This window comes from Vitis riparia, unplaced genomic scaffold, assembly GCF_004353265.1.
Source record: "Vitis riparia cultivar Riparia Gloire de Montpellier isolate 1030 unplaced genomic scaffold, EGFV_Vit.rip_1.0 scaffold782_pilon_pilon, whole genome shotgun sequence".
Taxonomy (NCBI): Eukaryota; Viridiplantae; Streptophyta; class Magnoliopsida; order Vitales; family Vitaceae; genus Vitis; species Vitis riparia.
Genome location: NW_023269780.1, coordinates 45,021 through 117,109, shown reverse-complemented (window position 1 = coordinate 117,109; position 72,089 = coordinate 45,021). Strand labels below are relative to the sequence as shown.

The following is a 72,089-nucleotide window of genomic DNA, read 5'->3' as shown; positions in this document are numbered from 1 at the left end:
TTTTTCCATGAAATTATTTGTTCAAAATTCTTATTCAATTTTGTTCATAACTAAGCATCTAGACCATTTTAGAAAACAATGAACTACAAGATGAATCAAGTATTAATTTGAATATCAATACTAAATGTGAACTCAAAAGTAACAATGGAGACGAGAATTGTCAAAACATCTCTAGCAATTTGAGCAAGGACCCTAATTTTAGAACCATTGATCTTCCACCAACTCAAAATATCAAAACCACTATCTCTTTCATTAATTACTTTCTAATGAATGCTAATCTAATTCTATCTTGCTTTCCACATTATCTTCCATATATAAGTGTCATATAAAAGTGGAAATAAAAGTTAAGATTATCTTATTTCCCTGACCCACTATCCATGGGTTATGAGGATTAATTCATCCACAATTATCATCAAGAAGTATTTTCCTACAATGATCTGCACTGAAACCCGTGACAAGCGATATACAACTACTATTCCTCTTTTCTTTTTATTCCTTGTTCTTACTTTGGAATGATAATTTGTTTCATATCCTCACACCTAAATGGGTATTTCTTACATCCATTATATTCATTTTATTATGAAATGCATAGTTAATACCACAATAATTACATCACCCTCAAATAATCAGGATCACATCCTTTTACTTTTGTGAAATGATCCCAAATCTTAGAAGGTAACTTAGTAGGCTTTCCACTAGCTACTTGTATTCTGTAGTGGCAATGAAAAGTCTAGAAAGGTTGTTGATGTTGTTCTCAAAGTCCTGATTATAGGAGTAGGTTGTCCTACTAGACGAGTTTTCTTTAGTTGTAAACAAATAATAATTAAATAAAAAAAACTAAAATGTAGCTTTTAAAAAAAAAAAAAGTGAATAATAGGAGAACTTCTTGGTTTTTATATAATTTGAGAAAGGATTAAAGACATGATACCAAGGATGAAAAAAAAAATTATGTGTATATATATTTTCTAGTACATTTTGTTAATTCCATTTCTGTTCAATGAGAGTGTAGACACAAAAAAAAAAAAAGGATAATGATAATAATAAGAAAATTATTATTGTTATTATTATCTTGTTGGTAAAACCTCCTGGATAGAAATTTGCTAAAATCAAGGAACTAAATCCCTTGAATTAAGCAACTAAAATTGGGGAATTTGAAATTCAAATTCCACTATCTTCACCTATAAATAGAGGTGTCTTCCATCAAGGGGGAAAAAAAAAAAAAATCTAGAAGAAAATTCTAGAGAAAATTCTAGAGAGAAAATCCTAAGGAAAAATCCAAAGGTAACTCCGTATAGGAGAAGGGCTTCACAACAATAGAGAGCTTCATCAAATCTCCTTGCAAGTTCGGTAAACGGCAAAAGAACTAATACAATCGTTCTTTACCATTCAACAAGGTCATTCGAGAATAAGCATTTGTGGCCCTCGATTGATCTCTAAAATCAAGAAAACGTCATCGTCATCTTCCGAAGTGTGATCAAGTCAAAAGAATCAGAGGAAAAATATTCTTTGAAAAGAATATTATTTATTTCTGAGATTGTACCCGCACTACATTTTTTTAAAATTTAATAAATCATTTGTTCGCATTAATTTTCGCATTTTATTTTTGCTAATTTCGCAGGATAAATTTTACGAAATTTGTGCGTACAAATTTCTGGCACGCCCGGTGGGACATCTCTGCCTCTCATCTCTTTTGTTAGAAGATTGATCTCTACTACGTCGATGGCACCCAAAAGAACTCAAGTTGTGCATGTCAACAAGGGCAATGATAAGATTGTCATTGCACAATCAACACATGACACCGCTACGGGCCCCATGACTCGTAGCAAAGCAAAATCAACATCTTCGCTCTCAACAAAACAAACAAGTGAGACTGCTTGTTTTCCAAAACCGGTAAGGACCCATGATGAGCATCAACCGCTCATCACCTTGGCCTCTTTGGGGGCAAAGAGCCATAGTCCTCATAGCAGGGGAAAACTCTCTTCAACACTAAGGAACTTTGGGGATAAATCTCCTTGCTCTGTTACCGACGCCAACTCCAGCACTGGCTCATACTCCGGATCGCCAACCAGAATGTCGAAGGAGGAAAATTACTCCAATCATTCTGACTCTTTTACTTCTCCCTTCTCGATGACCGTGCCGGTAATGGCAACCGGCACTACATCCGTAGAGGAACAATTAGCAGAGATGGCTCGCGCCATCGCCAAGCTCACCAAGACGGTTGAGGAGAAGGATATGCAGATAGCCTCTCTCATAAACAAGGTTGAGACACAAGTACAAAATGCGGGTGAGTCAAGTCACGGACTCAACCACCCTCCGAATGTTGCATCTCCTCTCGATGATGCACCACATACGTATAAGACAATGCAAGGTGAGAGACAAACGACGGAATCTGCCTCAGTGGCGTCATTATCTGTCCAACAACTTCAGGACATGATAACTAACACCATTAGGGCGCAGTACGGTGGACCCTCACAGAGTACGCTCATGTACTCTAAACCTTACACTAAGAGGATTGATAACCTACGTATGCCTATGGGTTATCAACCTCCAAAATTTCAATCATTTGATGGAAAAGGCAATCCAAAACAACATGTTGCCCATTTCGTTGAAACTTGTAACAACGCGGGTACAAATGGTGACTTATTAGTTAAACAATTCATTCGTTCTCTTCGAGGGAATGCTTTTGATTGGTATATAGACCTTGCACCAGAGTGTATCGACAGTTGGGACCAAATGGAACGTGAATTCCTCAACCGTTTTTATAGCACCCGACGAACTGTAAGTATGATGGAACTTACTAACACTAAGCAATGGAAAGACGAACCGGTTGTAGACTATATCAACCGTTGGCATTCCTTAAGCCTCGACTGCAAAGATAGATTATCTGAGGTATCAGCCGTGGAAATGTGCATACAGGGAATGCACTGGGGTCTCTTATATATTCTCCAAGGGATACGACCTCGTACCTTTGAAGAATTAGCTACCCGAGCACATGACATGGAGCTTAGCATAGCCAACCATGGTTCTAAGAAGGATCTTACCGTTGATCGTCAAAAAGAGAGACATGATGGGAAAAGGAATGACAAGACCTCGAAGAAACCCATCCAGGAGTCAATGGCGATAAATACGACTCCCGTCAAAATCTCAGCAAGAGATAAAAAGAAGGAAGTTAAAGAGGCTGGACCAATCCAGGAAAATGAGAGGCGTCGATTCACCTTGAAGGAACTAGAGGAGAAGAAGTATCCTTTTCCTGACTCCGATGTGCCTAACATGCTGGAAGACTTGCTTCAGAAAAATGTTATCGAATTACCTGAGTGCAAGCGTCCAGAAGAAATGGGTCGTGTTAATGATCCAAACTACTGTCATTACCATCGAATTGTTAGTCATCCTGTGGAGAAATGTTTCATTTTAAAAGATCTCATAATGAAACTTGCAAAGCAAGGAAGAATTCATTTAGATCTAGATGAAGTAGTGGAGTCAAATCATGCTACGGTCACATTTGGGTCATTTGATCCTGTCTCATTGCGTATTCCGCTTAAGAAATTGGGAGCATATGCCAGTACTATTCAACATAGGTCACCAAAACCAAAGCAAACACAAGTGTCATGTCAGGATAGCCTTCTTCGCCTTTGCTCTAATAATAAATCAATGCCATATGACGAAGAGGGATGGACATTGATGACACGAAAAAGACTTTGCAAGAAGCAAGGGTCGCATTCATACCCTAACCTTTCTAGGAGGGGACGACATGAGTGGAATACTCAACAACACCTAGAGAAGAAAGAAAAAAAGAATCCTAGGAGGAAACAAGCAATTGTCAAAATAGACGATCTTTTTGTCCAGAAACTCATCACCCCTATCACCCTAGGGGAGTACTTCCCCTTAGGGTTCTTTGATAAAAAGGTGACAATATCAACTCATATGGTCTCTTGCAATGAGACTCCGAAAGAAGATGAGTTAAGTGAAGATGAGGAAAGCATTCTTCGTGTTGAATCAAGAAAGACTAAGGAAGAAGAAGGGGTAGTAACAAGCTTACAACACTTACCCTCACCATTTAATGGCCACGAAATGCTACAACTTCCTAATGAGATGCGAAATACGCTGATTCAAGTACTTAGGAATCCAACACTCTCTACCACCAAAATAAAGGGGGCAAAACGTGAGGATGAAAGTCACAATTGTGCCAAATGTTGTACAGCCATCACCTTTACCGATGAAGACCTTCAGTTAGGGTCAAAACCACATAATCGACCTGTTTGTTACCGGGTATATACGGGAACAAAATATCACTCGAATCTTGATTGATGGAGGGTCTGCAATAAATATCATGCCCAAAACAACAATGAGACGACTCGGGATCGCTACGAAAGAACTAACTCGGAGTCGCCTAATGATCCAGGGCTTTAATCAAGGAGGACAACGAGCTATTGGTATGATTCGCCTAGAGCTTGTTACGGGTGAATTGAGTTCAAACACATTGTTTCATGTAATTGATGCAAAAACATCTTACAATGTATTACTCGGGCGACCATGGCTTCATGAGAATGGAGTAATTCCTTCAACACTACACCAGTGTTTCAAATTCTATCAAGGAGGGGTAAAGAAAGTAGAGGCTGACACTAAGCCATTTACAGAAGTCGAGTCTTATTTTGCTGACGCTAAATTTTACATAGAAAATGAAGCTATGGAGGAAGTCCTTCCTACGACCATTCCCTCAACTGGGAAGGCTAAACTTAAGGGAAAAGTTGAGCAGTGTAAGTCGATGTTAGTAGAGGAAGTTTCACAATCAATGATGCCTCGAATTGAAGAAAAAGATGAATCCTCAAAAAAATCGACATTGGACTCAAAGATTGTCACTACTTTCCCAGTTTTTAGATACATCCCAAGATCTCGACGAAGTGAGGGTCAACTACCTTTCATAGAAGACAAAAGTGAAGTGCAACCTCGTAGATTGGAAAGTGGAGACCTTCAGGTCTTGAAAGAAGATGCGACCATTCCCCTGCCAAACTTACAACTTATCTTTAGGGATGAGACACAAAGATCCGTCAAATCCTTAAGAGATCAAACAAAGCAAGAATTCTTTCCTGGTAAAATAATAGATGAGGGGTTCAACCCTAAGGCTTATAAGTTATTAGCCAAGGCAGGGTATGACTTCGCTTCGTCATCACAATTAGGAGAACTTAGCCCCGAGACTACAGGTGAAAAGATGCACGGCCTTAACGAAACTCAAAAGAAGTTGAAACAACAAGGGTATGCAATCAAACCTTCTAGGGCAGGTTTAGGATTTGTACCTTTCGAGCCTATCAAAATTTCAGCTAAGACCAAGAAGACTAAGGCAAGTACACAACATATCACTGTGGAAGACATGGAAGAGAGTAGTGGGTCAAATCCTCCTCCTCGAATCTCAGTATTTGATCGGATTGAAGCTCCAATTACACGAGCTTCAGTGTTCACTAGATTGGGCGATTTTAACCAAGTAGAACAGAATTTGGCACAAATCCCACAAAGGTCAATACAACAAAGAGTTGGGACTCTACCCCGAAAGTCATGGCGACGAAATCCCAATAAGAAACAGAGTATTGAGCTAAAGAAAGATGCAAAGACAAGAAGTTTAATCCCATCAAGGATGAAACGCCATTCAACTTGGGAAATTTGTACTAATGGTTCGTTAAAAATAAAACGACGTACCATCGTGATCACTAAACAGTCGGACAAGGGATGCCCTAAAGATGTTGAAGAAAGTTTGACGCACACTAGCTACCATGTTACAGTGCAAGTTGACTCTAATTCAGAATTTTTAGAAGATGAACCGGGGGAAGCTCCTCAAGTATTTGAAGACGGGGGGCAAGCCACTGTAGATGAGTTAAAAGAGCTCAATTTAGGAACAAATGAAAACCCAAGGCCAATCTATGTAAGTATGCTTCTAAGTCCTTCTGAAGAGAAAAGTTATTTTGAGTTGTTACTCAATTATAAAGATGTCTTCGCATGGTCGTACAAAGAAATGCCAGGTCTTGATCCAAAAGTTGCAGTACATCAACTCATGGTGAAGCATGGTGTTCGACCAATTAAGCAAGCCCAAAGACGATTTCGACCAGAACTTGTTTCGCAAATAGAAGCCGAAATTGATAAATTGATTGAAGTCGGTTTCATTAGGGAGGTAAAGTACCCGACATGGATTGCGAACATCGTTCCAGTTAAGAAAAAGAATGGGCAGATCCGTGTTTGTGTGGATTTCAGAGATTTAAACAATGCTTGCCCAAAAGATGACTTCCCATTACCAATCATCGAGCTTATGATTGATGCAACTACTGGTCATGAAGCTTTATCCTTCATGGATGGATCATCAGGGTATAATCAAATACGAATGGCACCAAGGGATGAAGAGCTTACTGCATTTCGGACGCCAAAGGGTATTTACTGTTACAAAGTGATGCCTTTTGGACTAAAGAATGCAGGTGCAACATATCAACGCGCTATGCAGAAAATATTTGACGACATGCTCCATAAGAATGTGGAGTGCTATGTTGATGACTTGGTTGTCAAGTCTAGAAAAAGAGAAGACCACCTGCAAGATCTCCGTATGGTGTTTGACAGGTTAAGAAGGTACCAACTCAAAATGAATCCGCTCAAATGTGCTTTTGGTGTTACTTCTGGTAAGTTTCTAGGGTTTATTGTTCGACACCGTGGTATTGAAGTGGATCAATCTAAGATCGCAGCTATTCGAGATATGCCAGAGCCAAGGAATCTTCAAGAACTTAGAAGTCTTCAAGGACGTCTTGCTTTCATTCGACGATTTATTTCAAACCTTGCAGGACGATGTCAACCCTTCAACCGACTTATGAAGAAAGATGTACCATTTGTTTGGGACGAAGCTTGTCATAATGCCTTTAAAAGCATAAAAAAATACTTGGCTAATCCACCAATCTTAGGTGCTCCTATGGCAGGGAAGCCATTGATACTCTACATCGCCGCACAAGAACGTTCTCTTGGAGCATTACTTGCACAAGAAAATGAAGAGAACAAAGAAAGGGCATTGTATTACCTAAGCCGAACTCTAACGGGACCGGAACTAAATTACTCTCCAATAGAGAAAACTTGTCTTGCGTTAATCTTCTCGACAAAGAAGCTAAGACATTACATGCAGGCATATACAGTACACTTAATAGCACACGCTGATCCCATTAAGTATGTGCTATCAAAGCCAGTTCTGTCAGGGCGATTAGCAAGATGGGGGTTGTTACTCACTGAGTATGAAATAATCTACATCCCTCAAAAGGCAATCAAAGGACAAGCACTTGCAGACTTCTTGGCAGATCATCCTATCCCTACAGCATGGGAAATTTCAGATGACTTCCCTGATGAGGAGATCTTTTATATTGACATTTTTTCTTCGTGGACGATGTTTTTCGATGGGTCAGCTCGCTATGATGGAACAGGTGCAGGTGTTGTATTCGTCTCACCACAAAGACAGATACTACCGTATTCATTTGTTCTTAGTGAGAGATGCTCCAACAACGTCGCTGAATACCAGGCCTTAATTATCGGTCTACAAATGGCGATTGAAATGAAAATCACAAGCTTAGAGATATGTGGGGATTCTAAGTTGGTAATCAATCAACTTTTAGCCTTGTATGAGGTTAAAAGTAATGACTTAGTTCCTTACTTCCAATATGCTACCCAATTGATGGAAAAGTTTGAGCAAATCTCTTTAGTTCATATTCCACGAAAAGAAAACCAAATGGCAGATGCTCTAGCTAATCTAGCTGCAAGTTTGACACTGCTTAAGGATGAGACTATACATGTCCCTCTTTGCCATAAGTGGGTACTACCACCATCGCCAATATTACGACAACAAGAAGTAAACGCTACATCAGTATTCACTATTGATAGCGAAGATTGGCGACAACCATTAATTGACTATTTAGAGCATGGGAAGTTACCTGATGAACTAAGGCATCGAACAGAAATACGACGTCGAGCTCCACGCTTCATTTACTACAAAGAAACACTTTATCGACGCTCATTCGATGGAGTACTTCTTCGATGCCTAGGAGAGAAGAGACAAATCAAACAATTGAAGAGGCTCATTCTGGGATCTGTGGGGCTCACCAGTCAGGGCCAAAACTTCATTTTCGAATCAAAAGGATGGGATACTATTGGCCAACTATGGTTAAGGATTGTATGGAATATGCAAAGAAGTGTCAATCATGCCAATTCCACTCAAATTTTATACACCAACCTCCTGAGCCACTCCATCCTACAATTGCGTCATGGCCATTTGATGCATGGGGACTTGACGTGGTCGGACCCATTACTCCTAAATCCTCTGCTGGGCATGCTTACATATTGGCAGCAACAGATTATTTTTCTAAATGGGCGGAAGCTATACCACTTAAAGAAGTGAAGAAAGAAAATGTAGTGAACTTCATTCGAAGTAATATTATCTATCGGTATGGGGTGCCACGATATATAATCACTGACAATGGGAAACCCTTTTACAACAAATTGATGAGCAATCTTTGTGAGAGGTTCGGTTTCAAACAACATAAGTCATCAATGTACAATGCACCGGCCAATGGTCTCGCAGAAGCATTCAACAAGACCCTTTGCAACTTATTGAAGAAAATTGTTGATAAGTCAAAGAGGGATTGGCATGAACGAGTAGGAGAAGCACTTTGGGCATATCGAACAACATATCGAACGCCTACACAAGCAACCCCTTATTCTCTCGTTTATGGTGTAGAAGCTGTATTGCCTCTTGAGCGTCAAATCCCTTCATTAAGGATTGCTATACATGAAGGACTAACTGATGAAGATAATGCCAAGTTACGTCTTCAAGAGTTAGAAGCACTAGATGAAAAACGACTCGAAGCCCAGCAACGCTTAGAGTGTTATCAAACACGCCTTTCAAAAGCTTTTAATAAAAAGGTTCGCCTTCGGTCTTTTCAAGTCGGTGATCTAGTTCTTGCCATTCGTAGACCCATCATCACCACACATAAGACTGGGAGCAAATTTACATCAAAATGGGAATGGACCTTACGTGGTGCAAGAAGTTACACCAATGGTGCTTATAAGATTGTCGCTGAGACGGATTAAGAATTGGCCCTATCAATGGCAAATTCTTAAAGCGTTATTATGCTTGAGCCACACTATGCTCCTGGCCCGCATGAGCATAAACTGCGTACGGCGCACAAAAAAAAAAAAAAAAAAAAAAAAAAAAAAAAAAAGTCTGCTAAGTTGAAAACCTGAAAAAGGCGACTTAGGCAAAATTTAGGACATATGCTCGCAAGATTAAATCTTTCTTTTAGTCTTGGCAAAAGTTAGAGCGTGAAAAAAAAAAAAAAAAAAAAATGGAACTACGTTTGACTTGATCCCCTCTCTTTGAAGGGTACGTAGGCAACTCAGGGAACCACTTGAGTTCAGTCACTACCAAAAAAAAAAAAAAGTCTCATTTTTTATTAATAAATAAATCTAGCTAACAAATGCTAGACTTTATTACATCTTAATAAAAATAAAATGAAAGGAAAGAATGAGAGCTAAAACTAAGTAAAAAGGTACAACGATCACATCCACACCAAGCATGCAAGCTGATCGCGTTGAGTCTTTAAGGTTTCTTGAAGTGTCTCTAAGGCCTTGACATCGACATCAGTAAGCACGGGGGTTTGGGCGATAATGACGTGTTCTTCCGCAAACGAGAAACATCACTCTGTTTATTGGCTATAATCTCATCGATCTCCAAGATTGAGTTGTGAAGGCGTTCCTTTTGTATACCTAGTTGCTCCAATTCCTTCTTAAGTGCCTCTTGTCTAGCATCAAGAGTGGCTAAGTCAACCTTTAAAGATTGACGATGGTTCACTTGTATACCTTCAGATTTAAGCATCCACAATCTGAGACGCAACAATAGCTAAACGTTCGCTTTGTACTTCCGAAGATATCTTCATAGAATGGGTGTGTTGCATTGCATCGAGCGATCTACACTTTCCATGTACTTTTCAATCTGAGACTTCAATGGTGAAGGGTCCACTCCAATCTTCGTGATAGCATCAAGAAGCTCATCAATTTTTCCTCTCAATAATGGGAGACATTCATTGGAAGTTTTGATAATCATCTCCTTAATGTCTTTTCCTATCATAAGTGCCGCTTGGCGTTGGGCATTAAGGATGATTTGTTCAACGTTGAATGTGTGAGTGGAAGTAAAAGAAGCAACCATAGTAGGGCATGGAGATTGTTGTTCAGCAATTAAACCTGCAACCGCTAAAGGCGTCAATTCATCATATGTTGTATCTCCAATTGTGGTCTTTTGACCTTGAGATTCAATCAGAACATCACTTAAGATGTTAGTAATACCTTCATCACCCAAAGGAGAATGAGGCGAAAGTAATGGGGTGATAGAGTGATTGTCTAGTGGCATAGTCAATGTAAAGGGCGTTGACTCCCTAGTAGCAACAACATTTTCGAACTGATCCTTAGAAGAGACTCATCCCCTTCATCGACAAATTGGTTGTCACCCGCCACCTAAGGCAAATATTTAGTTTTGTTAGTATCAATGCTAAAAAAAAAAAAAAAAAAAAAAAAAAAAAAAAAAAAAAAATACCTTCACCATCAAGTTCTATTGGTTGAGTAGAAGTTGGGACTCAGCAAAGAAGACATCTGCATCAAGAGGATGAGAGTTGGTCTCATCATAGTACACAGGGTTGGGTCTAATCTTCGGCGCTTGAAGTGACATTCACTTGTGTTTTCAGAGTCGTCATCTGATACATAAAGACCCTGTGCATTGTTATGTTGCTTAAAATTATTGTGACAGTGAGTGCTACCACCATTGAAAACAGTTTCCTCATGCTTTGAGTGTGTAGAGGCATTAGTTCGATGTCCACCCATTGAACGCTTAGAAGAAACTCTTGAATCATCAGGTAAATCATTGAAATCATTCTCAACATTATCTTTAACATCCTCCTTAGTAGAAACACTCGAGTCATCCTTGCGCGTTCTACTCTCTAAAGATTTTGAGGGTATTTTCCAAGAAGAATTAGGAGGGGGCTCTATACAAGCAGTAGTAAGAATTTCCTTACCAGGTTTACGCACTTTGATCCACCAATCTGCATAAGCCTTGGTGACTGAAAATTCTTCAAGACTATGATAATCTGGTATAGTGACTTTGGAGTAGGTACCAAGCCTAGTGCATGACTCCCAATGTTGATACACCGCCTCTAAAGATCCAGTGCGAAAAATCTCTGGCAAACCCCTTGGAAGGTCTTGAGGATACCCAAATTGCCTGGAAAACCGATGAGGATAATATGGTTGGATCACCCGATGATTACCTTGTCGCAAAGATAAATAGCTAGAGCGAAGACTTATGAGATAAGAAGCTTTCGTAATACTAATTGATTCATTATCAGTCCAGTGCACACGCTCCTTGTGACGCAATGCCAAGTGGTCCAACTTTACTCCTTTGCAAGACATTATCAAAGCTTGAGCTTGCAAATCATCAAAACACTTAGCAGAAAACTCGCCAGCGTAATAAGTCATCCGTGGGGGATGGTTCCAAGAAGGAGAAATGAAATGGGTGTTGAAATATTCACCTAACCATCCGTATAAGTAATGAATGGGGAAAATAGATGCATTAGTCCCAGGTTTCGAAGAACAAGCGATTTCATTTAAGCCGTTGTAAATGCTTGCCAATACTGGAACAGCGAGGCTAAATGTCTCACCTTGAGCCATTCTGCTAGCTACTTTGAAGACTCCAGGACGAATCAAATTGACACCCCCCCCAAGGAAGAACAAACTTACATAACCAACATGCTAAGAAAGCAGCCAAGTAAGTCTCTTTAGCATCTGTCTCTGCTATGCCAAGGTTGTCAAAAATTTCCGTCTCCGACTGAGTACGAGATTTAGGAGGATCAATTTCCCCGGAGGGGTTATGAGTCTCCTTAGGCCTTTGCGCCTTATTCCTTGTACTTTTCTTTGGAGGTTTTGCATACTTCATAGAGCCTTTGTACCAAAATGACACCCAAGAGGCTAACTTGACTGAAGACTTTCCTTTCGTCTCAGAGCGAATTCGATGATATGCAAGGAATAAATTTCGACAACTTGGTGGGAGTGAGGACTTTGTTGCATCATTAGATAACTCTTCCGCGTTCGGTACCATCTCATCATAAAAAGATCCACTGACGGGCAGTCCAGCAATACGATACAAGTCCCAAAGAGAGATGGAAACCTCTCCAATGGAAGTATGCAAGGTGTTAGTGGCAGGACACCAACGTTCGCAAAAAGCTCTAATCATAGAGGCATGACGATCATAGCTGAATAAGGATGCAAAAATAGCTTCATAAAGCTTACATCCTTTAAGAAATGGTCCATGTCGACCCAATACCTCCTCAACCCATTCCCAATATCCTTCGGTAAAGAAAGATTCCCCAAGTACTTTGAATGAGCTTCCCCATTTGGCTTCTCCGTCACGAACACGAGAACCCAATAATCCAAATTCATCATGAACTTCGGTAGTAGTTGGGTGGAAGAATTCAACAGCAGAGCATCAGAAACATGTTTCACCTTGTTAAGTTTTGAATTGCTGATATTTGTAAGTTTGCAAGATGTGATCCGAGACCAAGAAGATATGTGTAATGGGTCATTTGTCACTGGCACTGACAAAGATTGAAGGTCAGTAAGTGACTTATGCACTGACAAGGTAGTCCCTTCCTCAAAATCTTCACTTTCATCCTCAAGAATGGTTACGGTCTTCTCCTTGAAACATTTGAAGAATGTCATCCTAAAAAAAAAAAAAAAAAAAAAAAAAAAAAAAAAAAAAAAAAGAGAAAGAGAGATGAATAAGACATGGGTCTAAGTTTTTAGATGCTACTATGCATTCAAGTCAGCCAATTTGCATGGGTGAAGATTTTAGCACATAAGTGCCAAAAATACGACACCGCTTCTCGTCAGGGCTACGACTTGATTACACGAGGGTCAAATTTTAAATATTCATTTTTTTTTTATGGATATTTAATTTTGTTAAAAAAAAATTCCCCTCAAGTATTAAGGTAATTTTTTTAATTAATTAATTAATTAATTAATTAATTAAATTAAATTAAATTACCTGAAATCAAATTCACCTTTGCAAATAATGAAGGCCGACGCATATTCAAAAAAAAAAAAAAAAAAAAAAAAGTATTTTCCTCACTGGAAATATCATGATGCATTCGAGTCAAACCAATTTGCATGAGTGAAGATTTTAGCACATAAATGCCGAAAATACAACACCGCGTAGCATCAGGGCTATAACTTGTTTGCATAGATATCAAGTATTATTCCAGTTTTAATTAAAAATTAAAACTTGAACACCACTATGCATTCAAGTCAAGCCAATTTGCATGAGTGAAGACTTTAGCACATAAGTGCCAAAAATACGACACCGCTTCGCGTCAGGGCTACGACTTGATTACACGAGGGTCAAATTTTAAATATTCATTTTTTATGGATATTTAATTTTGTTAAAAAGAATTCCCCTCAAGTATTAAGGTAATTTTTTTTAATTAATTAATTAATTAAATTAAATTGAATTACCTGAAATCAAATTCACCATTGCAAATATTGGAGACCAACACACGTTCGAAAAAGGTAAGTCTTTTTCTTCCTTAAAAAAAAAAAAAAAAAAAAAAAAAAAAGCACGTGTCAACATATATGTTTATATGCATGGAAATCAAATCATTTTTGAGTGGTTTGACTTGTTTCCATGCATGTTATATATATTCCAAAAAAAAAAAAAAAAAAAAAAAAAAAAACTTACAAGTTTCAAGAGGTGAAGATTTCTTGTGTCGAATGCAAGTCGGGTTTCTCAAGTTGGATTGAAGAACACTCAAAGATCAAAAAAAAAAAGCTCTCTGAAAAGGTTCAAGTCAAGTTTCTCAACTATTGTCTCCTTTATATAGGAAAAAAAAAAAAAGTATATAGGGATGACAAATTTGAAGAGAACTAAAAGTATAAAGCAAGAAGGAAAACGAATTGAAAGAGGATTCAAGGTGATGGGTAGGAAAACGAAGTGGAGTTTAAAAAAAAAAAAAAAAAAAAATTACTTCAAGACTCACCCATTCACATGACAATGCATGTACGTGATGTGTCTTGAAGTGGGGGCATTTGTAGACACAAAAAAAAAAAAAAGGATAATGATAATAATAAGAAAATTATTATTGTTATTATTATCTTGTTGGTAAAACCTCCTGGATAGAAATTTGCTAAAATCAAGGAACTAAATCCCTTGAATTAAGCAACTAAAATTGGGGAATTTGAAATTCAAATTCCCTATCTTCACCTATAAATAGAGGTGTCTTCCATCAAGGGGGAGGAAGAAAAAATTCTGGAAAAGAGAAAATTCTAGAGAGAAAATCCTAAGGAGAAAATCCAAAGGTAACTCCGTATAGGAGAAGGGGCTTCACAACAATAGAGAGCTTCATCAAATCTCCTTGCAAGTTTGGTAAATAGCAAAAGAACTAATACAATCGTTCTTTGCCATTCAACAAGGTCATTCGAGAATAAACCATTTGTGGCCCTCGATTGATCTCTGAAATAAAAATAAAAAAAAAACGTCATCGTCATCTTCCGAAGTGTGATCAAGTCAAAGAATCAGAGGGAAAAAATATTCTTCTGGAAAGAATATTATTTATTTCTGAGATTGTACCCGCACTACACTTTTTTTTTAAAAATTTGATAAATCATTTGTTCGCATTAATTTTCGCATTTTATTTTTTGCTAATTTCGCAGGATAAATTTTACGAAATTTGTGCGTACAAAGGGTTATTTTTCATTCTAAAAAAACTGAAAGTGAAAGAAGAATGTTCATTATTTTACTGTTGAGATGTAAAGAAAGAAGAGATAAATAGAAAAAGCAAAAACTGTCTATAAATGATAAAGAAAAGCATTCACACTTACGACATACCCTAACCCCTAAAAATGTTTTTATTTTTATTTTTATTTACAATAAGATGACTTATTGTTATTGTCCCCCCTAACGATGACAAGTCTGAACCATTGGGGTAAGACCCATATTTATTTCAAAGGTTGTCTCTCTCCCACCCCCGAGCTAAATTGTTGGCTCCACCACCTTTTACGGATGGATTTAAAACGGGCTTCATTGGAAATATTTTGTTGTAGTAATGTGAATCAAATAAGTCCTTCTTGACTAATTATCATTTCAAATAAAATAGGCTATTCTTGACACAACAAGGAAGAAAGGAAAGTGGATGCTACCTAACAAAAATGGTTGGAGTTTGGATACTTTTTCTACTTTATCATCAACTTTTGACTGCTTCATCACTCGACAAAAAATATTAAATAATAAAACACCTTACTTTATAACCTAAAGGATGACGTTAAAAAAAGAAAAAACGAAAACAAATTCTCACAAAACCATCTTAAACCATCTTAAACCATGTACGAGAACAAAATGTTCAAGTTAGTGTTTGATTATTGGAAAATTCGAAGAAACAAAAATGGGGAGAAAAATTAAAAATAAAGAAAGAATACAAAAATTCTAACTTTGTGTTATTTAATCATCCATAAGGAGTTGAGAAAAGTAAAATTAAGATATTGTTTAAATCCACTTCTTATTTTCTATTTTAAAAAAATAAAAATGCAAAAACAAGTCACACATAATATACAATAATTCTTAAAGACTTCATAATTTCTAAAAATTATTTAAAAATTTAAAGTATAAATCGATTTTAATATTTTAAATTCAATTTCTTTTAGAGTGATTATAAAAATGGTCAAACTTTGCATCAATAATTTTTAATCAAAAGATAAAATAAAAATAAATAAAAAATCAATTAAAAAGTTAATAAAATAAAACAAAGAAATTTTGAATGAGTTGGGTTATAATATATTTTTAATAGTCTTTATATCTATATACTTTGTTTATACCTTTCGTATTCATATCACAAATTTTATACATAAATACTATTGTCATATTTTTAATTCCTTAGATATATTTTTCAGATCACTTTTTTTATAGTTTTCATATTTTTCAATATGTCTAAGAAGAAGGTAAGCTTCTGTATGCCCTCCCCTTGCATCTGTTTCAAGCAAGTTGCTTCTCGTCGTGACATTGCTCTTAAGATTAAGGGCATTGAACAACAACTAGATGCCATTGCAAGTGAAAGGACCGATTTTAATTTTGTCTCTAGTAGGAGTGAGGAGCGACCACTGCGAGTTATAACTACCTCTGCAATTGATATTTCAGAGGTGTACGGTCGGGATATGGATAAAAAAATCATATTAGACCATTTGTTGGGTAAGAACTGTCAAGAGAAATCTGGCCTCTACATCGTCTCCATAGTTGGGACAGGAGGCATGGGCAAAACAACTCTTGCTCGACTAGCCTACAACCACCCAAAGGTGAAGGCCCATTTTGATGAAAGAATATGGGTCTGTGTCTCTGATCCTTTTGAGCCAACCAGAATTTTTAGGGATATTGTTGAAATCCTCCAGAAAACGTCTCCTAATCTCCATAATTTGGAAGCTTTACATCAAAAAGTTCAAACGTGTGTCTCTGGCAAGAAGTTCCTTCTTGTGCTAGATGATGTGTGGACTGACGAGGATCAATTGTGGGAACAACTGAAGAACACCCTCCACTGCGGAGCAGCAGGGAGTAGAATTCTGGCGACCACACGCAAAGAGAGTGTTCTTAAGATGATGAGAACTACGTATAAGCATCCCTTGGGGGAGCTGTCTTTGGAGCAATGTCGGGCATTATTCCATCAAATGGCTTTCTATGAAAGGAGTACTTGGGAGAAAGAGGAAGAATTAAAAGAAATTGGTGAGAAAATAGCAGACAAATGCAAGGGCTTCCCACTCGCTATAAAAACTTTGGGGAATCTCATTCGTTTTAAAAATAATAAGGAAGAATGGGAGGATGTTTTGAATAATGAAGTATGGTGGCTGGATGTGTTTGAGACAGATATTTCCCCTGCTTTGTTGTTGAGTTATTATGATCTGCCCCCTGCTATTAAACGCTGCTTCTCATATTGTGCCGTCTTTCCGAAAGACTGTTATTGAAATAGACGAGTTGATCAAGTTATGGATGGCACATAGCTATCTCAAATCTGACGCGGGTATAGAGATGGAGACGGTTAGTAGAAAGTACTTCAAACATTTAGCAGCACATTCTTTCTTCCAAGATTTTGAAAAGGGTGGCAATGGTAATATAATAAGGTGTAAGATGCATGATATAGTACATGATTTTGCCCAATTTTTGACTAGAAATGAATGTCTTAGGATGGGGGTTGACAATGAAAATGAAGGGAGAAAAGACTTATCCTTCCAAAAGGGACGCCATGCCTTCTTATTTGTCCGAAAGAGTACCCATAATTTTTTCTCCATTTATAATATGAAGCATCTACACACCCTCTTGCTTGATTGGCGATCCATTCCAATAAGTTTTGAAGTCGTACATAATTTCTTTCAGCATTTGACATGTCTCCAAGCACTGGATTTGGGATGCTGCTAGAATCTCAAAGAACTTCTGAAGGAAGTAGGGGAACTGATACATTGAAGATATCTTAATATATCAAATTGAAATTTAGAATGTTTGCCCAAAACGATTTGTGATTTATATAATTTGCAAACGCTAAGTGGATATCGTGTTCTGAAGAAACTACCACAGGCAATGCGCAAACTAATTAATTTGAGGCATCTTGAAAATTCTGCTACTCATAGTCTAAAGGGCTTTCCAAAAAGAATCAGAAGATTAAGCTCTCTTCAGACATTGGAGAAATTCATTGTAAGCAATGATGGCGATGATGAACGTAAAATAGAAGATCTAAGACACTTGGACAACATTAGAGGGAGGCTTAAAATAAGATTGTTAGGTGAAGTGGAAAATGCAAGGGAGGAAGAGAAGGCAAAAATGAAGAATAGGATACACCTCCATCATTTGACATTCAAGTTTGATTTGAAGGGCACGAAGGGTGTGGCTGAAGCTCTACAACCCCATCCGAACTTGAAATTTCTAAACATATCGAGTTATGGTGGCATAGAGTGGTCCAGTTGGATGATGAGGTTATCATTAACCCAACTGAAGAATCTTAAACTCAAGAATTGCGTCAATTGTTCATATATGCCTTCATTGGGGGAACTACCACTTCTTGAGAAGCTCACAATAAGGGGTATGGATAGTGTGAAATACATGGGTGGTGAGTTTTTGGGATCATCATCAACAATTTCATTTCCAAAGTTGAAGACACTCTCTTCTAGTTTTATGAAGAATTGGGAAAAGTGGGAAGTAAAAGAAGAAGATGGGAGATCAATAATGCGATGTCTCAATTACTTGGAAATCTACAACTATGAAACGTTCGAGGGATTGCCGGACCAAGTGCTTCAGAGGACACCAATGGAGAACATCGTCTTTCTTGAGTCTCATATTCTACACCAACACTACAACAAGTGTATTGAAGACAGTCTGCTCAATGTATCCTATATACTGACAGCAAACAGAGTGGCTTTATATGTGGTAAGGCTAATATAGCTTTAATCGTTTTATTTTCCATTTTTTCCACTTCACAATCCCAATCAACCCTACCACTATAATAAGAGGGCATTTGGTAAATGGAATGACTTAACTAAACATATTAATTTAAATTATTTTTAAATGTTATATTTATTCCTTAAAATAACTAAATAATACTATTTAAAATTAAAACTAATTTTCATTTCCTTATTAAAGTTTAAAAAATCCAAAAAAATCATTATTAATAAAATAAATATATAAAATTCATTAATTTTAAAAAATAAATTTGAGTTGGCTAAAGGTAACAAGTTTTACCTTTAACAAAACTCATATTAAAATCATCTTAAATCATAAAAAATGCATTGACTTTTAATATGTAGAGTGCGTTTAGAAGTGATTATAGAAAACATTTTTAACACTTGAATGATGAAAATTTTTAAGTATTAAAAATATTAAAAACACTTCCTAAAATCACTACCAAACATACTCTTACTATATCATGCTTGCCTAGAATTTTGCATTTGATAATATTGTTTCATTTAAATTTACTTTAGAATCTCAAAAAAAAAAATAAATAAATAAATAAATAAATAAAACTAAAAAGAGAAAAGAAAAAGACTTGCTTCGGACATATACATGCTGAAAGAATCCATTGAAAAATTCGTTGTCATATTGTCATGCTTTCTTGTTTTGCCTTCTGATTTTTTTAATGTTTGTCTTCTGACATATTCCTCCAATTAACCTATTGCTACAAACACAGCAAAAGGCAGTGCTTCAGTTCATCGATCGACTACAAGAAAATGTACTTTTTGTGACAAAAATTTAGGGGCGAATTCTACTTTTGTGGCTAAAAGTAATTTTTACTGATGAAAATTTAGATGTTGTCAATTATGCCAATTTTCTACAAACTTTTCCTAATGAATTTGAAATTTTTGTCGCTGAACGATGTGGCGGGAAATTTTGGTGCTTGTTTTTTTTTTTTTTGCGCAAACACTTTTGTGATGAAAATAAACTATTTCCCTACGAAAATATTTATCACTAATTATAATTTTTGGTGATGAAAATAATTTCCTCAGTAAAAGTTACATCTTTTTATTTATTTTTGCTTACAAAATGGTTTCGTCGGTAATTATATTATTTCCTAACAAATTGAGTAATTTTGTCACCAAATAATGTTATTAAATTGTGATAGTAATAAAGAATATTAATAAATAAGTAGATGATTTATACTATGAAATAATATAATATATATTTGTTGACACTTAATATTTATACTATAATATTTTATTTATATAAATAATAATAAAATTAAGTATCCATAAAATTAAATACTAGAATGTAGATTTATTTAAATTTAAATGTTCTATTATGTAATAATAGTATTGTTATGAAATAACAAAAATGTAAATTATTTAAGTAATTAATATTTATAGTGTAATATGTTATTTATATTTTTATATATATAAATAATAACAATACATAATCCAAGATATGTAAGATTACATCCTATGATATAAATTTATTTAAATTTCAATATTATTATATGGTGCTACACACACATAAATACTACTAAATGATTTTTATTATATCCGATAAAAGTTATCCATACAAGTCCAATGTAGTATTAAATTTATGTTAGCTATGAATAAATTATAGTCCTCTAATTTGTTCTCATTCAAAATCATACCTTATCCACTCAAGAATTAAATTTATACTAACATTTAGTTACCTAGTTTGAATTAATAGATTTTTTTTTTAATTATTACTTGTTTTTTAAATAATTGGGCAGAATTAAAATTTTCAAATAAATTGTCTAGTGTCTATAAAAAGATTCTACCTACATAAAATTCCAAATATTATTTATGTGTACGAAGATATCATATATTATTAATAAATAAATAAGTATAAGTTAAATATTATATGATATAATATATTGCAAGTACCATATGCCTAGCTCTATTTTCATATTTACAAAATAAAAAATGTCTAATATATAGCACATGTGAAATTCTATATAAATATAAAGTTTTTAAAAAGTTTTCAACCACATCTTTATTAATAATTGGTTATTTTATTTTTTATTGATCAATTATATATTTATTATTTTTAATTATTAATTACAAATTTATCAAAATTGATTACTTATTAAGAATAAAATCTTAAATTATACCGCAAAATAGTAACTTCTATGGCTACTAACTTGTAAAGGAGTTTTTATACTTGTATGCATTTTTAATCAAATATTTAAAACAAATATAGTTATAAAAATAATTGAAATATATCATAAATTATTATATGATTTATATTTATAGTGTTTCATTATGTTTGATATTTTTGTTTGGAATAGATGAGAAAGGGAAAGAAAAAAAAATGATGTAGGATCCTAATTTCATTTTGATCATTATTTTATTAATGTCAATATGAGTATTACACTTTGGCATTCTCCTAACATTGTCTTTCAATTGTACTTTTATTTAATATTTCAAATTTATCACTTTAATCCATAAGTCTAGAATTAAATTTATTCTAGCTATTAATAAACTATAGTCCTCTAATTTGTTCTCATTCAACATTAGGTTTGTTTAGAGGTGACAAAATTTGATATGACTTGAATCTAACACCCTTTCATGATTTTGGGTTAAGTATAATTGAGTTTAAGTCAAATTCATGTTGACTTGCATACCTTATTCAATAAATAAATAGTGTTGGCCTTATGGGGGGGCCAATGACCACCCCAATGGACTATGGAGAGTGAACTTAAATAATATAAGGTCCATGTTCTGATCACCAATTGGTTTTCAGAACAAATGGGGGCCTTGTCGTAAAATACTCCAAGGTTAAGCGTGTTAGATCCAAAGAAATCTTAGTATGGGTAACCCATTAGGAAGTACAGAGCACCTCGATCAACAGGTAGTATCAGAGCTTGGTCACATGTTTGACAAGTGAGCTAGCACTGTGGGTGAATGGCGAGGGGCGTGGCCAAGTCAACTAACAGAGACTGTAGGCTATCACTGACGAAATTAATTTGTTACCAAAAATATTTGGCAACAAAAATAAAATTCGTCGACATTAAATATTGACGACTTTTGGGACAAATTTTATTTTTTTTCGTGACAAAAATTCTTACTTTTGTCGATGAAATATTTCATTGGAAAACACCTTCAGTGACAAAATTTTATTTCATCAAGGAAAACTTTGGGCAACGAAATAAGATTTTTGTCACAAAACTTTTAGCGACGGGTCTAGGGCGATGAACAAGGCACGGAAGAATTTTCGTTGGGGAATGTTTTTGTAGACGAAATTTAAACTTTCAGTGACAAAATATTTTATTACTGAAAGTCAATTTTCTTGTAGTGCGACTTGGGAGGAAGATGCATGGAAATGACAAGTTGATTGCCTCCGTTGGTAGGTGTAATTGCAGTGCTTATGCGTGGTTACAAGAAAAATAAAAACTCGTTTGATAGTAGTTTTGGGAAAGTTTCAAAATCTTTCTAGCAATTAAATTTTTTTATTAAAATAATTATTTTTAAGTACTAAAAAAACTAGAATCACTTCCTATAATTGTTGTCAAATAAGTTTTAAGGGTAATTCTAAGCAAACATCGGTTTGTTACATTATTATGGTTGAATCGTTCATTAGTAGTGTGTGATTGTGTGATGTTTGAGTAATAAATGACTCGTGTGGTGAAGAGTCTATGGTGATTGTAATTATGGAGATTGTCTTATATACTTATTCCAAGTCTTTTCACATCAAATGTAACCTTTATGTAATATATATTTTATCACTCCGTAGAAGTTTATTCATGAATGATTGATATCAATGGGATGAATTTACTGTGTGACTCCTTTTCTACCTTTTTCTTCTCTCTTATTGATAGAAAGGAACAAGGGACAAGACTTAATTGAGGTTAACTATCATCAACTCACATTGCTGCAAATGTTAGCTGCCAAAGCAAATGAGCTTGGTGAGTTCATCTTTGATAAAGCCCACGCCCATGCCCACTTTGCTAACTTTGATAGTGGATCGATGGAGGCACCATCATGAAATAAGGCTTTGCTTTCTCTCAAACTAAGATGTGGGATTGCCTTCATGTACCACTCGAACAAAGGACACAAAAGAGCAAGGCCAAACCCGAGTGCTTGAATTTGCCAAGGGTTGCCTAGGCTATTGAATCATATGTAGATTTGTGTTAGATGTGCACAATGTTATATACATATATATATATATATATATATATATATATATATATATTATAATTAGTTAAAATAAAATTATTATAAATAATTAAATTTTAATTATCTTATTATATATTTTGTAAACTAATTAAATACAACACAAATATAAATTTATAAATAAAATATTAATATTTTAAAATAAAAAATACTTATATAAATATCATTATTTCTTTTTATCCTACAATATATTCAAATTAAACATATTATCATTTTAATATTAATATGTTTTTAAACATATTACTTATTTTATTATTTTTTAAGTCTTTTTCCGATATTTTTATAAATTTTGATTAATTTTCATTTTGCTAATATTTTGTATTTAAATATTCATCGATATTTCTGGATATATCCTAATATATCCATAAAATTAAGTTACCGATATATTAACCGAAAGCTATATTTTCATCCTTCTCTACAACACATCCAAAGTTGAAATCTCTAAAAAATAAATTGTATTGTGATGACACAAAGTAGCCTAGTTGGATAACGAGGTCATCATTAATCCAATTGAAAAATCTTATACTTAAGAATTGGGACAATTGTTTGTGTGTCTTCATTGGGGGAATTGCCTCTTGATGGGTGGTGAGTTTTTTGGAATCATTGTCAACAATTTTATTCACAAAGTTGAAAGACTCAGTTTTCATCATATAAAAGTGTTGGAGAAGTGGAATTAAAAGATATTGGAGTAATAGGGTTGATGGAGAAACACAAACAATTACAAAGAATATAAAATTGGGAAGAATTAAAAATTTATTATATTCCACCACTTTCTTTTTTTAGTTATCACATAATCTTTTATTTATACATACTCACACTTAATTAAATAAAAACTCCTAACAATAAAATATTGAAGCATTCTTAGTTTGATAATTCAAAAAATAGCAACCAAAATATTAACTCAAAATAAAATATTTTCTCTTGACTTTTGGAGACTAAATCTAATTCTAATAATTAGAAAGTTTCTAAATCAAGTTTAATTTTCCAACATGCTCCCTTAAACATGACTTGTGACTCCAAGTAGCATCCTCAACTTTCTAAAATTTTCAAACTTAAGAGGTTTGATAAAAATATCCACAATTTGATTTTGAGATTTTGCAAAATTTTAATTTCATTTCCTTATTCACAATGCACTATCTAATAAAATGATATATTAAATCAATGAGCTTGCTTTGATCATGGAAAACTAGATTTCTTTATAAATCAATTGCGATTTGTTATTCACATAGTAGATGCTTTGCTATTGCTTGTAGCCCTTAGCCACCAATCTTGTTTTCTATCCCTCTGCCTCCCCTTTTGCATTCTTCTTTAACACTCATTTTACTTCAACTGTGTTTTTCTCTTTTGGAAGGGATTTGAATTTCCATATGTCATTCTTCCTTATTACTTTTATTTCCTCTTCCATGGTATCTTTTCATCTTTGGTCTTGAATTGCTTTTTCAAAACTTATTTGTTCATAATGTGCACAAAAAAAAAAAAAAAAGGTTAGATCATTTTGATTTTCTATTACTTCATAGATCTCTTGTAGGCTTCTAAGACATGGTGTCCTTTTCACTTGAGCTTTCAAAAGAGGATGATGTTGTGGGAACTTCATAAGTTGATGGGGTTAGTGATGAAAGTGGAGTAGCAATCTCTTGCAAACTTTCTCTTGTTTGTTCTCCTTCTTCATAAAGGGGAGGAGTATCATAGTTACCTTGAGCCTTCCAATCTCATGCTTCTTCTTCATTAAATTTGACACCTGTATTAATAACGAGCTTTCCATTTTTTGGATTGTATAATTGTAACCTTTGGAGCTCGAGTCATGATTAATGAAATATATTTTCCACTTTTGTCATCTAACTTTGATTACTTTTGATTTGGCATATGAGCATATATAAGGCTTCCAAATACCCTCAAATGTGAAAATACCTTACTTTATTCCATTTTAAGATTCTTGTGAGGTTTCATTCCATACACTTCAATTAGGAGAGCGATTTTACAAAAAAATCAACAATCAACTGCTTTGACCTAAAATTCTTTAACCATCTTCTTACTTTTCAACATGTTTGAGTCATGTCAAGAATAACTCTATTTTTTCTTTTAACTACACCATTTTTGTGTGGAGAATATGGAGTTGTTAAAGGTGAATGAATCCCATAATTTTCACAATATTTTTCTAATTCTTTGGATGTGAATTCACGTCTTCTATTGAATCTCATTTCTTATATATTGTGGTCACTTTCCTCTTTAACAAATGCTTTAAATTTCTTAAAAGCACTAAATACTTTAGATTTTTCCTTCAAAAAATACACTCAACTTTTTCTACTAAAATCATCAATGAAAATCAAAAAATATTTATTTTACCAAAAGAGTTTGGATGAATTGGACTACATGTTAAGATGTGTGGAGCCTAATCATTATCCTAATAGTAAGAGTATTTTAATTTGGGGAATTTTGGGGATTTTACACATGTGATTTGGTTTAGGGTAGCCAACTTCATGGATTCGTTGATGTCTAATCAAACATGGCTATTGGTAGAACTACTAAAAGGGAAAAAAGCTTTGAAAAATAAATGGGTATATCGAATAAAGGAAGAACATGATGGTAGCAAGGGTACAAAGCAAGACTTGTAGTAAAAGACTTTCAGCAAAAGGAAGGCATTGATTATATAGAGATTTTCTCTCTAGTGGTCAAACTAACCATTATCAGAACAATGCTTAGGATAATGGCAAAAGAAGGTCTGCACTACCAGTAGATGGATGTAAAAATGACATTTCTTCATGGTGATTTAGAAGAAGAAATTTACATGCATAAGCTACAAGGGTTTTAGGTTTAGGGAAAAAAGAAAATGGTGTGTAAGCTACAAAAGAGTCTATATGACTTGAAAGAGGCTCCAAGATAATAGTATAAGAAGTTCAACAACTTCATGAGCAATAATGGTTTTTTGAGGTGTTAGGTAGATCATTGTTGCTATATCAAAAGGTTTGATGGTTCCCATATTATTTTATTGTTATATGTTGATGATATGTTAATTTTGGGGGCTAGCATACATGAGATTGACAAACTAAAAAATAATTTAGCAGATGAGTTTGCAATGAAGGATTTATGTGTTGCAAAATAAATCCTTAGGATGAGGATTACTAGGGATAAAGAGGTCTTGAAACTACCGCAGAAATAGTATGTGAAGAAGGTCCTTAGCATATTCAATATAGCTGGAGTGAAGCTTGTGAGTACCCCTTTAGCAAGTCACTTCTGAATATCTAAAGATCAGTCACCCTCAATTGAACAAGAACGGGTTTACATGGCCAAAGTGTCATATGTATTAGTAGTCTTATGTATGTTATGGTTTGTACTAGACTGGATATAGCACATGCAGTGGGAGTTGTGAGTATACATATGAGTAATTCGGGAAAATAACTCTAGGAGGGAGTGAAGTGGATTCTCAGGTATTTAAGAGGCACTACAGAGTCGACTTTGTGTTTTAGGAAGTCAAATTTAGGTTTGAAAAAGTACTCTAGGATATGTCTATACTTTAGGTGGTACTACAGTCAATCGGGTATCAAAATTGTAGAAAATAGTTTCACTTTCTACTATTAAGGCAAAGTATGTTGCAATGACAGAGGCTAGCAAAGACCTAATGTGGTTGTAGTCTTACTTAGAAGAATTGGGGCATAAGTACAAGCAAAGTGTGTTACATTGTGACAATCAGAGTGCCATCCATCTAGCAAAGAATCCTATTTATCATGCTAGGACAAAGCACATACAAGTTTAGTATCACTTCATGAGATCAGATTTGGAAGATACAATTTTAACACTCGAGAAAATTTAGGGGAATTGAAATCTAGTTGATATGTTGATAAAGACCATAACAATTGAGAAACTAGATTTGTGCACAATTTCAATTGGACTTCTTAGCTAAGATAGAGAAGTCGTAGCCACTACAGGTGAAGATGGTTGATGATGGATTAGTCTCCAAGTGGGAGATTGTTAAGACGTGTGGAGCCTAATTATTATCCCAATAGTAAGGGTATTTTAAGGATTTTACATATTTGATTTGGTTATCTTATTTATATTATGTTTAGGGTAGCCAACTTAGAGCAAGTTTTATTTCTTTTAGGGTATTGAAAGAAATAGAAAAACGTAGAGGGAAAAACCTAGAGGGTGAAGCGTTTTAGGATTCTCTTGTACTCTCTTTTCATCATAATGAAAATCTACAGCAACTACTAGTAGACGTAACTCTCAAATTGAGAGTGACCCACTATAAATTTTGTGTGTGTTTTTGTACTTTATTTTTCACATTGGTTTATTATTACTTTTAGAAAATAAGATTAGAGTGTTTTAATCCTAACATTACATACATGCACATGAATAAGCTCTAAAGACTTCTTTGCTCTTGTAATTATTTCTTTTGGAAAATTATTTCGGCATGTTTTCCAAGTAGGCATCATTCACATAATTGATCTGAATGATCTATAGAAAACAATCCTCTCACTATATTTTCCTTGTTCAATAATTTCAATCCTCCACAATTAAGATGTTCAAATCTTAAGTGTCAAATCCAAGAGGAATCATTGACGTAAGATTTTATACATTTTACAACATTTTGAATGTTTAACAACAACATTCTATTTCTTATCATAGAGATATTATCAATTAAATTGACATATTGATCTTTTATTGAGAGATCTTAATTTTTTATATGAATATCATAGATTTTTTCTAAGAGTTGACTCAAACTTAATATATTATTTTTCATGTTGGCCACATGGTAAAACATTAGAGATAAATTGATTCTTTCCATTTTTCAAAAGAATTAGGATTTTATCTTTCCCTTTGACTAGAATTTTGGATCCATCTCCAAAAGTAACATGACCACTTTATGAACAAACATGTTTTTGAAGCCATACATGTGATTGCTTGCTCTAGTGTCAAGATACCATATGTTTTTCTCTTTGCTTTCTCCTTTATATGCTAACAATATTCTAGGTTCTTCTTGATCTCTCTTTTCAACATAGTTGGTTTATCCTTCCAAATTGTTAATGGAAGTTCTATATTCATAAGTAAACCATATTTGTTGCAATTTTAACATTAAATTTAAGATTTATCATACCTTCCCTAAAGGTGAATCTCAATGATAGACTACACCTAGAGGGGGTAGGGGGTGGGGTGAATAGGTGTTTTTTTTAAAATCAATTCAAAAGGATCCCAAACACATTATCTAATCATAAAATTTCTCACAATTTTTCTTTTCTTTAAGTACGTTTCAACAAATATTAAAAGTCACATGCAAGTATGAATGCAACAACACTCTTCCAACAAAATAATTGGAGATTGCTTCTGATTATTTTATATTTAAACCTTCGATTTCTCTTCTAAGAGTTTGAAGACGAACTTTTCATACCTTATCAACTTCCTTGTATGCATCTTGTAATTTATCTTAGACTTCCTTGGAGGTGATTGCACTTGAAATCTTCTCAAAAGAACCTTCATCCATTGCTTGATAGATATTGATGAAAGCTTTCTTGTCTCTCTTCATCATTTATTTTGAAAAATCCCTTTGATTTGAGGATAGAGTGGTTTCATCTTATGGTTTTGATGCCTTTTTTTTTTTTAAATAATAGGGTTGATAGAGAAACATAAACAATTATAAAGAAGATAAAATTTTGGAGAATTAAAATTTATTGTATTCCACCACCCTCTCTTTTATTTAAATATTAGATAATCTCTTATTTATAGATATTCACACTCAATAAAATAGAAACTCCTATTAATAAAATATAGAAACCTTCTAAGATTTGTAACTCAAAAATAGAAACTAAAATAATCATTCAAAATAAAATATTATTTCTTAAACTTTAGAGACTAAATATAATTATAATATTTATAAAGTTTTTAAATCAAGTTTAACTTTTCAACAAAAGAAGAAGACTAAGAAGAGAGGTTAGTAATGCCATGTCTCAGTTACTTGGAAATCTATGATTGCCAAAAGTTGAAGGAATCGACGGACTACATGCTCCTAATTAAGAAACCACTATAGGAATTAGTCATCTCATATTCTAATATTCTACAACAATGCTATGACAAGGACATTGGAGAATATTGGCACAAGGTATCTGATACCCCTAAAGACAAAGATAAATGTTGGGCTTAGAAAGAGAAATACTATCATGCTACTTAAATCTAGCTTTATTATTTTCTTTTCCATTGCATCCCTAATTACAACAATTGAAGGCTAATTTACACTTTCCTTTATTTTCTTTGTTTTATTTATTTACTTATTTCTATTTTTCTATTTCATAGTTCTAAACAATCCTTTCAGTGTAATAAGAGGGCATTTGGTAAATTGAGTGATTTAACTAAACATATTAATTTAAATTCCTATTTGAAATATATTTCTTTTTGTAAAAGGAATATTATATAAAATATTTCTTAAGTTTATATCTTATTGTAATTAGATTTCTTATAGAATAAGGAAAGTTAGTAGGAATATATCTCTATAAATATTATAGGTCATGAAAGAAAAAGTTATGATAGAGAGATGAGCTTGTGAGCAAGGATTGAAATATCGGTTTTTACTGATATATCAGTACTTCGATTTTACGGATATATCGGAAATATCGGAGAAATATGGGTGGATATTTTTTCTCAAATATCGATAGAGTGAAAATTATTTAAAATTAATAGGAATGCTTGAAAAAACTTCAAAAAATGATAAAATAAGTAAAAATACACATTTTAAAGTTAACTTGTAAGTGTAATTGACATATATATAATTAAGAAGAAAAATATCGTAAACAAAGATATATCGGTAGATTCGATATTTGAATTTTAAAAATAATATATATGAATTTTGAAAGTGTATAAAGTTAGAATTGAGTTAAAAAATATTTGATTTTATTGAATAAAAATAATTTATACATAAATATAATACATATGAGATTGCAATAGTCCTTATACTAAGGAAGAGATCGATTTGGTTTCATTATATTGTTAGATGAAGAGGACCCAACTGGTTGAAAATAATATTTATTTAAAAATTTTTAAAATACTTTTATTAAAACATGTTTTATTATATTTTAAATGAAAATTAAATTAATTTATATAAAATATTTTATTTGAGATTTAATTTTTAAAATTTTATTAAAAATATATAGTAACAACTTTTTTTATTAATATTAATTTATTTAATAATCAAAATAAAATTCGATAATTTATAATTATTTATATGGACAGAGGAAAATTGTTCTCATGATTTGTTTTTTTTTTTTTACCTCTACTAAATCTAAAAATTAAAAGGGCCACCCACTTCTGAAGTTGCCCTCCAGCCGAGAGAATTCCTTAAAAAGACCTATTTTCCTCTGCCACTCTCAATCCTCGCAGGTACTAATCTAATCATGTTGATATTATTTTTTTTTTTGCAACCCTCGTTTGATTCCCAAGAAAATCCATCCCCCATTCGATTTCCGGGAAAATTCATTCTCGTTTGATTTCCGAGAAAATCCATTCAAAACCCCCAAAGAAAACCAAAAAATTTGAGCCAGATTTTGTATCCTGTGCGCAGGCTGGACCGGTAGGAAATATCAGGAAATTTTCCGAAAAATCGGTAAAAATACCGAAATATCGGTGATATTTTCGGTGATTTTTTGAAATTCTCCTCCGGTTGCTCCGCGCGTCAGATCCACTCGCGATTTTTCTCCGATTTATCGGTGCTTCACCGATATTTCGCCGATATATCAGCGATTTTGCCGATTTTTTACCGATTTTTCCGTCGATCGATAATCGGTGACGATTATCGTTTCGGTGCAGCCCGATATCCGATATTTCTTCGAAATATCGGCGATATTTTCCTCAATCCCTGCTTGTGAGAGCTATACGTGCTGAATAGAGATGTAAGAAAGAGCAAAAGATGCCCATGGAGTAAGAGGACTCACCAAGATGTAGATGGGATGAAGAGTGAGACACTCTTAGTGGAGCAAAAAGGCTCGTGGTTCAAGGTAAAGATACAAAGAGTAAGGAAAAGTGGCATGTTTTGAGACCCAATAGTTGCATCTATTTCTGTCCTCTATAATCTATTATATAGTGGAATGTTCTTTCTCATCTATGGAGGTAGGCATGATTGGTCAAATAACTTTGAAACCTCATGTACCTTTATACATGGATTGCTTTATTTTTTATATTCTTCTATTTAGTTATACTAAAGCTTCTATTGACACAACAAAATTATCAAACTTTTCACTTGACAAAATTATCAAACTTTTCCCTTGACACATCAAATTGTTTCTATCACAAATTTCTTCAATAAGATAAAATTACTTTAATTAGGTGTTGAGCATCTTTTAACTCTTTCTAAAACTTGAAATAGAAAGAACAATAATGAATAAATGAATGATTTAACTAAACATGTTAATTTAACTTCCTATTTGGAATATTTTTCTTTTTGTAAAAGAAACATTATATAAAATATTTCTTAAGTTTATATGTGATTGTAATTAGATTTCTTAATAGAATAAGGAAAGCTAGAAGGAATATCTCTATAAATATTACAGGTCATGAAGAAAAAAAGTTAATGAGATTATGAGGGCTATACATGCTAAATAGAAATGTGAGGAAGAGCGAGAGATGCCTATGATGCAAGGAGACTCATTAAAATGTAGATGTAAGGAAGAGTGAGACACACCTAGTGGAGTGAAAGGGCTCGTAATTCAAGGTGGAGATACAATGAATGAGAAAAAGTGACATGTTTTGAGACTCAATAGTTGCATCAATTTCTATTAGTTATAATCTATTGTATAATGGAATGTTATCTCTCTTCTATAGAGATAGACATGATTGATTGAACAATTTTAAAACCTCATGTATCTTTACGTGTGGATTTCTTTATTTTTATATGTTTTTTTCTTTTCTTTTTTATACTGAACCTTCCATTGACACAACAAAATTATCAAACTCTTCACTTGGCACGTCAAATTGTCTCTATCACAATTGTCTTCAATAAGATAAAATTACTTTAATTAGGTGATGGGCATCTTTAACTCTTTTCAAAGCTTGAAATAGGAAGAACAATAATGAATTAATGAATTTAACCAACCGTTTTAAAATTTTGCTACCTTAACATTCATGTCTTGTATAATTATGAAAAGAAAGTAGAAATTAGAAAATTATTTCACTACATTTTTGAAAAAAAAATTATAAATCCTCTTAGGAAAGCTATATTAGTTATAGAAGTCTTTCTCCTATTATAAATATTATATATATATATATATATATATATATATATATATATATATATATATATATATATATATATATATTATTAAATTTCATGACACGTTTCAAAAAGTTACAAGAAATGATAAAAAAAATATAAACTTGATTAATGAATTGAAGTACATTAGAGGGTAAGTAAAAAAATGGAGATTTGTTATATATTTTAATATAATTTAATCAGACTTATTTTAAAGTAACACATCCAACCACTCTACACTATAATATTAATTGCAACTTGGAATAACTTAATTTATAGTTTAACATCCAACTACCCTCTACCATGACCAAATTTTACAATCTAATATAAGTAATGGCAATTTGTAATAATTAATCCAACTTAATCTATAGTTTCACAGCTCATCTTGAAACCCAAAAAAATTTGACCACACATGCATGAAGATGAGATTAAAAGGAAAGCAAGATGTATATAAATGATAAAGGTGCATTTGTAGTCGTCGGTTGACGTATTTTAATGTATTCATGGGAGGTTTAATTCTTTATAGTTTTCAAATAAAATATGCTCTCTGCAGCACAAGAGGGGAAGGGAGCGATTGTTTCAAAGCAGAAGTGGTTTGAAATTGGGTTAGTCCAACCGAGAAGCAATAATTAAATATAAAAAAGTTTTAGTAATCTCATCTAACAGATAATATTAAAATATATATATATATAAAAACTAAAATACAAAATCATGGAATCACAATGCATTAAGGGTGTAGTTTACTAAATTTTTAGAAATTCAATTTTTTTTTTTACTTCACTATAGAAAAAAGGAATTGAAGAAAAAACTTTAGGTCATTTCCTCTATTTTTGGCTTTTGGGTTTGATTGTTCTATCATTTATATATGTAATCATCTTGTTTAGCTATTTTTTCTTTTTCCAAAGTATGCAAATACAGGATGACAAAAGATGAGGCGGCATTGACACTTGGTCGTCGATTTCAAATGGGTATGGGTTGGACACTTTTTATTATATTCAGATGACATGTGATGATCTGAATTTATCATTAAAATATGATGCATTATTGAGGCTAGTGGAACGTTGGACACTTTTTAGTATATTCAGATGACATGTGATGATCTGAATTTATCATTAAAATATGATGTATTATTGAGGCTAGTGGGACTATTGGATAATAATATAAGTAGGCGGGGCTTGTATTTTTAATCCTATCATTATAAGAAATATTATTGAATATATATATATGTGTGCGTTGGAGTTGGGTTTGAGTGCCCAAGTGAAATTGATCCCGCTCCATCTAGCCAAACTAGAGTTAAAGAGGCATAGTTTATGGGCAATTGAAACTATCGGAAACTATCCTTATATATAATAATTAATAATAATAAAAAGCTCTTTCTCACTCCGGACTTTCTTAGAAAATGTGAAAGAATACTTTATAATAAAGTTTTCCCCCAAATTTCAACCATTTTTTTTTTCTTTGTGAAAAGAAGGTTAAAAGCATTTATGTTATGAAATAGAATGGTTCTCAAACTTTGTAGTTTCATTCAAGATTTAGGGCATAGAATTCATCCATGGAACAACTAATTTAGATTTTGGACATTAATTTCCAAAGATAATTTGAAGTCTTATATATATATATATATATATATATATATCAATAAATATCTATTAGTTGTTTAAATAGGGAATAAAGAGTTTAAAAGAATAAAATTTTAAATATGATTTTATTATAAATCATTAATTTTTTTTATTCAAATAAATAAAATAAGTTTGAACTAGAAAATAAAAAAATAATTTATCAAATTTTAATCTATTTTTTATTTCTTGACATGTGACATGTGATAGTGTATGAATTATTATTAGGGTGGTGGATTACTCTTTTTAAATTGGTAGCATTTCCTATTAATTTGATGGACTGTGTTTTGTTTTAATTGTTGCACTAATAAGTTGCTCCTTGTGAAAAATGAATTGTATATATTTAATAAGAAATATGAATTATTTTGTTAAATTTATTAAGCATGGTGAATGGAGACTTTGAACTAATTACTAATTAGTCTAATTGTAGGGAGCTATAAGTAATTAAATTAAGGCTATATTAATATGCTGAACATTCAGTCAGATAATGGCCCCACCGTCCTACAAAAGGATAGACCCATAACTAAACTCTCTAAAGCTGCAAATCTTATCCCTCCATCTCACTCGCCTTTATTCATCCTCCATTCCTCTTCATTCATCAATCCCACCTTCTTAAACCCCCCCTCTTTTTTTTTTCTTTTTTTCTTTTTTGTGCTGGAACGCTTAACTTCCGTTATTGAACAGCAGATTCATGAATGTGTGGTCATACAGAAATGCCATTTTAAAGTAATCCGTTCATACCTCTCTTCCATTCCATTAAAGGGAACATAATTAAGGTCGCCAAAGCTCCACATCCTTTCTCTCCATCGATCTTAGTTGTATCTGTCCATTACTTTGATTCATCAACCACCTTATTCATCAACCCTTACGGCGGATGCTCTTGTTTCTATCGTGCTGGAGCGATTGGCTTCAGTCTTGGAACAACAGATTCGTCAACAAGTTACACTGGTGGTGGGTGTCGAAAGCGAGGTGGACAACCTAAAAAGCACGCTCCAGAGCATCAGAGCTGTTCTTGCAGACGCAGAGAAGAGACAGTTCAGCGAAGAACTTGTAAAAGTTTGGTTAGAAAGGCTCAAGGACATCTCCTACCAGATGGATGACGTGGTGGATGGGTGGAACACTGCTCTTCTCAAATTACAGATTGGGGCTGAAAACCCTTGCATCCCTAAGCCCAAGATAAGTTCCTGCCTTCCCTCCCCTTGTGTTTGCTTCAAACAAGTTCTTTTGCGCTGTGATATTGGTATTAAGATTAAGCACATAAGAAAACAACTAGATGCCATTGCAAATGAGAGAAATCAGTTCAATTTTGTGTCAAGTAGTACCATCCAGCAACCACATAGACGTATGACCAGTTCTGTAATTGATGTTAGCCAGTTCTGCGGTCGGGATGCAGATATAGATGTTATAATAGACAAGCTGTTGGGTGGGAGTTCCCAAGAAAGCTCCTCCCTCTACATCATCTCCATAGTTGGGATGGGAGGGATCGGCAAAACAACTCTTGCTCAATTAGCATACAATGACGATAGGGTGAAGGCCTATTTCCATGAAAGGATCTGGGTCTGTGTGTCTGATCCTTTTGACCCAATGAGGATTTCTAGGGCTATTCTTGAAGCCCTCCGGAAAGAGTCTTCTGGTTTCCATGAGCTGGAAGATGTACAACAAAAAATTTGCACACTTATTGCCGATAAGAAGTTCCTACTCGTGCTAGATGATGTTTGGACTGAAAACTATGAATTGTGGGAACAAGTAGAGAGTTCTCTCAAGGGTGGGGCACCGGGAAGTAGAATTTTGGTGACCACACGAAACGAAAACGTTTCTACAATGATGGGAACCACGTACAAGCACCCCCTGGGGAAATTGTCCAAGGAGCAATGTTGGTCATTGTTCAGTAACATAGCCCTTTACGGAAGGAGTAGAGAAAAAGTTGAAGAACTAGAAAACATTGGCAGGAAAATAGCAGACAAGTGTAGGGGCTTGCCTCTTGCTGCAAAAGTTTTAGGGAGTCTCATGCGCTTAAAAGATAATAAAGAAGATTGGGAGAGTATTTTCAATAATGAAATATGGCAACTTGATGTGATTGAGAAACATCTTTCCACTCCTTTATTGTTGAGTTATTATGATTTATCCCCTGCTGTTAAACGCTGCTTCTCATATTGTGCTGTCTTCCCAAAAGATCAAATCATTAGTAAAGATAGATTGATCAAGTTGTGGATGGCAAATAGCTATCTCAATTCTAGAGGAAGCATAGAGATGGAGAAAACAGGTGGAGACTACTTTGAAGACTTGGTGTCACGGTCACTTTTCCAAGATTTTGATAGAGATAATGAGGGCAACATAATATCGTGCAAGATGCATGATATAGTGCATGATCTTGCCCAATATTTGACCAAGAATGAATGCTTCATTCTGGAGATTGATGATGAAAAGGAAGTGAGGATGGCTTCCTCCTTCCAAAAGGCTCGTCATGCAACGTTAATTAGCACACCATGGGCTGGATTTCCTAGCACTATCCATAATTTGAAATATCTGCACACATTGTTTGCTGCACGTATGGTCAATTTGGACTCTACTGCTCAACGCTCCCCACCTAATTTATTCAAACATTTGGTATGCCTTAGGGCATTAGACTTGAGTGTGAATAATTTTTTGGAGGAACTGCCGATGAACTTGGGGAAATTGATACATCTGAGGTACCTTAATCTATCAAATAATTGGAGTTTGAGGGAATTGCCCGAAACAATTTGTGATCTATATTATTTGCAAACTTTAGATGTTTTTGGATGTCATCTCCTTCAAAAACTACCTCAGGGGATGCGAAAACTAATTAACCTGAGACATCTTGAATTGTACGGCAGTGAAGTATCGGAGTTGCCAAAAGGAATCGGGAGATTGACCTCACTTCGGACATTAACTAGGTTTCCTATAATTGGAGATCATTTTAGACGTGATGTATGCAAAATAGGAGAACTGAAAAACTTAAACAGCCTCAGGGGAGATCTTGTGATAAGTGGGATAGCTAATGTGAAAGATGCAGAGGAGGCTGGCGAAGCAGAATTGAAGAATAAGAAACACCTCCATCATTTGGAACTAGAGGATTTTGGGCGGCTTGCCTCAGCTGCTTCAAAAGGTGTGGCTGAAGCTCTACAGCCTCATCAAAACTTGAAGACTTTGAAAATAAGTCATTACAATGCTGCCACCGAGTTCCCCAGTTGGATAGCGGCCTCGTCGTTGGCCCAATTGAAAAAGCTTGAAATTGTGTATTGCGCACAGGTTACATGTTTGCCTCCATTGGGGGAACTACCTCTCCTTGAAAGCCTGATAATAGAGCATATGAAGAGACTGAAATACGTGGGTGGTGAGTTTTTGGGATCTTCAACAACTGCATTCCCAAAGCTGAAGCACCTCAGTTTTAATAATATGGAAGAGTGGGAGAAGTGGGAAGTAAAAGAAGAAGATGATGAAGAAGAATGGAGGCCAGTAATGCCGTGTCTCCACTCCCTGATCACAATTGCATGCCCCAAGCTGGAAAGCCTGCCCGAGCGCCTCCTCCAGATAACTCCACTACAGGAACTAAGTATCCGCCTCTCTCCTACTCTGCAAGATCTTTACCATGAGGAGACAGGGAATGATCGGTCCAAAATATCTCACATCCGAAAGGTTTGGTGTTAACCACTGATGATGACATCGCTCTAGCTGTATGCCCTCCAGAGTGGTAATTGAATTGCTACTTCACTAGTACACACAACATACAATATTCTGTCTACTTTTATGATTTTTTTAAAACCATTAATTATTAATGTTCTTGCTTCCATAACTACCATGGGATGTGATCCCTAAATGCATGGTTTTGATAATTGATGCAGTGAAAGCTTGACTCCCCCAGTCCAAAAGAGCGCATCTCATGCTGGAAGAAGTCTACTATAATGCTCCCAAGAGATCAGACAAATAATTTTATTTTATTTTTTTATCATTCCACTGAATTTTCTGATGAATCCAGGTCAAATAATGATCCATGTGTACTATAATATCCAAACTCCTGCAAGATGTCCAAATCTGATTAATTATATACAGATATTTTTCCTTCTACCGCTTCTCCATAGTTTCCTTTGTAATAAACTCATTGCCTGTTATCAGGTTTTGATCATGAAACAAACCATTATGTATATATGTTTGAATATTGGATTGGGCACTATCACATTAATTTGTTCAGAGTTGTTTGGAAAAGGATGAAATGGGTTTATCTGTGACAAGTTTAAGGATAGGCTTCTAGAAATTAATCAAAATAAGATCTATTAAGGCCTTGTGAAAATAAATATTGTGAATTTTATTTAAGGAAATTTTATTAATTTTTAATTTGTTATATGAAAACACGATCATGTTCATTTTATTTGTTTTAGTTATTAAATGTTTGCAGTTTCTAAAACAGAAAATAGTATTTAAAATAGGCATTTTCAATGAATGATATGAAGATAGGTTTAAAAAATTGTTAGGCTATAAGTTATATCTAGTTTACAATTTTTTTGCATCATGGGAATTATGGCCACCACTATTAAAAGCGTTTCATAAATTTTGTCAAACACCTAATTTTTTTTTTCAAAAATATTTTTTAGTTTAAAAACGCTTCTTAAAATCATTATTAAATCAACTATAAGTTAATTGTTATTAAAATCCTCCGTGTATATATATATTGTTTTTTTTAGCTATTTGTATATGGGCAAGTTCGCTCATTCTACATCGCACAATTTCAAACTACTCATTATCTAAAATTCTTATTCTTTTTAAATCTGAATTATTTTTATATTTATATATTCTTTTACATATCATACTTATACCTAGACTTATATTATTTCATTGAATATTTCAAATCTCATTTGATCCAATGTTTTAATTTCTTCAACTACTTGACAAATTTGACAACATTGTATTTTATTTTATTTTTCCTCTTTGCCCAAGTTGTTAATTTTCAAGCCTTCTCGATTAGTAATATTGACTCCATGGGGTTCCAATCTGCAAGTAAAATTTATCATTCGTATTATTGATTTTATATTAAACTCTAGAATTCTATCTTTATTGCAAATGCTACTTCTTTTCCTCTTCTCCATCACGATATACTAAATTTCTTCCTTAGACTTATTTGGTATTCAAAAAGAAGTAAGTGAAGAAAAAAAATATTAATGCTATGCTTAGTACTTGGAAAATTCGAGGGAAAATATAAGAAAAAGAAAATAGAGAGAAAAAATAGAAGAAAGAAAAATGAAGAAAAATAAAAAATAGATTCAAAATCAATAAATTATTTTTATATATTTCTTCAAACTCATTTCACTTAATTTCCTTAATTACATAAAGATTAAATAATTTTAAAATGTATAAATTTCTAATTAATTTTAATTATATTTAATTTTCTTTAAACAATTTTATGGTGAAATCAAACATGAAAAAATCATTTTTCTTAGTATTTTTTTCTTTCCTTTATACTTTCTGGGAACCAAATATAGCTTAAGGAAAATAGTTTGACTATAAAAAATACGAAAAAAAGAAATATAATTAAATTAGTTAAAAAATTATGTATTTTAAAGTTATTTAATATATATATAATTGAGGAAAATAAGTTAAGTGAGTATAATCACATTAACAAATTGAACTTTGAAGGCATATTAGTTAAGCTACAACTCATTGTGTTTTTTTATAAACTAAAAATATGATAAAGTGACGGTTAAAGGGGAAAAAAAGTGAATATATATAGATAGAAATAAAAGGTAAATTTTAATCTTTATTTTATATCTACATAAAAAGTGATAAAACTATGATAAAGTAAGATGGGGAAAGAAACATTTTTCAGAAGAAAAACTTTAATGGTGAAACTAGAGAGATCTTAGAATATGTAAAAGCTAAGAGATTGAAAAGAAAAAAAAAAAATGTATAATGTAGATAAAAGGGTTATTTTCCATCAATGTTTACATTCTAAAAAAAACTGAAAGTGAAAGAAGAATGTTCGTTGTTTTGGTGTTGAGTTGTAAAGAAAGAAGAGATAAATAGAAAATGCAAGAACTATCTACAAACGATAAAAGAGAAGCATTCACACTCGCGACACACCCTACCCCCTAAAAATGTTAAATATATATATACTTCTTACAATAAGAGGACTCATTGTTATTGTTCCCATAATAATGACAAGTCTGAACCATTGGGGTAAGACCCATATTTATTTCAAAGGTTGCCCCTCTCCCACCCCCGAGCTAAATTGTTGGCTCCACCACCTTTTGCGGGTGGATTTAAAACAGGCTTCATTGGAAATATTTTGTTGTAGTAATGTGAATCAAATAAGTCATTCTTTAGTAATTATCATTTCAAATAAAATAGGCTATTCTCAACACAACAAGGAAGAAAGGAAAGTGGATGCTACCTTATAAAAATGGTTGGATTTTGGGTACTTTTTCTACTTTATCGTCAACTTTTGACTACTTTGTCACCCAACATAAAATATTAAATAATAAAATACCTTACTTTATAACCTAAAGAATGACATTTTAAAAAATAAAATGAAAACAAATTCTCACAAAACCGTCTTAAACCATGTAGGAGAACAAGATGCTCAAGTTTGTGTTTGATTATTGGAAAATTCGAAGAAGCAAAAATGGAGAGAAAAATGGAAAATAAAGAAAGAATACAAAATTATAATTTTGTGTTATTTAATAATCCATTAAGAAGTTGAGAAAAATAAAATTAAGATATTGTTTAAATCCACTTCTTGTTTTCTATTTTCAAAAATAAAAACCCAAAAATAAGTCACACATAATATACAATAATTCTTAAAGACTTCATAATTTCTAAAAATTATTTAAAAATTTAAAGTATAAATCAATTTTAATATTTTAAATTCAAAAATTTTTAGAGTAATTATAAAAATGGTCAAACTTTGCATCAATAATTTATTGTTACGTATTAATCAAAAGATAAAATAAAAAAAATAAAAAATCAATTAGAAAGTTAATAAAATAAAACAAAGAAATTTTTAATGAGTTGGGTTATATACATTTTACATAAAAAATTGAAAATAATTAAAAGTAATTTTTTTTTTTTACAAATTTTTATATAATTTTATAATTTGATAAACAAGACAATAAATTAAGATAAAAAATAATTAAATATATTATATTTATTACTTATCAAAGTTAAATAAATTATGCTGAGCATATAAATTAATTTATTTATCTTCCTTATTAAATTGTTTTGTAAGAATAATGAAAAATTGAAAATTTTTATAACTTAATAAGTATGCTAAAGATAAATTTCATTTTGGTGATGAAAAAAATATGCTCAAGTTGAAGGTCTTGTTAATTTGATGTGATATTCTTTTATTTATTTTGTGCAATATTAATATTAATATGTCAAGAAAATACCATAATATATTCTTAATAGTCTTTATATCTATATACTTTGTTTATACTTTTTGTATTCATATTACAAATTTTATACATAAATACTATTGTCACATTTTTAATTCCTTAAAGACATTTTTCATATTTCAATCACTTTATATACATATTTCAATCACTTTATATATATATATATATATATATTGATTATATTCTTCATACCTAAGTCACATTTTTGTACTTATATTTTTCATATCCTAATACTTAGGTCATATTTTTGTACCTTAATCACAATTTTTGTACTCCAAGTCTTCTTCTTTATACTTAAGTTATATTATCCGTATCTTTGTCTTTATTCATATAGTTCATATCTTAGTAATTTTTTTTTACACTACTAACATTTGTTGCATCTAGGTAACATTGAAGTTGTTTTTTTCATATCTTGTACCTATGTCATTCTTTTCTAATTTAGTAACTATGTCATGTTCTATCCTAGTTACATTAATATTTATACCTAGAACATATTTTTTTAATACCTTATTACCTTGGCTATATTTTTTTTTGTATTTTAGTACTTTAGTCACATTTTATATCTTAGTTATGTTGTTTATAATTTGATCAAATTATTTATACCTAGATCATTTTTTTTTTTCTGTATCTTGATGCCTTAACTCACATTTTTCATCCATTAGTCACATGTTTTGTAACTTGGTCACATTATTCGTATGTAGATCATATTTTGTATGCCTTAACATCTTAATCATACTTTACAACCTTAGTATACTCAGTCAATATATTCTATATCTTAGTCATATTTTTCATAAATTGGTTATGTGCACCTCAATCATATTTTTTATACGCTAACATTTTGTTTACATGTTTTGTAACTTGGTCATATCATTCGTAACTAGATCATATTTTTTTACCTTAATATTTTAATCACATTATTCACACTTAGATAATATTTTTTGTGCCTAATATCTTGATTATATTTTTCATACCATGGTACCTTTGTAACATGATTTATAACGTTAACTTGGTTACAATTTCTTATACTTAGATCATAATTTTTTTATACTTAAATACCTTGATTAAATTTTTTATACCTAACACATTAATCATCTAAGTGATCTTTTTCTCGTACCTTAGTACTTCAATCACATTCTTCTTACCCTTATTACATATTTTGTACCCTACTCACATATTTTGTAATTTACTTTTTTTGTATCATTGCCATGCCTTTCATACTTTGGTTACATTATTTATATTCTGGTCATAATTTCACTAATTTATTATTTTATTATTAAAAAAAAATATGAGTAAGAAATCCAATGGTGAAAACTTGCAAAATAGCACAGTTTGTACAAGAAAAAAAAATGTAAACAAAAAATGTCATTATATTATAATCCTTTCTTCAAACAGGTGGTGAGGACTTGAACAATAGCATAAATTTACATAATCTTTAATGCATCTAGAATTCATTAAAAAAAAAAAGAGAAAGAAATTAGGAAATATTTTTTACTGAAACTCTATTAATCGCTTAATTTGAGTAAATATCCGAGTTTGATTAACCATCTATATGCAAAGAAAAAAAAAGTATGACAGCAAAAGATGCTCTGGACTTCTCAATAATGAAAAGGTAGAACCGATCAGAATATGAGATGATACAATAATTAATATATCCACAAACTCATTTTTCTTATATTTATAATTATGTCGTTCTTCTACCTCATTTTCCCTATCTCACAAAGTTTTTTCCATCATAATGTTCATTTACTAGTTATCACTATGAAATTGTTCTACTATAAAGTTCATTTTCCATCATATTTCTTATTTTGTAGTGTTCTTCTCCTTAGTCACCTATTCATTCGTTCACTTGTGTCTTCAAATCCAATGGCTAACCACAAATCTTCTATAAGTAGGTCTTCAGTTTTGTAAAGCTTCCTCATTAAAACATTAATTATATCCATTTTGTTTGTGGAAAAGTTTTGATGTTACATACTATTTTTTGTTTTTAAAATAAAAAATAGAAAATGCGTCCAAAAAACCTAAGTTAGGAATTTTCTTCTTTTTTTACCTTAACATTTTCAATTTTTTTTTCTTTTTTATTATTATCAAAATAGGAGAAAATTATCTATCATGACCAATTTTTTCCCATCTTTGAAACGTAAATAATTGATGAAAGAGGGGTAGTATTCACACTTGGTAGCAGATTTAAAAGAGGTAAGGTTTGGACACATCTAAGATGATCTCAATTCATGATTAATCTTGTTTTCTCTATACTGGTGTGGGAAGCATCCATCAATGAGAAAGAATATAACAATATAATTTATACATCTATGCACATAATATAACAATATAATCTATACGTCTATGCCCTTTTTAAAATTAGTAAATTAAAAGGAGGTAGCAAGAAGTAGAAAAAGGAAAAAGAGTAGCAAATGATTGTTTCCCTTTCTTTTTCTTTTTTTTTTTTCTGGACATGAATTATTATTTTGTATATATCACTACACTTGGTTTGTTGTTGGTTTTTCCTTTTTTCCTTTTTTTTGTTTTTAAATTCAATATTTTTTTGTGTTGCCAAATAGAAAATAAATAAATAAATTGAACCACTATTTTAACTTGTATTAAAAATAAATACCAAAATTATTTTTATTTCATAATAATTTTTGTTTCATTAGAATAAAAATATTTTTTAATAATTTAAAAGTTATTTATCTTTAATTCATATATAATTCTATTTTTTTAATTTTAATAAGAATTAACTTGAATTTGATTTTATATTAATATAAATTAAATTTATAATTTTTTACAAAATAAAACTAGACAATTAATTTTAAAAACATTTTCTTTGTAATAATTTTTTTAAGAAACAACTTGGCAAACACCTTTATTTTCAAAAAATAACATAAAATTATTTTTTATTCTCTGTTTTAAAAAACATTGTCAAATAATACTTTGGAAAATAATTGAAGATGCTAATTTATTATTACTATATTTTTTTCAATGAATTATTTGAGATTACTAGGGTACTATATATTACCTGATAAGGTAATAAACTACGATAAAGTAAGTTGGTGAAAGAAACATTTTTCAAAAGAAAAACGTTGACAAGTGAAACTAGAGATCTTAAAACATATACAAGAAATCAGGTTGGTAAAAAAAAAATGAGAAACATATAATGTAGATATATTTCATCAAAATTTCTATTAAAAAAAATGAAAGTAAGAGTCTTTGTTCATCGTTTTATTGTTCCAATGAGAATAGGAGGAAGTCGCTCCGGCTTGGCTTGTAGTTGTAGTCTTTTACCTTATGTAGTGGTCGGCCTTTCTACACACATGCGCCTACTAGAATACATATGCCTCCTTGGTTTTGACGACCAAGCCAATACAAAAAGGGTAGCAAAGAAGGAAGAAATAAAAAGAAAAAGCAAGAACCATGTATAAATGATAAGGAAGTATTTATACTTCCGGGTGGATTTAAAATGGGTATCATTGAAATAAGAAAATTATAATTTTTTAGTATTTAATAATCTATTAAAAAGTTAACAAAAATAAAATTAAGATATTGTTTTAGATGCACTTTTTATTTTCCATTTTTAAAAAATAAAATAAAAGTAAGTATGTGTGGACCCCGCATTTCGACTCATGCGTTTCCCACTCGATGGCGAGCTCGATTTTTATTTGAAAAATTGACTTTTTATTGATTATTTGAAAATGACTTGGAGTCGCCACTTATTTTTGTTTTATTTTTAAAGGGTAATCGAAATAAGAAAGAAAAACCCTAAGTGTGACTCATTGTTTCGGAAAATGTGGTCTGTGAAAAACCAGATCGGGTTCGGGGGTCAGGTTACTTATCGGGAAGGTACGGTAGAGACCGTAGCACCCCTCTAAGTCTCTAAAAACGGGTCTCTACTAATAAAATGAAGCAATCATGGCAATTGATGAATAAATCAATGAATACCCAGAATGATTATGCATGTATGAGAGTCAGAGCATGCACAGAAAATGACCAGAATGTAAGTAGATATGTACCTGGGCAACGATCCTCAATACGCTATCAAAAAGTGAGGTTAATGCACAATTAAGGAATAATTTCGAGTATGTCATAGAGCAGAATAAATCAGAAATGAATAACAATCAAATCAACCAATCAATCGATCATAAAATCATGTATGTGGGGCCCCCACCAAAGCCCGATTGATCTTGCATGAATTAATCTCACAAATTCCATTATTTTGGAATTATGAAAATTCATTATTCTTGCTTATGCAAAACCAAGAAAAACATAAGGTTTGAGAATCAGAGTAGAATTAAAATTGTTCAAGTGAAAATTGGATTTTTGGAATTTATTTGAAAATTAGAGCTTTGGGAATTAAATTTGAAAATTGGAATTTTGGGAATTAAATTTAAGAATTGAAATTTTGGGAATTAAATTTGAAAGAAATTAGAATTTTGGAAATTAGAAATTAAGTTCGAAAATTGGAAAACAAATAAATAAATGAATAAAGTGATAATGATTAAATAAATTGATATAAAAATTGGAATTTCGAAAATTGGAATTAAATTTAAAAATTGGAATTTTAAAGAATTGTTTAAAGATGAAATTATTAAGAATAAATAAATGAATAAATAAAAAGAATAATAATAAAAACGAAAATAATAATTAAATAATGAATGCGAATATTGGGATTTTTTTTAAAATTGAAACTTCAATTATGAAAATTGTTTAAAAGATGGAATTTAAAAATAAATAAATAAATAAAATTTGAGAATGGAATTTAAAAATAAATAAATGGATAAAATAATGATAATAACAGTAACAATAGTAATAATTATAATAATAATGGTAATTAAACAAATAAATGTGGAAGTTGAATTTTGGGAATTAAATGAAAATTGAGATTTTGAAAATTAGATTTAGAATTGAGATTTTTGGTTGGATATTAAAATACGGAGACATAAGTAATAATATTAAAATATAAGTTGTGGCTTTGTTATTAGGAGTGGTTTGATGGCAAAGAAAAGAAAATCACCGGGACCACCATATATTTAAGAGATTTGAGAGCAAAACATGTGGTCCCCACATATTAAATAGGTTTGGGAGCAAAACATGTGGCTGCATGCATAAGAGAGAGGATGGAAGGATATTTGAGTGGGGGAAAAGTCAAGGAAAAATATGGGTATTACGCATGAGAGAGAATAAGAAGACGTTTGAGTGGTAAAAGAAAAAAAAAACGCCCCGGTGACAATGCAAAGGACAACTTCTTCTCTTTCTTCAACCTTTCTACCTCAAGCTTCAGATTATCACCAAGAACTGGAATAACAGGGAGTGCGACGATTTTGGAACCAGAACTTCACTTGCCTAGTCTCCAAGCAAAGCCTTTTGCGGAGTCTCAACCCTTGCTTTTCACCAGGATGAAGACACTCCTGGAGCAATGCTTCAAATTCTTGGATTTGCCGAAGAGCGTGTCGGTGGTATCTCTTCTTCCTTGGTGGGTTGTCAGCAGCAACCTGATCATTTCCGGAAACGTCGTCCATGTTATCAGTTCCAGATCTGCCCTCATGCTCATCTTTTCTCTCAAGCTTGCGGCTAGTTCTTCCTACAACTCCCTCTCTCTCTCTCAAAACCTCCTCACATCCCTCCGAGCCGAGACCAGTCCCACAAAAAGAAGGAGAAGAAGTCCTCGTGTCCCCAAGGAAGAAACAGAGAAAGAAAAAAAAGAAAAAAAAACAAAATGCAAACTTATGGAACCTCATTTTCATATGTGAATCCGTGGGCCATGAACGAGAGCATTAACATGATTTGGATGAACCCATACGCATGGTAGCCCCAAACAAAAAAACAAAGAGAATGAGAGAATAGCAGAATAGTCACATCTGAGTAGCAAATGAAAGCTAAAAGAAGTAACAAGAAATATGCATGAATAACAATGTAATCAGAAACATGAACAATAAAAATCCACAATACCGCACTTGGGAGAGCTCCTCTCTAGCCAAAATGAGCAAAGAAAACACCCCCGTATGTACCTCTAGTCCTCTGTTTTTTTTTTTTCTCTCCTTTTGCTCTCCTGGGATCCCCCTGCAGACTTGCCAAAAAAACCTCCCCCCTCATTTCTTTCTTCCTCCGTTTTTTCTTCCGTTTTTTTCTTCCTCAGCAAACCATCACCCACCCTCCTGTTCATGCATCAGCTAGCATGGGCTTGCAACCGCCCCCCTGCAGTTGCACGTCCGTGCCTAGAGAAGGGGTCCATCAGTCAGCCGCCGGGGGTCCCCTACCCCTTCTAAAATAGAATGAGAAGTCCTTGAGAAATCACTTCCCCCCTGGGCCTTTTTCCACCAAAGGGGGTCTACAGTATGATATAGAATAAAATAATTCTCAAATATTTAATAGTTTCTAAAAGTTATTTAAAATTTTAAAGTATGAAAAAGAATTTACTTTTTCAGATTTAAATTTCTTTTTGAAGCTCAAATTGGCCAAACTTTGGTACCCAAGCATTGTGCTTCGGCCCCATGCTATATGGTTGCATCAATAATTTATTGTTGTTATTAACCAAAAGATAAAATAAAATAAAATAAAAATTGATTAAAAATTGAATAAAACAAAAAGAAGAAATTTAAATGAGTTGGATTATATATTTTTTTGAAGAATAGAACTTTACAACTATTAATTAATTAATCAATTATTATTTTGAAAAGAAATTTTACACAATTTTGTAACTTGATAAATAAAATAATCGATTAAGATAAAAATTGGTTCAATATATTATATCTAATTCTTATCAAAATTAAATAGATTATATTGAGCACATAAATTAATTATTTATCTTTGTTATTAAATTATTTTTGTAAGAAGATGAATGAAAAGTTGAAAAAATATGTAACTTAATTAGTATGTTAAAGATGAAGTGATGAAAAAAATATAACAAAGTTGAAGGTTCATATTTTCATATTTCAATTGCATTTTTCATGCTTAAGTATAATTTTTTGTACTATTGTATCTTAATCACATTCTATATACCTTAGTTATATTTTTGTACCCTGTTCATCTTCTTTGTACTCAAGTAATATTATCTGTATCTTAATATTTTAGTCACATATTTCATATCTTAGTTATTACTAACATTGTTGTATTTAGGTAATAACGTTCATACTCTAACGATTTGATAACATTTTTATACCTACATTGCTTTTTTTTTTTCTATATCTTAATAGCTAGGTCACCTTTTTTGTACCTCAGTACCTAGTTCATATTCTTTCCATCACAGTTACATTAATATTAATACCTAAAACATACTTTTTTATACCTAATTACCTTGGTTATATTTTTTTTAGCTTAGCATACCTTAGTCATATATATTATAATTTCATCACATTATTTGTACCTTAATCATATTTTTTGTACCTTAGTACCTTTCTCACATTTTTTGATAAGTTAGTAATATGTTTTGTAATAGTTAATCAAACTACTCACACAAGTAGATATAAAGAAAATACAAGATTTTTAATATGATTCGATGATCAATATGATCCTTACATCTACAAAGTGCACTAAAACTCAAGAATACAATAATCAAATGTAATAAAAGCAAACTCGTCATTCAATAAAAAAAAAAAAATAATAAATAAAAAATTCCAAGGGATGTTGGCCCCTTAAACTCTTCCAAACTTAACCCCCAACATCTTTTGCACAACACAATAAAATTAATTCAAACTTCATAATATAACAGTAATTGGTTACATTATTTGTAACTAGATCATACTTTTAGTCTCGGTACCTTGGCAACAATTTTTGTACCTTATTATACATTAGTCAACATATTTCACACGATAGTCACATTTCTCATAATTAAATTGGTTATTCGTGTTTAGATCACATTTTTAAAAACATTTTCACATTATTCATACTTATATCATATTTTTTGTACTTGAGTACTTTAGTTACATTATTTGTACTTAAAAAACATTTTTTTGTACTTAAAAAACATTTTTTTTATACCTTAATACCTTAATTATATTTTTCAATACCTTAGTACTGTTACAAATTGAAAAAGAGAAAGACAACAATAATAACTGGAAAGCAGAGACTATTTACTAATCTGCTCACACTTTATTGATAAACCAAACAGCCTTTAAATAGGCTCATACACAGAAGGATAAGACCAAGAAAATAGGAACTGTTGCAGCATGAAAATAGGATCATGCATACACTACCCACTAAGTCCTAAGAAAGTGCTCCACTACTAACAAGCCTGAGACTTGATAACAAACTGCAACAGACTCAAACTTACTACTAAAGACTAGGCCAAAGTAGGCCACGTACAGCAACAAAGTAGTATAACAAAAAAAACAACTTTCCTAAAGACTAGGACAACCACTGGAGACTAGAACCATTTGACTTTTCCAACAATCCCTCCCTTAAACTGATGTTTCAACATTCAGTTTAGTGAAGGTCTTTGAAGCTCCCTCCCTCAAATTGGATTATCTAAAGTGCAAACACCAAGCATCCTTCTTAGCTTTTGAAACGCAGCCAACTTGAGAGACTTTGTTAAAATATCAGCAACCTGGTCTTCACTCCTGTAATAAATAAGACTAATAACTCCATCATTCGTGAGGTCCCTTAAGAAATGATACTTCACATCTATATGCTTGCTTCGACCATGAAGAACAGGATTCTTTGAGAGCTTTATTGCTGAACTGTTGTCACAATAAATGAGAGTAGGCCCATCCTCTTTAAACTGCAGCTATCTGAGAATTTTCTTTAGCCATATAGCTTGACAGGCACATGAAGTGGCAGCAACAAACTCAGCTTCTGTGGTTGATAAAGTGACGATTGGTTGCTTTTTCGATGACCATGAAACAGCTCCTGTACCCAATATGAAAACATACCCAGATGTGCTTTTCCGATCCTCTGAATCTCCTGCATAATCAATATCTGTGAAGCCATACAAATCTGATTTTTCTCCCTTCTTGTAGAACAGCCCAAACTCCTTAGTACCTTGCAAGTACCGGAAAATTCTTTTTGCAGCCAAGAAATGAATCTCAGTAGGACACTCCATGTACCTACTAATGACACTTACAGCATGCATTATATCAGGTCTTGTTGTAGTCAAGTACATTAAACTCCCTACAATCTGCTTGTAAAAAGTGTTGTCAACCCTCTTTCCTCCATTATCTTTGTTTAGCTTTAAGCCAAACTCAGATGGTGTATTCACAGGATTACAATCCTTCATCTGAAACCTGTCCAAGATTTCTCCTACGTACTTCTTTTGAGAAATAAAAATTCCAGTAGAAGATTGCATCATTTCAATGCCAAGATAATAATGCATCATGCCAAGATCAGACATCTCAAATTCAAACATCATGGACTTCTTAAAACTTTCAAACATGGCACTATCATTTCCAGTGTAAATCAAGTCATCCACATATAAACAGACAATGAGCATTTTACCTCTGTCTCCAACTTTTATGAAAAGTGTATGTTCATAAGGACATTTTTGAAATCCTTCCTTCAAAAAATAAGTTTCTATACGATTATACCAAGCCCTTGGAGCTTGTTTTAATCCATATAGAGCCTTTTTTAACTTATACACTTTATGCTCATTGCCAAGTTTCACATAACCAGGAGGTTGATTAATGAATACCTCTTCACTCAAATCACCATGGAGGAATGCCGATTTCACGTCCAACTGAAAGATAGGCCATGAGTTTTGAGCTGCCAATGCGATCACCAATCTGATTGTGTCATGCCTTGCAACCGGAGCAAAGACTTCTTTGTAATCAACACCGAACTCTTACTTATAGCCCTTGGCCACCAAGCGTGCCTTGTACTTGTCGACTTCACCATTCTCCTTCAGCTTTGTCTTGTACACCCACTTCACACCAATTGTTTTGTACCCTTCTGGAAGATCAGATAACTCCCAAGTGTCATTCTTTTCGATGGCTGCAATTTCAGCATCCATAGCCTCTCGCCATTTTGATTCTTTGACAGCCACTCTCAAACACTACAGGATCACAATCTGAAAATAGAGCAAAATGAGTGAGTGGGTCGTCAGATTGATCAATTCCGGTTACCTCATAATCTGACATCCATGCTGGCCTCCTTCGAACACGATGAGAACGTGATTCAGCTGCTGCTTCTGGTACTGTTGGAGTGACTTCAGAGGCTACAGAAGTTTCATTTTGAGGATACTCAACTGCGCCAGTTGCTGGAGCAAGGTGTTGCTGCGACTGGTTGGCTTCATCACCATCAAAACTAGTTGGAATTGGTTTTCCAACTTCATTTTTGCTCCAATCCCAGATCTGATCTTCATAAAAAACAACGTCTCGACTGATAAGTATTTTCTTAGTGTAAGGATTGTAGAGCTTATAAGCTTTTGACTGATCACTAAGACCAAGAAAAATACATTTTTCTCCCTTGTCATCCAACTTCTTCCTCTTCTGATCTGGAATATGGGCATATGCAACACACCCGAAAATTTTGAAGTGATCAATCACTGGTCTTCGACCGCTCCATGCTTCCTCTGGTGTCATATTCTGAACAGCAAGAGTAGGACTTCTGTTCAAAATATGAATACTCCAATTTACTGCTTCAGGCCAAAAGCTTTTTGGAACTCCACTTCTTGACAAAAGGCTTCGCACCATATTCATAATAGTGCGATTTTTCATCTCGCAAACTCCATTTTGCTGGGGCGTGTAAGCTGCAGTAAGTTGCCGCTTGATTCCATGAGTCTCACAAAAATTTGCAAATTCATGTGAGTTATATTCTCCACCGCGATCTGTGCGAAGAATTTTTATGGGACTGCCAACTTCTTTCTCAACTAGCGCTTTATAGCTTTTAAAAGCTAGAAAGGCTTCGGACTTCTCTTGCAAAAAATAAACCCAACTTTTGCGACTAAAATCATCAATGAAAGTAAGTACATATCTCTTGCCTCCATTAGAGCAAGGAGTTATGGGCCCGCAAATGTCGGAATGAACGAGCTCTAGTGCAGCCTTTGCCCTCCATGATTTCCCTTGTGGGAATTGATTACGGTGTTGTTTGCTAACAACACATTCTTCACAGACTGCAGAAGGAGCTGTAATTTGAGGAAGACCAATCACCATATTCTTCTGCTGTAGAGTCTTCAAACCACCAAAGTTTAGGTGACCATAGCGAAAATGCCATAGCCAGGCTGCATCCTTTAACTTTGCCGAGAAACATGAATGAGTGGTGTTGTGGAGATAAAGAGGGAACATACGATTCGTCGTCATGTTAACTTGAGCAATTAATCCCAACTTTGCATCTTGAATAAGACATACTCCATCTTTGATAGAAATCTCGTAACCCTTTTCTTGCAGCTGACCCACACTAAGCAAGTTGGTCTTTAAATCTGGCACAAAAAAGACATTAGAGATAGTGTGGGTGGTGTTTCCTTTGGTTTGGAAAGCTACCTTTCCTTTTCCCATAACAGCAACCATGGAGTTGTCACCGAACTTCACAGAGTTGCGGAAAGATTCGTCCATCTCAAAGAACAACTTCTTATCTCCACACATGTGGTTACTGCAGCCAGTGTCTAAATACCACATATCTTGTTGAGTCTCTTCCTTCACATGACACACCATCAAAAGAGACACCTCTTCTTCTTTTTCTGCAAAGTTAGTTCTTTCTCCATTCTGTCTATTCAAATTAGTTCGACATTCAGATTGATAATGACCATACCCGTGACATTTGTAGCATTCAACGTTGGACTTGTCTACGGGCCTTGGTATATAAGATGTTGACTGATGGCCTCCACGTCCTCTTCCTCTTCCTTGAAATTGATTTTCTTGGTGCTGATGGTGATGTTGGTTGCCACGATCAGTGTTGTGCCTGCCTCCTCTACCTCGACCTCTGCCTCGACCTCGTTCTCTATCAACTCTACTTTGTGTAAAGTGAGTTTCGGATAAGGCCTTCAATGCTTGTTCCTCTTTCACCCGTTGGTTTATTTTTTGCTCATGAACCAACAAAGAACTTTGTAATTCATCAATTGACAATGAATCAACATCATTAGCTTCTTCTATCGAACAGACAACAAAATTAAATTTTGGTGTCAAGGATTGAAGAATCTTCTCAACAATGAGAACATCCTCTGTCTTGTCGCCATGGATCCTCATCTTGTTAATGATTGCCATCGTTCTTGAAAAATAGTCTGTAACTGATTCTCCTGACTTCATTCGAAGCATTTCGAAGTCCGAGCGAAGTGCTTGAAGCTGCTGCCTCTTAGCCCTTGCTGTACCTTGGTATTTCTTCTTCATGGAATCCCAAATATGCTTGGCGGTGTCCTTGCAAAGAATGGTTTCCAATATTGAGCGATCAATAGCTTGGAAAAAATAATTCTTTGCCTTGAGATCTTTCAGCTTCAGTGCTTCGAGCTCCATTTTCTGCACATCTGTCAGCACCACCCCTTCTGCTGGTTCTGCTACTCCAGAAACCACAACTGGCCAGTAGTCTTTGGACCTCAAAAAATTCTCCATGAGCATGCTCCAATGGTCATAATGACCATCAAAACGTGGAATAGCTGGCTGCACAAAAGTGTCTAAAGCCATCGTTCTCCTATGCTGCTGCAAAACGGAAAACAAATACAGAGCTGCGGCTATACCCACTCTCTATCTCACTTTTCACTTGGTGGCTCTGATACCACTGTTACAAATTGAAAAAGAGAAAGACAACAATAATAACTGGAAAGCAGAGACTATTTACTAATCTGCTCACACTTTATTGATAAACCAAACAGCCTTTAAATAGGCTCATACACAGAAGGATAAGACCAAGAAAATAGGAACTGTTGCAGCATGAAAATAGGATCATGCATACACTACCCACTAAGTCCTAAGAAAGTGCTCCACTACTAACAAACCTGAGACTTGATAACAAACTGCAACAGACTCAAACTTACTACTAAAGACTAGGTCAAAGTAGGCCACGTACAACAACAAAGTAGTATAACAAAAAAAACAACTTTCCTAAAGTCTAGGACAACTACTGGAGACTAGAACCATTTGACTTTTCCAACAAGTACCCAATCACATTTTTTATACCTTAATACTTTGATCAAAATTTTCATACCTAAGTAATGTAACTCATTTAAGTATATTTTATTACTTCAATCACATTCTTTGTACCCTAGTCATATATTTTTTTTTTGTACATTGCTTACTTTTTCACATCTATGTCACAAATTTTTTACCATAATACATTAATCATATATTTTGTACCATTGTCATGACTTCCACACTTTGGTCACATTATATGTATTCTAATCATAATTTCACTTATTTCAACTTGTTTATAATAACATATATTTGTCTATTTATTTTGTTTATTATTACTATTACTATTATTATTAAACAAAAGAATGTGAGTAAGGAGTTCAATGGTGAAAACTTGCATAATAGCACAAATTTATACACAAGGATAAAAATAAATAAATAAAATATAATGATCTCAACCTTTCTTCAAAAAAGTGGTGAGAACTTGCAGAAAGGCACAAATTTACATAATTTTTAATTGATTTAGATTATGTTTGGTTCTTGAAAAATACTAATGAAAAAGAAATATATAAAGGAAAATGATTTTCTCATATTTGACTATTTATAAAAAATATCAAAGAAAATTAAATATAATTAAAACTAATTAGAAACTTATGTATTTTTAAATTATTTAATCTTTATATCAATAAATTAAAATAAATAAAATGACTTTGAAATAAAAAATAAAAACAATTCATCAAATTTTAATCTATTTTTTATTTTTTATTTTTTGACATGTGACATGTGACATGTGATAGTGTATGAATTATTATTAGGGTGGTGGATTACTCTTTTTAAATTGGTAGCATTTCCTATTAATTTGATGGACTTTGTTTTGCTTTAATTGTTGCACTAATAAGTTGCTCCTTACTTGTGAAAAATGAATTGTATATATTTAATAAGAAATATGAATTATTTTGTTAAATTTATCAAGTATGGTGAATGGAGACTTTGAACTAATTACTAATTAGTCCAATTGTAAGGAGCCATAAGTAATTAAATTAAGGCTATGTTAATATGATGAATATTCAGTCAGATAATAGAATTAATTTATCTGGAATTTGATTCAAAGCTATATATGATTATTTAGTAACCCCACTAAGCCTCAATAATACACATAAAGCAAGCCTTGAGCCTTGATGATTCAAATAAAGTAACCCACTAGCCTCAAATAATACATCCTGTAAAAAGCAAGCCTCCAAAAAGCCCAACAATTCAAATAAAGTAGCTCCTAAAGCTTCAATAATGCATCCCTCTGGTCCAGCCCCACCCTCCTACAGAAGGATAGACAATAATTAAACTCACTAAAGCTGCAAATCTTACTTCTCCATCTCACTCATCTTTACTCATCCGCCGGTCCTCTCCATTCGTCAATCCCACCTTTTTGACTCAATAATGCATCCCTCTGGCCCCACCGTCCTACAAGAGGATAGACCCATGACTAAACTCACTAAAGCTGCAAATCTTACCTCTCCTTCTCACTCGTCTTTATTCATCCGCCGGTCCTCTCCTTTCGTCAATCCCACCTTTTTCACTCAATAATCATCCCTCTGGCCCCCACCGTCCTACAGAAGGATAGACCATTCATCCTCCATTCATCAATCCCACCTTCTTCAATAATGCATCCCTCCGGCCCCACCGTCCTACAGAAGGATAGACCATTCATCCTCCATTCATCAATCCCACCTTCTTCAATAATGCATCCCTCTGGCCCCCACCGTCCTACAGAAGGATAGACCATTCATCCTCCATTCATCAATCCCACCTTCTTCAATAATGCATCCCTTCGGCCCCACCGTCCTACAAAAGGATAGACCCATGACTAAACTCACCGAAGCTGCAAATCTGATCCCTCCATCTCACTTGCCTTTATTCATCCTCTATTCCTCTTCATTCATCAATCCCACCTTCTTCACCCCCCTCATGGCTGATGCCCTCGTGTTTCTATTGTGCTGGAACGCTTAACTTCCGTTGTTGAACAGCATATTCATGAAGGTGTGGTCATACAGAAATGTCATTTTAAAGTAATCCGTTCATACCTTTCTTCCATTCTATTGAAGGGAACATAATTAAGCTCGCCAAAGCTCCACATCCTTTCTCTCCATCGATCTTAGTTGTATCTGTCCATTACTTTGATTCATCAACCCCACCTTATTCATCAACCCTTATGGCGGATGCTCTTGTTTCTATCGTGCTGGAGCGATTGGCTTCAGTCTTGGAACAACAGATTCATCAACAAGTTACACTGGTGGTGGGTGTCGAAAGCGAGGTGGACAACCTAAATCGCAATCTCCAGACCATCAGAGCTGTTCTTGCAAACGCAGAGAAGAGACAGTTCAGCGAAGAAGTTGTAAAACTTTGGATAGAAAGGCTCGAGGACATCTCCTACCAGATGGATGACGTGGTGGATGGGTGGAACACTGCTCTTCTCAAATTACAGATTGCAGCTGAAAACCCTGGCATCCCTAAGCCCAAGATAAGTTCCTGCCTTCCCTCCCCTTTTGTTTGCTTCAAACAAGTTTCTTTGCGCCATGATATTGCTCTTCAGATTAAGGACATAAACAAACAACTACATGCCATTGCAAATGAGAGACATCAGTTCAAATTTGTGTCAAGTAGTACCATCCAGCAACCACAGAGTCGTATCACTAGTACCATCCAGCAACCACAGAGTCGTAACACCAGTTCTGTAATTGATGTTAGCCAGTTCTGCGGTCGGGATGCAGATATAGACGTTATAATAGACAAGCTGTTGGGTGGGAGTTCCCAAGAAGGCTCCTCCCTCTACATCATCTCCATAGTTGGGATGGGAGGGATCGGCAAAACAACTCTTGCTCAATTAGCAATCAATGACGATAGGGTGAAGGCCTATTTCCATGAAAGGATGTGGGTCTGTGTGTCTGATCCTTTTGACCCAATGAGGATTTCTAGGGCTATTCTTGAAGCCCTCCGGAAAGAGTCTTCTGGTTTCGAAAATCTGGAAGCTTTACAACAAATAATTCGCACACTTATTGCCGATAAGAAGTTCCTACTTGTGCTAGATGATGTTTGGACTGAAAACTATATATTGTGGGAACAAGTAGAGAGTTCTCTCAAGGGTGGGGCACCGGGAAGTAGAATTTTGGTGACCACACGAAACGAAAACGTTTCTACAATGATGGGAACCGCGTACAAGCACCCCTTGGGAGAATTGTCCAAGGAGCTATGTTGGTCATTGTTCAGTAACATAGCCTTTAAAGGAAGGAGGAGAGAAGAAGTTGAAGAACTAGAAAACATTGGCAGGAAAATAGCAGACAAGTGTAGGGGCTTGCCTCTTGCTGCAAAAGTTTTAGGGGGTCTCATGCGCTTAAAAGGTGATAAAGAAGAAGATTGGGAGAGTATTTTGAATAATGAAATATGGCAACTTGATGTGATTGAGGAACGTCTTTCCCCTTATTTATTGTTGAGTTATTATGATTTATCCCCTGCTGTTAAACGCTGCTTCTCATATTGTGCTGTCTTCCCAAAAGATCAAATCATTGAGAAAGATAGATTGATCAAGTTGTGGATGGCAAATGGCTATCTCAATTCTAGAGAAAGTATGGAGATGGAGAAAACGGGTCGAGACTACTTCGAAGACTTGGTGTCACGGTCACTTTTCCAAGATTTTGATAGAGATGACGAGGGCAACATAATATCGTGCAAGATGCATGATATAGTGCATGATCTTGCCCAATATTTGACCAAGAATGAATGCTTCATTCTGGAGATTGATGAGGAAAACAAAGTGAGGATGGCTTCCTCCTTCCAAAAGGCTCGTCATGCAACCTTAATTGGCAAACCAGGGGCCCAATTTCCTAGCACTTTCCATAATTTGAAATATCTGCACACATTGTTAGCTGCATGGGTGGTCGATTTTAACACTACTGCTCAACTCCCACCTAATTTATTCAAACATTTGGTATGCCTTAGGGCATTAGACTTAAGTGGGAATCATTTTGTTGGGGAACTGCCGAGGAACTTGGGGAAATTGATACATCTGAGGTTCCTTGATCTATCATATCATTCGTTTGACGGGGAATTTCCAGAAACAATTTGTGATCTATATAATTTGCAAACTTTAATTCTTTCAAATTTGATAGTAAAACTACCTCGTGGGATGAGAAAACTAATTAACCTGAGACATCTTGAATGGGACAGCAGCAGTCAAGTATTGGAGTTGCCAAAAGGAATCGGGAGATTGACCTCACTTCGGACATTACCTGCGTTTCCTATAACTTTTAGACGTGATGCATGCAAAATAGGAGAACTGAAAAACTTAAACAGCCTCAGGGGAGGTCTTGTGATAAATGGGATAGGTGATTTTGAAGATGCAGAGGAGGCTGGCAAAGCAGAATTGAAGAATAAGAAACACCTCCATCATTTGGAACTAAGTAGCTTTGGGGGGCTTGCCTCAGCTGCTTCAAAAGGTGTGGTTGAAGCTCTACAGCCTCATCAAAACTTGAAGTCTCTAAAAATAAGTTATTACTTTGCTGCCACCGAGTTCCCCAGTTGGATAGCGGCCTCATCGTTGCCCCAATTGAAAAAGCTTGAAATTGTGAGTTGCACACAGGTTACATGTTTGCCTCCATTGGGGGAACTACCTCTCCTTGAAATCCTGATAATAGAGGGGATGGATAGACTGAAATACGTGGGTGGTGAGTTTTTGGGATCTTTACCAACTGCATTCCCAGTGCTGAAGCACCTCAGTTTTAAACAAATGTTTGAGTGGGAAAAGTGGGAAGTAAAAGGAGAAGAAGAAGAACGGAGGTCAGTAATGCCATATCTCCACTCCTTGACCACATATAACTGCCGCAAGCTGGAAAGCCTGCCCGAGCGCCTTCTCCAGATAACTACACTACAGAAACTGAGTATCCACCTCTCTCCTGCCACCGAGTTCCCCGGTTGGATAGCGGCCTCATCGTTGGCCCAATTGAAAAAGCTTGAAATTGTGCGTTGCGCACAGGTTACATGTTTGCCTCCATTGGGGGAACTACCTCTCCTTGAAAGCCTGAGAATAGAGGATATGGACAGACTGAAATACGTGGGTGGTGAGTTTTTGGGATCTTCAACAACTGCATTCCCAAGGCTGAAGCTCCTCCGTTTTAATGATATGGAAGAGTGGGAGAAGTGGGAAGTAAAAGAAGAAGATGACGAAGAAGAAGGGAGGTCAGTAATGCCACATCTCCACTCCTTGACCACATATAAATGCCCCAAGCTGGAAAGCCTGCCCGAGCGCCTTCTCCAGATAACTTCACTACAGGAACTGAATATCATCGGCTCTCCTACTCTGCAAGATCGTTACCATGAGGAAACAGGGGAGGATTGGTCCAAAATATCTCACATCCAGAGAGGTAATTGAATTGCTTCTTAAATAGTACACAGAACATACAATATTCTGTTTACTTTTATGATTTTTTTTAAAACAATTAATTATTAATGTTCTTGCTTCCATAACTACAATGGGATATGATCCCTAAATGCATGGTTTTGATAATTGATGCAGTGCTAGCTGGAAATGAAGAATTCGACTGTGAATTCCGTAGGTTTTCTGATGAATCCATGTGAAATAACGATGCATGTGTACCATGATATCCAAACTCTGGCAAGTGGTCCAAAGCTGATTAATTTATATACAGATATTTTTCCTTGTACTACTTCTCCATAGTTTCTTTGTAATGAACTCATTGCCTGTTATCAGGTTTTGATCATGAAACAAACTATTATGTATATATATGTTTGAATATTGGATTGGGCACAATTACATTAATTTGTTCAGAATTGTTTGGAAAAGGATGAAATGGGTTTATCTGTGACAAGTTTATGGATAGGGTTCTAGAAATTAATAAAAATAAGATCTAATAAGGCCTTGCCAAAATAAATATTGTGAATTTTATTTAAGAAAATTTTATTAATTTTTTATTTTTTATATGAAAACACGATCATGTTTGTTTTATTTGTTTTAGTTATTACATGTTTGCAGTTTCTAAAACAGAAAAATAGTATTTAAAATAGGCATTTTCGATGAATGATACGAAGATAGGTTTAAAAAATTGTTAGGCTATAAGTTATAATTAGTTTTTAGTTTTCTTGCATCATGGGAATTATGGCCACCGCTAATAAATTTATAGTTCTTTATTAAATTGGAACAATACATCTTCGAGTTGATTAATTTTATTTAAATATTTCTCTTATTGGATTATACTAATTATGCTTCTTTTTTAATTATCCATGAAATTAAGAGTGCGTTTGGTAGTGTTTTTACTCAAAGTGCTTCTGGTAAAAGTGCTTTTTTTGAAAGTGTTTTTAGAATAATCACCTATCAAGTATTTTTCTAAAAAACACAAGTGATTTTTCAATACTATAAATGATTTTTTAAATTTTTAGAAGTTGTGAGTGTTATAGTTAGGTTGGTAATTCCGGACAAAATACGTGTAAGTGTCTACTAGCTATGGTTCTCCAAATCCGTTGTTGGGCTACTTGACTTATGAAGATTAAGACTTTGAATTTGCTAAGAGGTCGAGACAAGTAGCTGAGTTAGTGTTGAAGGAATGTGAATCAACCTTGTTTTTCAACATGTTGGTGGCCTTGAATTATTTTTAAAAGTGTTAGGGAAGTTAGGAGAAATTGTTTGCTAAAAGGTTTTTGTTCCCTTGTTTCTGGATCGATCCAAGTGTAAGGGCAAATCGATCCAAATAACCTCTTTTTAAGATTAGTTTTCAGCCATTAGATTAAGAGTTTCTTTTCCCTTTTAAATACAAAATTCTCCCACTTTTGGAAACTGAGAGAGCAATAGTCATAACATAGTTTTTCTTCTCCTTTTCCTTTTGAGGTTGTTTGCTTTCCAAGAAAATTTCATCCAAGTGTTTTAAGAAAATTTTCTTAAATGGATTTTCTAAAAAGAAATATGAGTTGGTTCTTTGAACATTCATCTTTCATTCTTTTGGGTTTGGATGAAAACTCAATTTCTTCTTGATGGAGCTTCAAGGAGAAGGTCAAGATCAAGCTTGGGAAGGACTCCAAGTATGTTCCTAAAGATGAAGGCAGCGAGGTGTGAAGGTGCTTGTCAAGTAGTTTGTGAGGGATTGGAGATCTTGAGTTAGGTAAATCCTTGTACACCTTGATTGCTCTTCATAGTGGAATTTTTTATCGATTGTAGGTCTGTGGTTTTTGACCTCTTAAGAGGTTTTCCAAGTAAATTTTGATGTTGTCTCATTGTCTCTAATTCTCTTTTTCATTTTAATTTCAATTTTAACTATCTTTAATAATTTGGATATCTATGTTTTGGGAATGTTGAGGTAAACTAGATATGAGTTGTCGTTTATGTTGTTTATGATTATTGATCATAGGGATATTGAGATACCTTGTAATGACCCGCACCCAACCATGTAGATATTGTCCGCTTTGGGCCCAAGGGGCCCTCACGGTTTTAAAACGCGTCTACTTGGTTAAGAGGAGCCTCTACATATATAGCGCCAGGAACATTCTCCCCTATCCGATGTGGGACATCACAAACACCCCCTCATGCAGACACAACGTCCTCGTTGTGTCCCATGGGATTGCGGGGCCAAACAGACAAACACCCCTTACGAGGCCAACAAACCCCCACACCGAGGTCGAGGATCGGCTCTGATACCATTTGTAATGACCCGCACCCAACCATGTAGATATTGTCCGCTTTGGGCCCAAGGGGCCCTCACGGTTTTAAAACGCGTCTACTTGGTTAAGAGGAGCCTTTACATATATAGCGTCAGGAACATTCTCCCCTATCCGATGTGGGACATCTGATACCATTTGTAACGACCCGCACCCAACCATGTAGATATTGTCCGCTTTGGGCCCAAGGGGCCCTCACGGTTTTAAAACGCGTCTACTTGGTTAAGAGGAGCCTCTACATATATAGCGCCATGAACATTCTCCCCTATCCGATGTGGGACATCACAAACATCGGATAGGGGAGAATGTTCCTGGCGCTATATATGTAGAGGCTCCTCTTAACCAAGTAGACGCGTTTTAAAACCGTGAGGGCTCCTTGGGCCCAAAGCGGACAATATCTACATGGTTGGGTGCGAGTCATTACAAATGGTATCAGAGCCGATTCCCGACCCCGGTGTGGGGGTTTGTTGGCCTCGTAAGGGGTGTTTGTCTGTTTGGCCCCGCAATCCCATGGGACACAACGAGGATGTTGTGTCTGCATGAGGGGGTGTTTGTGATGTCCCACATCGGATAGGGGAGAATGTTCTTGACGCTATATATGTAAAGGCTCCTCTTAACCAAGTAGACGCGTTTTAAAAGCATGAGGGCCCCTTGGGCCCAAAGCGGACAATATCTACATGGTTGGGTGCAGGTCGTTACATACCTTGCTCTTGTATCAATCAGAAATTGTTTTAAGTGGTTTTTTTTTTTTTTGTTGGGGAGTGTTGAAACATGTGCATTTTATTCTTGTTGAGGAGTGTTGTTGCATTCACAATTGCATGTGATCTCTAATTTGTGTTTCTAAGTGTTTGTAAAGAGAAGAAAAAAATTGTAAAAGTTGGTAAGGTTTGTTAACTTGTGTTAGAAGACCTTTAAATTGGTCTAAAACACCTATTCACCCCTCTCAAGGTGTGTTCTATAATTGAAATTCACCTTTCAAAAGTTTTTCCAAGATTTTGTTAAACATCTAAGAGTTCGTTTGATAGTGATTGTAGGAAGTGCTTTTAACTTGAAATTTGTTTTTAAAAAAAATAGGTGCTTAGAAAAATTTAGAAAATAATTTAGAAAAGGTGAAAAATCACTTATAGTACTCAAAAATCATTTGTAATATTTTTTTAAAAGAAACACTTGATAGACGATTCTCCTAAAAATATTTCGAAAAAAATCAGTTTCACTAAAAATATTTCAAAGAAAAACACTGTAAAACTCACTCTAATTTTTTTTTTCAAAAATATTTTTTTAGGGTAAGAGCACTACTTAAATTTAGTGCCAAAAGGACTATAAGTTCGTTGCTATTAAGATCCTTGGCATGTTTTTTTTTTCCCCATTTTTTTTAAGCTATCTGCATATGGGTGAGTTCTCCCATTCTACACAGACATAATTTCAATCTTATTCTTTTTAAATATTAATTATTTGTATATTTATATATTATTTTACATGTTTAATATCAAAGTAGTCAGTGATGTCGATTAAAATTATTTTTTCTGAACAATCAAAAAGTAATAGATGAAAAGACCAGATGAAATAAAGATTTTTCTGAATGAGCAAAAATATCAAAACGAATATCCAGAGTGTTGATTATAGTACAAAAGACCATAATCATACCTAGCCTTATATTATTTCATTAAATATTTCAATCGTTTTAACTTCTTCAACTGCTTGATAAGTTTGACGACATTTTATTTTATTTTATTTTTCCTCTTTGCCCAAGTTGTTAATTTTCAAGCCTTTTCTATTAGTAATATTGACTCCATCGGGTGCCGGTCTGAAAGAAAAATTTATCATTCATATTATTGATTTTACATTAAACGCTAGAATTCTATCTTTATTGCAAATGTTACTTCTTTTCCTCTTCTCGATCATGATATACTAAATTTATTCCTTAAAACTTATTGGTTTTCGGAAAGTAGTAAGAAAAGAAAACAAATATTAAAGAAAATTGTTTAACTATAAAAAATGCTAAAAAAAAAATAAATATAATTAACATTAGTTAAAAATTTATATATTTTAAAATTATTTAATCTTTATATAATTGAGGAAAATAAGTGAAATGTGTTTGAAAAAATATATAAAAATAATAATTTACTTTGAATCTATTTTTTAATTTTCTTTATTTTTTTTCCTTTCACTTTTTCTTTCTATTGTCTATTCCTTATATTCCTTTCGAATTTTTTGAGAACCAAACATAATTTTAATATTATATCATAGTCACAAGAAGTCCTTTATGCTTCATCTCTCCCAACTTTCCTCAATGAAAACTTACTACCTCCACATATATAATATTTATGATTGATGAAGACACTTATACTCATAATATATTAATTGCCTAAACCGCTGATATAATTTTAAATATAAACTCATTTGCCATAAGAAGAAAAAAACAAAATATATTGTTCAACTAATTTATCAGCTCTAGGTGCCTCTTATTGAATCCAAAAACAATTTTAAAGAGTGAACTAAACAACTCCAAAGAGAAGAATTTTAACACAAAATTTAAGTGAGATGATTAGTAAATATACACAGTTAATACATAGAAATTCAATTCATTAAAACATCACTAGTAAGATGATCATTCTAAGTTGCACATTTCATTCATACTAGCACATCATTAGATACCTATATCATTTTTTGTTTTCAAGAACTTCCATCCAATGCTATATGTCTATGCCCCCAATAATCCTAATAGAAATCTTTTAGAATATGTGTTGGATATTTCATCTAGGATACTTTCCCTTTCTTTTAAGGGCCCATTGCCCTCTATTAATCCATCTATAGGGCTAGTCTTCATGGTGCCCTTTTTTCAAGTTTTGCAATATCTTAAATACCACTATTATGATGTCCTATATTGAATAGGGAAAAAAGTTTTTTACATTATATATGTATTAACTCCTCTTAACCTTGTAGACGCATTTTAAAGTCAGGAGGACCCCTTTATGCTCAAAACAAACAATATCTACACGATTGCGTATAGGTAATTATAAATGGTATCAAAGTCAATCTTCGACCTCGGTATGGAGATGGGTATAGGTAGTTATAAATTGTATCAAAGTAAATCTTCAACCTTGGAGTGGAGGTATGTTTGGCCTCGTGAAGGATGTCTATCTATTTGGTCCCACAATTTCAGGGATTGTGGGACACAACGAGGACGTTTGTGTTTGCATTGAGGAGTGATTGTGATAAAGGAGAAAGTTCTTAGTGTATATATGCATGAGTTCCTCTTAACCTTACATGTTTTTAAGTCGTGAGGGCCCTTTGAGCTTCCATATTACTCATATTACAATTTAGAGTTAAAACAACTTTAGTTCATGTTGCCACAAGAATAACATATCACAACAAGGAATTCATATTCCATCATATCTGAATCCTTATATTTCATAAATTTGATAACTAATCATGCATTTTAAAACAATGTTTCTATGAACATATTTTCATAGTTTCGCCAAAAATATTTTCAAGAAGTTATGTAGGTACATTTTCTATTCATTTAACCATCAAATATTTACCACAAAATTCAAAGATTTCGTTCAACAGAAATGAGCATACAACTTCAATTATATAATAGAATCTATTCTACGTGCTATAATCAACTAACAATCCTTTTTGTTTTGTTGCTTCTGAGTGACTTCTTAAGAAAGACTTGTGCAAAGGAGAGAAAAAAAGACAAAAAGAAAAAAACAAGTAGAATTCTTAATTGTTCAAGTCTTTTAGGTTTTGGTTGAAGGTTGTAGATAACCACCCAACATTAAGCTAGCTACTAGTTGACTTTAAGCACCTGCCCATGTCTTTCCCTTTGATCTTTTAAGTGTCCCCTATAACAACCCTATTAAAACACCTGGTTAAGCTAATTTTTTTACAAACAGGTGGCCACTACTACAGCTACATAAGGTCCTTAATGGCTGGTTATTCTTAGCTACACATCCAGCAGCGCACTTAGGTACTTGCTTTTTCTTGCAGCTGAAACAGGCTGCACAAGAATAGGATTGTGGCTCCCACTTGTTGCCACAGTGGACCACCATCAGGGCTATTTCTTATCTGTGACTTTACCTCAATTAATTCACTCATCATTAATTCACCAATGTAGAGATGTCACCAAATATTTTTTCGAAACAAAAATAAAAATAAAAATCCAACGCATTATTTCTAAGGTTCTCATCACAATAATTTCACATCATGTGAACTAAGTAAAATCACTACACTCTAATAATTGCTAAGCCATTACAAATTATCGATTATTTCCATGATAGGTCTCATTGCAGCAGAGAGCTAGCTTCCCGACCAATCTCCTAAAAACCGCTTCTTAACCTCTACCTCTCCCAAAAAAATACATTTTCATTGCTTAATGAATTATCAGTTGATCCATATGAAGGTGTTGTCAAAAAGTTCTTCTTTTTCTATTCAATATTTTCTCTTATTCTGTTACCACAACCCTACGAGTATATATCATAATATATTTTCTATTCTAAGCTATACAGATTTTGCTCCTATAATTAAGCTAACCTGTGAAGGAAAGAAATCCCATTTTCTATAATTACTCTAATTTCCTTTTACTATACAACTCACGCCAACACTCCCCCTCAAGTTGATGCATACGGATCCTTCATGCGCAACTTGATCAGTGAGTTGTGGAAATCTTTGCTTGATATGGCTTTGGTGAGTATATCTGCAAGCTGGTCCTCAGATTTGACAAATGGAAACCGGATTGTATTAGTCTCTAGGTTATATTTGATGAAGTGTCGATCAACCTCTACATGCTTTGTTCGATCATGTTGAACCGGATTGTGTGAAATGTCTATAGCTGCTTTATTGTCACAAAAGAGATTCATTTCAGACTTGGGAGCAAAACCGATCTCGGTTAGTAGTCTTTTCAGCCAAAGAAGCTCACACAAACCCTTGGCCATCCCACGAAATTCTGCCTCTGCACTAGAGAGTGCCACCACCTTTTGTTTCTTACTTCTCCATGTCACAAGGTTTCCACCTACAAATGTGAAATACCCTGATGTCGACTTCCTATCAGAGATGTTCCCAGCCCAATCTGCGTCTGTATAGCCATCAACTCTCACATGATCATTCTTAGAAAACATGAGCCCTTTTTCCTAGAGAAGACTTCAAGTACCTTAGTATCCGAATTACAGCCTCCATGTGTTCTTCACTTGGACAATGCATAAATTGACTTACTACACTCACAGCATACGCAATATCTGGACGAGTATGAGAGAGATAAATGAGTTTGCCAACTAACCGTTGATATCTTTCTTTGTCAGTTGATTTCTGATTTGGATATATCCTAAGTTTATGATTTTGGACAATTGGGGTATCCACTGGTTTGCACTCCAACAATCCAACTTCAGATAATAAATCTAGAACATATTTTCTTTGGGATAAAAATATGCCTTGGGTTGATCTGGCAACCTTTATCCCAAGGAAATACTTGAGCCCACCTAGATTCTTCATTTCGAATTCACTAGCCAACTGCCCTTGGAGCCGTGAGATTTTTTCAATATCATCTCCTGTAATGACCATATCATCGACATAGACAATAAGAGCTGTGACTTTTCCTTGCTGTTTTTTTAGAAACAAAGTGTGGTCTGCATTGCTTTGTTGGAAACCATATTTCTTCATTGCCAGGATGAATCGCCCGAACCATGCTCGTGGCGATTGTTTTAACCCATACAAGGCTCGTTGCAACTTACACACCTCATTAGTTCCCGTGGTCACTGAGTAGCCTGGAGGGATGTCCATATAAACTTCTTCTTCAAGCCCGCCATGAAGGAAAGCATTTTTCACATCAAACTGATGTAGTGGCCAATTTAAATTTGCTGTAAGAGATATCAACACTCTAACAGTATTTAATTTAGCTACTGGTGAGAAAGTATCTTGATAGTCTATACCATATGTTTGAGTATACCCTTTTGCCACGAGTCTTGCCTTGTATCTTTCTATAGATCCGTCAGCTTTGTGTTTAATGGAAAACACCCACTTGCACCCCACTGTTTTTTTTCCTTCCGGTAATGGCACTAGATTCCATGTCTTGTTCTTCATTAGTGCTTCCATTTCATCTTTGATTGCCTGAGTCCACTTTGGGTCTCCCAAGGCTTCCTCCACCCTTGTTGGAACGTGACACCCGAAAATGTTATGCACAAATGTCTTGAGAGGTTCATTCAACTTCTTTGTGGACACATAATTGGCGATAGGATATCTTGATCTTCTTCCTTCAATGTCTGGTGAGTAGTGGCTTGGAGGCTTGCCACGATTGTGCCTGTTAGGTAACACATAACCAATAGGAGGTGCCAAGATATTTGTGTTAAAAGAGCTTACCTCAGGATCATTCTCAGGAGTTGGGTTTTCGGGTACTGCAGAGGGGGAAGTAACATGTGCTTCGTGATCATCTTCATGATGTTCAGTAGCTAGAGAAACGTGTTCTGGTTGCCTCGGTTCCACATGTATTTCAGATACGCTCGGCCAATTTAATTATGTCCAATTCTGCTCTTCCTGTCTAGTCTTCCCCTGAAGAGGAGAATTGGGTGGAAAAAATGTTTCGGTTTCCACGAAGGTGACATCCATAGTAATATACATGCGACCAGAAGTGAGATCATAGCATCTATATCCTTTTTGGTGAAAAGCATAGCCCAAAAATAAGTAGCGACGTGCACAGGGGTCTAACTTAGTCCGCTGGTTTTTATGGAGATGGACATATGCTACGCACCCAAATACACGTGGGGGAAGCATTAAGATTGCAGGCACAACTGTATAGCCCGAGAGGGCTTGTAAGGGAGTTTGGAAGTCCAACACCTTAAAGGGCATTCGGTTGAGCAAATGAACTGCAGTGGTAACGGCGTCAGCCCAAAACCGAGTAGGAGCATGGGCACCAACTAAGAGAGCACGAGCGGTTTCAAGAACATGTCTGTTTTTTCTCTCAACAATGCCATTTTGTTGAGGCGTTTGGGGGTATGAAGTCTCATGAATAATACCATGTTGTTGAAAGTATTCACGAAATTGGTGATTGACATATTCACCACCATTATCCGATCGAAGAACCTGAACCTTAGCAGAAAATTGTGTTTGCACCATAGCATGAAATGATTTAAAAAATCCTAGTACTTCATCTTTATGTTTGAGCAAATAAAGCCAAGTCATGCGGGTACAATCATCAACAAACAACACAAACCATTTGAAGCCGTTGACAGTAGTAATTGGGGAAGGTCCCCACACATCCGAGTGGATCAAAGCAAATGGAGTATCCTTTTTATTCAAATGTAATGGAAAAGAAGCCCTATGACTTTTGGCCAATATGCAAGTTTCACATTGAAAATCAAAATTTTTCAACTGAGAAAACAAATCTGGAAACAAATGTTTCATATAGGTGAAGGACGGATGTCCTAACCGACGGTGCCAAAGCCAAAGTTCCTTTTCTTTGACATCAAGAGTATGTTGTGTGTGATGTGCTCGGCCCACACTCAGGTCTTCCATATAGTAGAGTCCCCCCCTCTTAGTACCACGCCCAATAATCTCCTTCGTTAGAATGTCCTGGAGAAGACAGAAAGTAGCATATATTAGCACAATGCAATTCAGATCAGAGGTCACTTGGCTCACGGAGAGAAGCTTATGAGATAAGGATGGAACAAGCAAAGTATTATGCAGCTGCAACTTAGGGGATAAGGTCACAGTGCCCGCGCCAGTGACAGGGGAGATAACACCATTAGCATTGGCAATATTGGTACGTCGTGGTAGGGAAGTCGTGGTGAAATCCATAGCAGTAAACGTCATATGGTCAGTTGCGCCAGAATCCAATAGCCATGCACCATGGTAACCATCATTAGTCGAAGTATAACAAGCATAACCACAGTTACCTGAGTTCGGCATTGTCATCTGTGGTATGAATGAGAGTTGAGGTTCGGCAGTAGCCACAACTGCTGTAGCGGAGCCTTCATCCTTAGTGCCCGCGTCACGACCCTTCTTAGCCCGGAGATCATTCCACCAATCTGGATACCCATGCAGTTTAAAACAAGTGTCACGAGTGTGCTTCGAATTGCCACAATTAGAGCACTTCAAGCCCTCTGAAGATGTACGAGACTTAGGCCTGCCATTGTCCACAGTAGGAGGTTGGACAGAGGAACCAAGTTTGAGTCCTTTGGTTGCGAGAACAACGCCAGAAACCGCATCTGCACTGCCAGTTATCATAACAGATTGACGGAGAGCTTCGCGGCGGACGTGGGCATACGCTTGCTCCACAGTAGGGAATGGACGAAGCTGCAACATGTCGCCCCGAATCTTATCCAGTCGATCATCCAGGCCATCCAAGAAAACATACACTCTGTCTTCTTGAAGAAGAAGATTATAGTTGTGAATATCAACTGCACACTCCATAGGATTAGGGCGGCGGAAGTCAATCTCACGCCACAACCCTTGGAGGTCATTGTAGTATTTCTCAAGGGAGCCTCCAGCCTGTTTAAGCTGCGTCACACGACGTCGAAGATCATAGACCTGAGACGTGTCACTACCATCAAAGTAAGTGGTAGCAATGGAATCCCACACCAACTTAGCTGTAGGAAACCGAATGAAATTCCCTATCAAAGAGGGATCCATGGAGTTGATCAACCAACCTTTGACAATGGCGTTGTCAGTGCGCCATTTTCGAAATGTTGGATCCGTCGAAGGTGGTTGTGGTATATCACCATTGATATATCCCAACTTGTCTTTGCCAGAGATATACATCTCGACAACTTGGGACCAGAGAGCATAGTTGGTTCCATCCAGTTTGATGCCAATCAGAGCAGTAGAGGGTTCGGTGGTTAGAGTTGGTGGTTGGACTTTGGTAAGAGCTTCAGTCATCTTAGCCGTGAATTCAGAGAAGAGGGAATCGGATTGAGACGCAGCAAGTTGGGGTTCTGCATCGGATGACATGGTGGGCGAGGTAAGAGATGCAATGTTTAAGGTAGGTGGGTACCAGGGTTAGGCTCTGATACCATGTCAAAAAGTTCTTTTTCTATTCAATATTTTCTCTTATTCTGTTACCACAACCCTACGAGTATATATCAGAATATATTTTCTATTCTAAGCTATACAGATTTTGCTCCTATAATTAAGCTAACCTGTGAAGGAAAGAAATCCCATTTTCTATAATTACTCTAATTTCCTTTTACTATACAACTCACGCCAACATTGATTTTTGCATCAATCCTCTTTATTTTCTTGCAACCCATTATTCTTTTTTTGGGGTCTCAAAGCATGAGTAGACTTAGAGGTCTCATTGGGCATGCCAAAAGTTTTTGTTGTAATTTATATTAGCCAACCTACTTCTAACACATGGAATGTGTTAAGCACAGGCTTGCCAAAGAATTCCTTCACAACTCACCATTTGATTTTTAGCTACAGACCTATTTTGGCCTTGATTTTTATAATTGACTTAATAGAACTGCAAAAGGCTCCTATGCATGCGAGTGGAGAGCCTTTCTGCCCAAATAGGCTCCTCTCTAAGATGCAGCACCAGAACACCCCTAGGGGACTACGATGTATCACTTAAAACAAGTATAAGAACTGTAGAGAGTGATATGATTGCTCAATTCCTTAACTATATGATTATGTTTGATTATCAGGGTAAGATAAATAGAAAAAGCAAGAAACATTCATACTTGTGAGTGGATTTAAAACGGGCATCATTGAAAATGTTTTGTTGTAGTGATGTGAATCAAATAAGTTCTTTGTGACTAATTATCATTTTCAAATAGAATAGGCTATTCTCAACACAAGAAGGGAGAAAGGAAAATGGATGCTCACTACGAAAAAGGGAGTTTATGGTGGCGGCCAACAGCTGCAATAAAATGCAAAAATCTATGCCACCACATCATATAATTGCAGTCGAAGCTGGCCGCAACAGAGCGTCACAGTAGGTGGCGCATACAAAAGTTGTAGTTGCGGCCCAATAATATTGTTTCCCCCATTATATTTTAGTTATGATATAGCTGCAGTAATATCATTCCTGCCACCAAAAGCTAGATATATAGCTGCTAGTGATGCCCGCAACCAAAAGTGTTATACAGCAGTAGCAGATTTTATGTTCTCCACTGCCATTAGTTTCTTGTAGTAAGGATTTATTGGTGGCCATGAGAACACGTGTTATATTGCAATGCAAATTCCTTCGACTATAACTATGATTTTTGTTTTTAATAATTTAAAAAAAAATTATATATAAATTACACAACTAAGCATTAGAATGACAATTTATTTATTAGAACCAAAATTTCCAATTTATTTAGGATGGTAGTTTAGCATATACTCAACCTAAAAGATCTTGTATTTATAATTTTGACTGAAAAGAAGAATAGAAAGGAGGCAAGTCCCTGAGAGCCTTCCCAAAAACCAGTGACAATTACAAAAACAGATTTCCCAAGAA

At 34.2% G+C, this 72,089-nt stretch overlaps 2 protein-coding genes and 1 long non-coding RNA gene across 4 annotated transcripts in view; 2 read left to right on the top strand and 1 right to left on the bottom strand.

Moving 5' to 3' along the window:
- Positions 1–16,017: 16,017 nt before the first annotated feature.
- On the top strand, positions 16,018–17,043 carry LOC117910575 (putative disease resistance protein RGA4). Its single transcript, XM_034824675.1, has one exon. The coding sequence runs from the start codon at positions 16,018–16,020 to the stop codon at positions 17,041–17,043; it is 1,026 nt and encodes a 341-aa protein (XP_034680566.1).
- A 17,189-nt stretch (positions 17,044–34,232) lies between these two features.
- On the top strand, positions 34,233–59,774 carry LOC117910577 (disease resistance protein RGA2-like). 2 transcript variants are annotated; one of them, XM_034824677.1, is made up of 3 exons: positions 34,233–36,522; positions 58,266–59,358; positions 59,511–59,774. In XM_034824677.1, the coding sequence occupies exons 1-3, from the start codon at positions 34,657–34,659 to the stop codon at positions 59,570–59,572; spliced, it is 3,021 nt and encodes a 1,006-aa protein (XP_034680568.1). In that variant the 5' UTR covers positions 34,233–34,656; the 3' UTR covers positions 59,573–59,774. The 2 variants fall into 2 exon arrangements, with proteins under 2 accessions (XP_034680568.1, XP_034680567.1); XM_034824676.1 differs by lacking the exon at positions 34,233–36,522 and having other exon boundaries at positions 55,810–59,358.
- A 12,237-nt stretch (positions 59,775–72,011) lies between these two features.
- Positions 72,012–72,089, bottom strand: part of LOC117910573 — a 1,732-nt gene continuing 1,654 nt past the window's right edge. Inside the window, exon 3 of the long non-coding RNA XR_004650705.1 lies at positions 72,012–72,089. This exon is cut by the window's right edge and continues 131 nt beyond it. This is a non-coding gene — a long non-coding RNA (uncharacterized LOC117910573).

Bases quoted from the DNA above. Each gene is read 5' to 3' on its own strand.
- LOC117910575 (XM_034824675.1), top strand. From the start codon at position 16,018: ATGTCTAAGAAGAAGGTAAGCTTCTGTATGCCCTCCCCTTGCATCTGT.
- LOC117910577 (XM_034824676.1), top strand. From the start codon at position 56,154: ATGGCGGATGCTCTTGTTTCTATCGTGCTGGAGCGATTGGCTTCAGTC. The intron at 59,359-59,510 runs GTAATTGAATTG...TAATTGATGCAG, and splicing joins AATATCTCACATCCAGAGAG to TGCTAGCTGGAAATGAAGAA.